At 45.8% G+C, this 72,089-nt stretch overlaps 2 protein-coding genes across 3 annotated transcripts; both read left to right on the top strand.

The window, feature by feature from the left end:
• Window positions 1-24,214: 24,214 nt before the first annotated feature.
• LOC125538321 (probable L-ascorbate peroxidase 7, chloroplastic) lies at window positions 24,215-41,897 on the top strand. The gene is made up of 12 exons (XM_048701584.1): window positions 24,215-24,489; window positions 24,578-24,706; window positions 25,740-25,860; window positions 25,952-26,052; window positions 26,150-26,237; window positions 40,252-40,319; window positions 40,404-40,490; window positions 40,855-40,929; window positions 41,010-41,087; window positions 41,179-41,283; window positions 41,439-41,511; window positions 41,623-41,897. Exons 1-11 carry the CDS (start codon window positions 24,322-24,324, stop codon window positions 41,457-41,459), a joined length of 1,041 nt encoding a protein of 346 aa, XP_048557541.1. The 5' UTR covers window positions 24,215-24,321; the 3' UTR covers window positions 41,460-41,511; window positions 41,623-41,897.
• Window positions 41,898-47,141: 5,244 nt separating this feature from the next.
• LOC125538320 (kinesin-like protein KIN-7E, chloroplastic) lies at window positions 47,142-59,327 on the top strand. Of its 2 annotated transcripts, none has more exons than XM_048701583.1 (25): window positions 47,142-47,701; window positions 47,801-47,898; window positions 48,986-49,075; window positions 50,375-50,427; window positions 50,699-50,764; window positions 50,848-50,901; window positions 51,222-51,281; window positions 51,544-51,622; window positions 51,943-52,010; window positions 52,311-52,370; window positions 52,493-52,597; window positions 53,070-53,174; window positions 53,342-53,449; window positions 53,522-53,668; window positions 53,938-54,120; window positions 54,617-54,787; window positions 55,794-56,027; window positions 56,511-56,651; window positions 56,773-56,898; window positions 57,128-57,178; window positions 57,272-57,319; window positions 57,389-57,625; window positions 57,701-58,375; window positions 58,562-58,651; window positions 58,813-59,327. In XM_048701583.1, exons 1-25 carry the CDS (start codon window positions 47,319-47,321, stop codon window positions 58,831-58,833), a joined length of 3,453 nt encoding a protein of 1,150 aa, XP_048557540.1. In that variant the 5' UTR covers window positions 47,142-47,318; the 3' UTR covers window positions 58,834-59,327. The 2 variants fall into 2 exon arrangements, with proteins under 2 accessions (XP_048557540.1, XP_048557539.1); XM_048701582.1 differs by having other exon boundaries at window positions 47,144-47,701; window positions 55,791-56,027.
• Window positions 59,328-72,089: the final 12,762 nt, after the last annotated feature.

The following is a 72,089-nucleotide window of genomic DNA, read 5'->3' as shown; positions in this document are numbered from 1 at the left end:
TATATTAGTTTTAGTCAGATTAGTAATTCTGCTATAAATTGAGCTAGGATTATTATTTTTAGGTGATTCTTTTTGCCACTGCTTAGTTTTGACCTAGCCTAGCAGTAGGAACTTGTTGGGTATTTGTAGAATTATATTAGAATTAGTTTTAGTCAAATCAAGCTTTTCTAGTTTTTTTAGCTTGCTGCCACTTCCTGCTGTTCTAGTTATTATAGAATTTTAATTTACCCCTGCTATATTTTATTTTAGATTAGTTTCTGTAGTTACAGAGGGTGAACATTTATTTACAGCAAAATAAAAAAGGTTTATTTTATTTTCTTATTAGTTTTGTTTTAGGCATAACAGGAGTTCTATAACAGATATTGATTTGATTCTTTTTGCACCTAGTTTGTATGCTGTTTTCCTTTATGTTAGTTAGCAAAACCATTGTTTTGGATCTGTTAAGAAAAGTGTTAGTAGGTTAAAACTATTTCTTTGTTGTTGCTTGATGTGATGGAAACCTTGATTTTGTTTTCCTCGAGTTTTCTTTGATTTTGGTTTGAGTGCTTGTGTGTTTTCCTTCAGCTTGCTGATATGTTTTAGTGAAATACTTATTTGTGCTATTGTTTGACTCGATAGAATTTCCGGAGTGCGAAGCTTGCTATCTCGAGTCACTAGCGTTTGAAGACCGTCAGCCAGGCAAGTCATTTGATCATGTTTTACAATACCTATGATTTTGTTGCATTAGAATTGTTCCTCCCCACCATGCATGCAGTAGGAGATTTAAGTTATGTCTTGAGTAGTATCATGAGGTAGGATGAACCCAACTCCCTTGCTACTATTGCCCGGGACGATGTAGTTTACCTTGCTATGCTCGTAGACGGGTTGGTTGAGAGATTCATAAGGGAGATGTGAGAGTCAAGATGATGACAACCCCATGACTTCAAGATCAAGATGGACTTCTAATTCACTACTGGGTGGAGGACGGTTGACGGGCACCCTGGAGAAACCAGCGGATGGCCGGGATGCATGGAGAAGCGCCATGACATCTTGCGGAAAGCTTCACCCAGCCACGAAGAGACGGATGGATACCCCTTGACCGGAAGCTTACCTGTGCAGCCGCAAGCCATTATGGGCTCTGGCTGGGTTGACCTTAGGCGGTGACTCTGGACGGACGGTGCCAGCAGATGTAGAAGAACGGTAGGACATGGATGGGTACCGGCAGTGCTCAGAGAAACTCTACGGAAGACCCTGTTTCGTTCATCCCGTCTTCAAACACCAGGCAGTGAGGACATAAAGGAGGGAACGATTCTTGCGGGTAAAGTGCACAAGACTCTGCAGAGTAACAACCTAATCGATTAGCCGTGTCCCCGGTTACGGACAAATGAGCCTCTGGAAACTGGAGTATTTCAGAAATCTCAACACCGAACTTAATAAATTAATTGAGGGGTTTATTTAATAATTGGGAATGAGACATTGGTTGGCGGAACCATCTCAATAACAACCAACATTTTGAAGTAATTGCAAGCAAGTCCTTTGTTGTAGGGAAAAACTGGCTTTTTCGCAAAAACATAAAACTTAGAGCCCCACAACCAAATTGCATATAGTGTTAGCTTTATTATTGTTGTTTTCTCTATGACTTGCCGGCCTATTCTAAATGCTGACCTACACGGCTACAACGTCTCATGTTGCAGAGGAGTTTTCCGACCAGGAGTGAGGCTACGATCTACGCTTGGCGATTGCCCTATGGAGTCGGATGGACTCGCTATTCGTCTACGCTTCTGTAGCTTATTTAGTTTATTTCACATGAGTTGGCCTTCGGCCGAATTTATTATGATGTAATAAAGACTCGATATGAGAATCATGTAATAAATTCAGGTGTGATTGAACTTGAATCTTTTCATCAATGTACTGTGTGTGCCAGCATGACCTTGGGATGGTACAGCTACACAGAGACTTGACCGATTTTGGGTCGGGTCGTTACATCAGCCATTTGCAAAGATATTTCAGTAGGTGTCAGCTTATTCAAGTCAAGTCTACGATATAAAGAGAGAGGCATAACACTAACACCGGCTCCAAGATCACATAAAGCAGTTTTAATATAATTTCTTTTAATGGAGCAAGGTATAATAGGTACTCCGGGGTCTCCAAGTTTCTTTGGTATTCCACCCTTAAAAGTATAATTAGCAAGCATGGTGGAGATTTCAACTTCCGGTATCTTTCTTTTATAAGTAATGATATCCTTCATATATTTAGCATAAGGATTTGTTTTAAGCACATCAGTTAATCTCATACGCAAAAAGATAGGCCTAATCATTTCAGCAAAGCGCTCAAAATCCTCATCATCCTTTTTCTTGGATGGTTTCAGAGGAAGAGGCATAGGTTTCTGAACCCAAGGTTCCCTTTCTTTACCATGTTTCCTAGCAACAAAGTCTCTTTTATCATAACGTTGATTCTTTGATTGTGGGTTATCAAGATCAACAGCAGGTTCAATTTCTACATCATTGTCATTACTAGGTTGAGCATCATCATTAATATTTTTACCAGGTTCATGTTCATTACCAGATTGTGTTTCAACATCAAACATGGAAATATCATTTGGATTATCAGGTGGTTCAGTAATAGGTTCACTAGAAGTTTGCACAGTTCTATCATTTTTCTTCTTCTTCTTTTTAGAAGAACTAGGAACATCAATATTATTTCTTTGAGAATCTTGCTCGATTCTCTTAGGGTGGCCTTCGGGATACAAAGGTTCCCGGGTCATTCTACCAGTTCTAGTAGCCACTCTAATAGCATAATCATTTTCCTTACTATTCATTTCATCAAGCACTTCTTTTTGAGCCTTAAGTACTTGTTCTACTTGAGTGGTAACCATAGAAGCATGTTTGCTAACAAGTTTAAGTTCACCTTTAATATTAGCCATATAATCACCCAAGCGTCTAATCATATAAGCATTTTCTTTTAATTGTCTACCAAAATAAGCATTGAAGTCGTCTTCCTTATACATAAAGTTATCAAACTCATCCAAGCATTGACTAGCAATTTTAGTGGGAGGGACTTCAGCTTTATCATATCTATAGAGAGAATTTACCTTTACTACCTGTGTCGGGATATCGGGATCAGGAGGTTCTTCAGTGAATAAATAATTGAGATCATATGTTTCTTCAACAGACGGTATATTAAGACCATGTATTTCTTCAATAGGAGGTAAATTCTTAACGTCTTCAGCTTTAATACCTTTTTCTTTCATAGATTTCTTTGCCTCTTGCATATCTTCGGGACTGAGAAATAAAACACCTCTCTTCTTCTGAGTTGGTTTAGGAATAGGCTCAGTAATTGGAGCAGGAGTTGGCTCAGGAGCTGGCTCAGGAGGTGGCCAATTATTTTCATTTGTCAACATATTATTCAATAGAATTTCAGCTTCATTGGTGTTCTTTCCCTGAAAAGAGAACCAGCACAACTATCTAGGTAATCTCTGGAAGCATCGGTTAGTCCATTATAAAAGATATCAAGTATTTCAGGTTTCTTAAGAGGATGATCAGACAAAGCATTAAGTAACTTGAGAAGCCTCCCCCAAGCTTGTGGGAGACTCTCTTCTTTAATTTGCACGAGGTTGTATATTTCCCTCAAAGCAGCTTGTTTCTTATGAGCAGGGAAATATTTAGCAGAGAAGTAATAAATCATATCCTGGGGACTACGCACACAACCAGGATCAAGAGAATTAAACCATATCTTAGCATCACCCTTTAAATGAGAACGGGAATATTTTGAGTATATAAAAGTAACGCGATCTCTCATCATTAGTGAACAGGGCAGCTATATCATTTAACTTAGTAAGATGTGCCACAACAGTTTCAGATTCATAGCCATAAAATGGATCAGATTCAACTAAAGTAATTATATCAGGATCAACAGAGAATTCATAATCCTTGTCAGGAACACAAATAGGTGAAGTAGCAAAAGCAGGGTCAGATCTCATTTTATCTCTAAGTGATTCTTTGTTCCATTTAATTAATAACCTCTTAAGCTCATATCTATATTTGCAAGCAAAAATAGCGGCAGAAGATTCCATATCAAAAAGATAACCCTCAGGAATAACAGGCATATTTTCATCATCACTATCATCATCGTATTCAGATTCAATAATTTCTTTTTCTCTAGCTCTAGCAATTTGTTCATCAAGAAATTCACCAAGGGGCATAGTAGTATTAGGCATAGAAGCAGTTTCATCATAAGTATCATGCATAGCAGAAGTGGCATCATCAATAACATGCGACATATCAGAACGAATAGCAGAAGCAGGTGTAGGTGTCGCTAACTTACTCATAACAGAAGGTGAATCAAGTGCAGAGCTAGATGGCAGTTCCTTACCTCCCCTCGTAGTTGAGGGATAGATCTTGGTTTTTGGATCTCTCAAGTTCTTCATAGTGTCCAGCAGATATAAATCACAAGTGACTCAAAGAATAGAGCTATGCTCCCCGGCAATGGCACCAGAAATTAGTCTTGATAACCCACAAGTATAGGGGATCGCAACAGCTTTCGAGGGTAGAGTATTCAACCCAAATTTATTGATTCGACACAAGGGGAGCCAAAGAATATTCTCAAGTATTAGAAGCTGAGTTGTCAATTCAACCACACCTGGAAACTTAGTATCTGCAGCAAAGTGTTTAGTAGCAAAGTAATATGATAGTGGTGGTAGCGGCAACAAAAGTAATGTTTTTGTATTTTGTAGTGATTGTAACAGTAGTAGCGGGAAAGTAAATAAGCGTAAACCAGTATATGGAAAACTCGTAGGCACCGGATCAGTGATGGATAATTATGCCGGATGCGGTTCATCGTGTAACAGTCATAACATAGGGTGACACAGAACTAGCTCCAATTCATCAATGTAATGTAGGCATGTATTCCGTATATAGTCATACGTGCTTATGGAAAAGAACTTGCATGACATCTTTTGTCCTACCCTCCCGTGGCAGCGGGGTCCTATTGGAAACTAAGGGATATTAAGGCCTCCTTTTAATAGAGAACCGGAACAAAGCATTAGCACATGGTGAATACATGAACTCCTCAAACTATGGTCATCACCGGGAGTGGTCCCGATTATTGTCACTTCGGGGTTGCCGGATCATAACACATAGTAGGTGACTATAGACTTGCAAGATAGGATCAAGAACTCACATATATTCATGAAAACATAATAGGTTCAGATCTGAAATCATGGCACTTGGGCCCTAGTGACAAGCATTAAGCATAGCAAAGTCATAGCAACATCAATCTCAGAACATAATGGATACTAGGGATCAAACCCTAACAAAACTAACTCGATTACATGATAAATCTCATCCAACCCATCACCGTCCAGCAAGCCTATGATGGAATTACTCACGCACGGCGGTGAGCATCATGAAATTGGTGATGGAGGATGGTTGATGATGACGACGGCGACGAATCCCCCTCTTCGGAGCCCCGAACGGACTCCAGATCAGCCCTCCCGAGAGGTTTTAGGGCTTGGCGGTGGCAACGTATCGTAAAACGCGATGATTTCTTCTCTCTGATTTTTTCTCTCTGAAAGCAAATATATAGAGTTGGAGTTGGCGTCGGAGGGTTTCCAGGGGGCCCACGAGGTAGGGGCGCGCCCTAGGGGGGCGTCCCCCACCCTCGTGAGAAGGGTGTGGGCCCCCTGGTCTTCATCTTTGGCGAGGATTTTTTATTGTTTTTTCTAAGATGTTCCGTGGAGTTTCAGGTCATTCCGAGAATATTTGTTTTCTGCACATAAAACAACACCATGGTAATTCTGCTGAAAACAGCGTCAGTCCGGGTTAGTTCCATTCAAATCATACAAGTTAGAGTCCAAAACAAGGGCAGAAGTGTTTGGAAAAGTAGATACGACGGAGACGTATCAGTCACACTTAAAGTAATAGCCCAATGGATTGATTGGAAAGAATAACTTTGAGCTGGTTTCGTACCCTACCATAATCTCTTCGTTTGTTCTCCGCTATTAGTGACTTTGGAGTGACTCTTTGTTGCATGTTGAGGGATAGTTATGTGATCCAATTATGTTATTATTGTTGAGAGAACTTGCACTAGTGAAACTATGAACCCTATGCCTTGTTTCCTAGCATTGCAATACTATTTACGCTTACTTTTACCATTAGTTACCTTGCTGTTTTTATATTTTCATATTACAAAAACTATTATCTACTATCCATATTGCACTTGTATCACCATCTCTTCGCCGAACTAGTGCACCTATACAATTTACCATTGTATTGGGTGTGTTGGGGACACAAGAGACTCTTTGTTATTTGGTTGCAGGGTTTCTTGAGAGAGACCATCTTCATCATACGCCTCCTACGGATTGATAAACCTTAGGTCATCCACTTGAGGGATATTTGCTACTGTCCTACAAACCTCTGTACTTGGAGGCCCAACAACGTCTACAAGAAGAAGGTTGTGTAGTAGACATGAAGATATTTTCTGGCGCCGTTGCCGGGGAGGTTAGTGCTTGAAGGTACATCTTTAGATCTTGCAATTGAGTCTTTTAGTTTCTTGTTTTATCACTAGTTTAGCTTATAAAAGAAAATTACAAAAAATGGAATTAAGTTTGCCTCATACGCTTCATCTTTTTAATATCTTTCATGTGTATGATGGAAAGGAAAATTGTGCCAAAGTGTTAGAAGAAGAATGCATTAGAATGGTTGGCACTAAATATTTGAATGATGAGTATGATTGCAATGTTTTTAGTATGAATTCCTTGAATATCCATGGTGCTAATGATATTCAAAGCCACAAGCTTGGGGAAGCTATGTTTGATGAAGATGATATTTTTTGTCCCCAAGCTTTGATGAACAATTTTACTATGATGAAAGCATGCCTACTATATATGATGATTATTTTGATGACATGTATGCTCTAAAGAATAATGATAACAATGAAACTTGTCATCTTGATTTCAATTTTCAATCCCATGATAGTTACTTTGTTGAGTTTGCTCCCACTACTATTCATGAGAAGAAATTTGCTTATGTGGAGAGTAATAAAAATTCTAGGCTTGTAGATCATGAAAATAATGCTTTTTGTGATAGTTATATTGTTGAATTCATTCATGATGCTACTTAAAATTATTATGAGGGAGGAATATATGCTTGTAGGAATTGCAATAATATCAAGTTTCCTCTCTATGTGCTTAAAGTTTTAAAGCTATGCTTGTTTTGCCTTCCTATGCTAGTTGATTATTGTTCCCATAAGTTCTTTTCTCACAAAATCCCTATGCATAGGAAGTGGGTTAGACTTAAATGTGTTAGTCATATTCTTCATGATGCTCTCTTTATGTTTCAATCCTTATCTTTTATGTGAGCATCATTGAAATCATCATGCCTAGCTAGGGGCGTTAAACGATAGCGCTTATTCCTGTTTAGTAATAAATTAATCATCTAGCCTTTGTTATGATTGAGTTTATATGCTTTTAATTAGTGTTTGTGCCAAGTAGAACCTTTGGGAAGACTTGGGGAAAGTCTTGTTGATCATGCTGTAAAAAACAGAAACTTTAGCGCTCACGAGAATTGCTGCCATTTTTTATTGGAGAGTGATATTTAGTTAATTCTTTTTGCAGATGATTAATAGACAAATTCCTCACGTCCAGCAATTTATTTTAGAATTTTTTAGGTTCCAGAAGTTTGCGTTAGTTACATATTACTACAGAATGTTCTGTTTTTGACATATTCTGTTTTTCGTGTGTTGTTTGCTTATTTTGATGAATCTATGGCTACTAAAATAGTTTATAAACCATAGAGAAGTTGTAATACAGTAGGTTTAACACCAATATAAATAAAGAATTAGTTCATTACAGTACCTTGAAGTGGTCTTTTGTTTTCTTTCGCTAACGGAGCTCACGAGATTTTCTACTTTAAGTTTTGTGTTGTGAAGTTTTCAAGTTTTGGGTAAAGATTTGATGGATTATGGAACAAGGAGTGGCAAGAGCCTAAGCTTGGGGATGCCCAAGGCACCCCAAGGTAATATTCAAGGACAACCAAAAGCTTAAGCTTGGGGATGCCCCGGAAGGCATCCCCTCTTTTGTCTTCGTTCATCGGTAACTTTACTTGGAGCTATATTTTTATTCGCCACATGATATGTGTTTTGCTTGGAGCGTCATGTTATTTTCTTTTGTTTTGCTTGCTGTTTGAATAAAATACCAAGATCTGAAATTATTAAATGTTAGAGAGTCTTCACATAGTTGCATAACTATTTGACTACTCATTGATCTTCACTTATATCTTTCGGAGTAGTTTGTCATTTGCTCTAGTGCTTCACTTATATCCTTTTAGAGCACGGTGGTGGTTTTATTTTATAGAAATTAATGAACTCTCATGCTTCACTTATATCATTTTGAGAGTCTTTAGAACAGCATGGTAGTTTGCTTTAGTTATGAAACTAGTCCTAATATGATGGGCATCCAAGAGGGATATAATAAAAACTTTCATATAAAGTGCATTGAATACTATGAGAAGTTTGATACTTGATGATTGTTTTGAGATATGGGGATGGTAATATTAGAGTCATGCTAGTGAGTAGTTGTGAATTTGAGAGATACTTGTGTTAAAGTTTGTGATTCCCGTAGCATGCACGTATGGTGAACCGTTATGTGATGAAGTCGGAGCATGATTTATTCATTTATTGTCTTCCTTATGAGTGGCGGTCGGGGACAAGCGATGGTCTTTTCCTACCAATCTATCCCCCTAGGAGCATGCACGTAGTACTTTGTTTCGATAACTAATAGATTTTTGCAATAAGTATGTGAGTTCTTTATGACTAATGTTGAGTCCATGGATTATACGCACTCTCACCCTTCCACCATTGCTAGCCTCTCTAGTACCGCGCAACTTTCGCTGGTACCATAAACCCACCATATACCTTCCTCAAAACAGCCACCATACCTACCTATCATGGCATTTCCATAGCCATTCCGAGATATATTGCCATGCAACTTTCCACCGTTCCGTTATTATGACACGTTTCACCATTGTCATATTGCTATGGATGATCATGTAGTTGACACTGTATTTGTGGCAAAGCCACCGTTCATAATTCTTTCATACATGTCACTCATTAGTCATTGCACATCCCGGTACACCGCCGGAGGCATTCATATAGAGTCATATTTTGTTCTAAGTATCGAGTTGTAATTCTTGAGTTGTAAGTAAATAAAAGTGTGATGATCATCATTATTAGAGCATTGTCCCAGTGAGGAAAGGATGATGGAGACTATGATTCCCCCACGAGTCGGGATGAGACTCCGGACGAAAAGAAAAGAAAAGAAAAGGAGGCCAAAGAAGCCCAAATAAAAAAAATAAAAAAAGTGGCCATAAAAAGAGAAGGCCCAAATAAAAAAATAAAAAATAAAAAATGAGAGAAAAAGAGAGAAGGGACAATGCTACTATCCTTTTACCACACTTGTGCTTCAAAGTAGCACCATAATCTTCATGATAGAGAGTCTCCTATGTTGTCACTTTCATATACTAGTGGGAATCTTTCATTATAGAACTTGGCTTGTATATTCCAATGATGGGCTTCCTCAAAATGCCCTAGGTCTTCGTGAGCAAGCGAGTTGGATGCACACCCACTAGTTTCTTTTGTTGAGCTTTCATACATTTATAGCTCTAGTGCATCCGTTGCATGGCAATCCCTACTCACTCACATTGATATCTATTGATGGGCATCTCCATACCCGTTGATACGCCTAGTTGATGTGAGACTATATTCTCCTTTTTGTCTTCTCCATAACCACCATTCTATTCCACCTATAGTGCTATGTCCATGGCTCACGCTCATGTATTGCGTGAAGATTGAAAAAGTTTGAGAACATCAAAAGTATGAAACAATTGCTTGGCTTGTCAATGGGGTTGTGCATGATTTAAATACTTTGTGTGGTGAAGATGGAGCATAGCCAGACTATATGATTTTGTAGGGATAGCTTTCTTTGGCCATGTTATTTTGAGAAGACATGATTGCTTTGTTAGTATGCTTGAAGTATTATTATTTTTATGTAAATATTAAGCTTTTGTCTTGAATCTTATGGATCTGAATATTCTTGCCACAATAAAGAGAACTACATGGATAAATATGTTAGGTAGCATTCCACATCAAAAATTCTGTTTTTATCATTTACCTACTCGAGGACGAGCAGGAACTAAGCTTGGGGATGCTGATACGTCTCCAACGTATCTATAATTTTTGATTGTTCCATGCTATTATATTATCAACCTTGGATGTTTTATATGCATTTATATGCTATTTTATATGATTTTTGGGACTAACCTGTTAACCTAGAGCCCAGTGCCAGTTTGTTTTTTCCTTGTTTTAGAGTATCGCAGAAAAGGAAAATCAAACGGAGTCCAATTGACCTGAAACTTCACGGAACTTATTTTGGACCAGAAGAAGCCCACGGAGTATCGGAGTTGGACCAGGAGAGTCCCAAGCTGCCCACGAGGGTGGGGGGCGCGCCCCCTGCCTCGTGGACAGCCCGGAGGTCCACCGACGTACTTCTTCCTCCCATATATACCCATATACACTAAAAACTTCGGGAAGCACAATAGATCGGGAGTTCCGTCACCAGAAGCCTCCGTAGCCACCAAAAATCAATCTAGACCCGTTCCGGCACCCTGCCGGAGGGGGAATCCTTCTTCGGTGGCCATCTTCATCATCCTGGCGCTCTCCATGACGAGGAGGGAGTAGTTCTCCCTCGGGGCTGAGGGTATGTACAAGTAGCTATGTGTTTGATCTCTCTCTCGTGTTCTTGATTTGGCACGATCTTGATGTATCGCGAGCTTTGCTATTATAATTGGATCTTATGTTTCTTCTCCCCCTCTACTCTCTTGTAATGGATTGAGTTTCCCCTTCGAAGTTATCTTATCGGATTGAGTCTTTAAAGATTTGAGAACACTTGATGTATGTCTTGCCGTGCGTATCTGTGGTGACAATGGGATATCACATGATTCACTTGATGTATGTTTTGGTGATCAACTTGCGGGTTCCGCCCATGAACCTATGCATAGGGGTTGGCACACGTTTTCATCATGATTCTCCGGTAGGAACTTTGGGGCACTCTTTGAGGTTCTATGTGTTGGTTGAATAGATGAATCTGAGATTGTGTGATGCATATCGTATAATTATACCCGCGGACACTTGAGGTGACATTGGAGTATCTAGGTGACATTAGGGTTTTGGTTGATTTGTGTCTTAAGGTGTTATTCTAGTACGAACTCTAGGGCTGTTTGTGACACTTATAGTAATAGCCCAATGGATTGATTGGAAAGAATAACTTTGAGCTGGTTTCGTACCCTACCATAATCTCTTCGTTTGTTCTCCGCTATTAGTGACTTTGGAGTGACTCTTTGTTGCATGTTGAGGGATAGTTATGTGATCCAATTATGTTATTATTGTTGAGAGAACTTGCACTAGTGAAAGTATGAACCCTAGGCCTTGTTTCCTAGCATTGCAATACCGTTTACGCTCACTTTTACCATTAGTTACCTTGCTGTTTTTATATTTTCAGATTACAAAAACTATTATCTACTATCCATATTGCACTTGTATCACCATCTCTTCGCCGAACTAGTGCACCTATACAATTTACCATTGTATTGGGTGTGTTGGGGACACAAGAGATTCTTTGTTATTTGGTTGCAGGGTTGCTTGAGAGAGACCATCTTCATACTCCGCCTCCTACAGATTGATAAACCTTAGGTCATCCACTTGAGGGAAATTTGCTACTGTCCTACAAACCTCTGCACTTGGAGGCCCAACAACGTCTACAAGAAGAAGGTTGTGTAGTAGACATCAGTCACCCAAGTAAACCTCTAGCTCATCCCTATTCCGAGTGAGCGCATCCACCTTGTCAGCCAAGGCCACCTTCTCTTCCTTCAGTTGTGCGGCTTCTTTCTTCGCCTCATCGACAACAGTCTTCAGATTGGCATTTTCTTCCTCCAGCTTACTGACTGAGGCCAGCTTCCTCTCAGCCTATTCGGTCTTCTCACGTGCCACCTTCCGCGCCCCCGCAAGATCAGTGTCCTTTTGCTCCAATGCCTGCTTCATTTTGTCTAAAGAAATAACATTCCTCAGTCAAGCTTGGAGTTGATGGTTTTCACTACGCACATCTATTCGAGTGGAGTCACTCACTCGTTTCAAAGGATGATGAAGAAGAAATATCATAACATACAGTCAGCGAAGTTATTACCTCTTATGGCCGCCACCTCATCATGCGCAGTCTTCAGATTCTTCCTGGCAAGCTCCAAGTCAAGCGTGAGTTGGATCTTTTCCTTCTCTAGGGCAGCATACTGAGTACCAAGCTCACAAGATTTTTTGCAATCAACAAAAAGACAATTCAGTTGATGACTAGAAAGCTCCTTTACTTCTGAGTGAAGAAGAGACAGATTAGATTGTTGGTGTTAAAGATGTTCTAAGAGCATCGCTGAATCAAACATTCAACAGCGGTCTCGAGGAATACACCCAGTGGGTGCACTCAGCATGCCCCCACTGGTTCGGTTCCCCACTCGGTACGGCCTGTCCGGACCGAGTATAAAAAACCTTGTTCTTAGACCCCCCTCCTACTTCAAGCAGTCGACGACGGTCTCGGGGACTACACCCAGTGGGTGCACTCAGCATGCCCCCACTAGACTCGGAGCTCACTCGACACGGCCTGACCGACTCGAGCAGCAGACAACAAACCAACATATTCTACAGACCCCCGCCGAATCAAACATTCTCGGGGACTACACCTAGTGGGTGCACTCAGCGTGCCCCCACTAGTTCCACTCTACATGACCTATTTGACTCGAGTGGAAAAACTACACAGAAGAAGAAACACCCAGTGGGTGTACAGACGCGAGGCACAGACCCATGATAGATGCACATTAAAGGTTCCAAAATGCTCATCCACGAACATCTTACGAATAATAAAGCAGCAGTTTTCAGGTAGCATATCCTAGCAAGAGCAAGGTTCAAGTTGAAGCAAAACTAATCGGAAATCAACTTACAATCCCACTTACTCGGACATTGGTCTGGAGGGCAGAGCTGGCATCATAAGCGGCCTTGTTGTTCTCAAACACCACTTTCAGTCGGCATCATCAGACCAGCTTGGATGATGGCTTCCTTGGCAGCTCATGTTTGGTCTCAGGACATGGTGCAGAGTAGCGAACTGAGATGATACCGTAGCCATCCTCATGGCCTTTTCACTCTATAGTTGTTGCACTTTTTTTATTAAATGAAATAGTTTGTTTTCTCGCTCTTAACTCGAAAGTACTAACTAAATAGGGGATGGAGTCGATGATGCAGCTGGAGGGATCAGAGTTTGGGGCTGCCCAGTCGGACCTAACGTCTGAACAGTCGACACTGGAGGCTGATCAGTCGGCAAAGGAACGGCAAAAGAAATAGTGGCTCGAGACGGGTCACCAAGCTCTTGAACAACAAGCTCGGACAACGGGCGAGGCGCTATACTGGAAGGTGCCCTCTTGCTCGAAGCTCTGCCCCTTCTCCCTACACTCCTCTGGGGCTCATCCTCGTTGTCATCGTCTGGAAGCTGGATAACATTTGTTGGCGCTGCAAACACTCGACAGTGATATTTCAGTCAGCTGCCAAAACAGTTGACAGAGTGTAAACACGGCTGCAATATCATACTTGCTCGAGAGGTGGCCATGTCCGCGATCTCCCCATCGGCCCACTCCTCGTCGGTATCCATGGACGTTGCAGAAGTAGCAGCCCTGGAGACCCCAAAATCTCACTTGGTTAGATAAATAAAGAAGTTCACAATGACAATGAAAGATAAGGAAAAGAAACACTTACATCGAAGCAACGAGCACAACCACCTTGATCCTGGCCAGGGCCTTCCGAGGCTTGGGCGGAGCGGCTTTGGCCTACTTCGCGGCCTTCTCCGTTGGCTCTGGGGTTGTCGTCCGAGTGCGCTTCAGAATCTTTGCACTCGACGCAACTGCGTTGCCATGGACACCCGCAGGGTCTTGTGACTGCTTGGAGAGTCGCTCAGAGCAGGGCCGTTAATCGACTTCCTCGCTGCTGTCAGAGTCTTCACTGTCATCCTCGTTGTCATCTGCATATTCAATATCAGTGCTCCCACCTTCACTCTCTACTCCTCCTTGGTGTTGCTCTCCATTCGGCATTGAGTACATATTGGTGAAAACCTACAAGACACAAGTTTCAGGTATTAGCCGGATTCCAAGATTGCTGCACATTGAACAAGATGTAAACACTCGAAAAAACATGCTCGACCTCTCCTGGAGCATTCTAGGCGTCGAATGGCAAGATCCTCTTGGCTCCGCGAGGGTTGTCCTTGTTACCCGTGATGCTCCGAAGCCACTGAGCCACCGTTTCCTTGTCGACCTCCTACGGATGGGTCCGAGTGGTGTCTTCTGGGCCCGAGTACATCTACATGGGGTGGTCACGAGCTTGCAAGGGTTGGATGCGCCAGCTGAGGAACACCTCAAGCAGATCCATGCCTGTCACTCCGCCCTCGACCAAAGCAACGACCGCGTCGACCAAAATTGCTACCTCACCCTTCTCCTCGGCAGAAACAATCAACGAAGGAGGATTGTGGAGTCTCTCCAGAGTGAAAGAAGGAAGACCAGTCGACTGACCATGAGACGGGATATCTTTGTAGTAGTACCAAATCAACTGCCGCCCTCTGACTGATTCGGGAAAGGTCATGGGAGGAAAGGTGCTCCTACCTCTCATCTGGATCCCTAACCCCCCACATATCTAGATCACATGCGTCCTCTCATCAGTCGGATGAGCTTTCTTCATCGTCTTACATCGGCAAGTGAAGATGTGCTTAAACAAACTCCAGTGTGGATGACACCCCAGGAAGTTTTCGCACATTGAAACGAAGGCGACAAGATAAGAGATGGTGTTGGGAGGGAAATGATGGATCTGGGCGCTGAAGAAGTTCACGAAAGCTCAGAAAAACGGGTGAGGAGGCAGAGAGAAACCTCGATCGACTTGTGTCATGAGAAGAACGCGCTCGCCCTCGCATGGCTCGGGCTCGGTCTCCCCCTCGATCTGGAAGCCTCCAAGATCCCTCCGCAATCAGGTCGTCGGCGGCGAGATTCCCCAAGTCTTCCTCCGTGACGGTGGAGGGGATCCAATCCCCCTGGATCCAACCGGGCAGAAGGGCGGACCACGATGTCGACCCCTTGTCAGCTTTCTTGCCCTTTGTCGTGGCCTTCTTCGCGCGCTCCAGAGCCACGGTGTTGTCCTTCACCATGGTTGCAGGGCTTGAGAGGAATGGGTGGAAGAGTGAGGCGCTGGGGGAGACGAGGCGGAGAAGCAGAGAGAAAGGGGGATGAATGAAGAGCACAGTACCACGCATCGGCAGCCGTGCCTTTTATGGCCTCACTTCTGAGTGACTGACCTGTGGGCCCGTGCAATCCTGGCGCATCCCGTAACAGACACTGGCTCAATACATGGCGAAAAAGGGGTGCAAGGATCGAGGAGTCCCTATCTACCTGCCCCGCTTACCGCGCCGCGTCCCGTCCCGCGCGCTTCTCCAAATTTCGAATCCCATCAGATCCGAAAACCGCAGAGCAGTCGATCGCACCAGATATATGCAAATCCAGTCTGCTAGAAGACATACATAGCATAATTCACTCAGCAACTCAAGAAGCCAGAATCAATCAAGGCGACTTACGAAGGGTTAAAGCACCAGTATGCTTTACAGACCCTGAGGAAATGCCTCCAAAGCATAGAATTAGGTCGGAATCAATTTCAACCCTTCTTCACTCGATCCTCAATCCATTCGGAGGCTAATGACGATGACATGTACCTAGGGTAGGGTCTTAGGCCTGACTTAGACACCCTACCCAAGGACGCTACCCTAGAGTCCAAGGCCTACAAGGTCCAACAGAAGATACCGACTGAAATCCTCATGAAGTGCAATCCACTCGACAGAAGATTCCACTCGGATATCCCAATTCCACTCGACCATGATTAAACTGCTCGACCATACAAGACCTCACTCGGAGTACAGAAGGCCTAGAGTCACCCCAGGAGGATAACGGTCAGGCATTCACTCCGACGTCATAATGACCATTTATTGCAGGCATTACCAGTAACATTCAAGACATAACTCTCATTGAACCCCTGTGTAACTGAGGGCTACGTGAGGCCAGGCCTACTCTATATAAGCCACCCCTCCCCTCTGGCACAAGGGTTCGCACCCCTGTAACTATCACATACTTCAATCGAAAAGCCTCCGCGGCACCGAGGCGTAGGGCTGTTACCTCCTCCGAGAGGGGTCTAAACTCGTAAACCCGTGCGTACAATCTCACCATAGCTAGGGCTCTGCCCTCTCCTACGTACCCCCTACTCTTACTATTAGACTCATTCCCACGACACTATGCAACCCAAGCATGATATTAACGAATCTCTAAAAGCTATTAGAATTTCTATTGATGAGTGTAAAGAAAGAACCGCTAGGATGCGTGCTAAGCGAGATTGGTTTGTAAAAGCGTGTTCTTCGATTTCTTGTGAGAATAATGATGAGGATCTTATACTGATTGGTATGACTCCTATTGAATCTTTGTTTTCTAATATAAATCTTGATAAAGATGGGACTCGAGATGAGTCAACTTTAGCTAGAAGGCGTCCCAATGATTCAGAGTTTATAGATCTTAATGCAAAAATTGATAAAAGTGGGATTGGAGAGGTCAAAACTTTAAGTAGCGATGAACCCGCTCTTTTGGATTTCAAGGACTTTAATTATGATAATTGTTCTTTGATAGATTGTGCTTCCTTGTTGTAATCCATGTTGAATTCTCCTCATGCTTATAATAAAAGTAAAGCTTTTACTAAACATATCGTTGATGCTATGATGGAATCTTTTGAAGAAAACTTGAGTTGGAAGTTTCAATCCCTAGAAAGCTTTATGATGAGTGGGAACCTACTATTAAGATTAAAATTAAAGATTATGAGTGCCATGCTTTGTGTGATTTCGGTGCTAGCGTTTCCACGATTCCAAAACTTTATGTGATGTGCTAGGTTTCTGTGAATTTGATGATTTTTCTTTAAATTTGCATCTAGCGGATTCCACTATTAAGAAACTTATGGGAAGAATTAATGATGTTCTTATTGTTGCAAATCCTACATGTCCTACTATTCTTGGTAGACCTTTCCTTAGAATGATTGGTGTAATTATTGATATGAAAGAAGGAAACATTAGATTTCAATTTCCGTAATGCCGACACTAACCTCCAAAATCCTCATTTGAATTGTATACCACCGATAGGCGAAAACAATGGTTATTACGACACCAGGTGAAATAGCTGCTTATTCTTCTCTTCCTCCCCTTGACCTATTAAAGCCCTAAGAAGCAGAACGCGCCATCACCTACAGCCCTTTCCTCTGCCGGGGACTTTCACAAAATGAAAACGGGTGGCATCATCGTATGCTCGAGATTAGTTGCCCTGGTGTATATCCCGGAGTACTCCTATGGCCGATCTGTCACCCATACATGAAGGCCTTGGCCCCGTCCCGTGTGGAGAATGCCCTCCCTTACGGCATGGCTTGGTCTGTTATTTCCTTAATTATATGAGACCAAAAAGAAGAAATGACACGAGGGTTCTATATATAGATAGAGAAAGAAAGAAAGAAGAAAATTATGATGTGGGAAAGAAGGGCATGGAACACTTTCCAAGAAAGAAAATTAAGTTGCCATATGAATCTATAATAAGGGCTACTTACGGATTGCATGCCAAAGATGACAATACCTAGATCTATGTTTTATGCCTAGCTAGGGGCGTTAAACAATAGCGCTTGTTGGGAGGCAACCCAATTTTATTTTTAAGTTTTTTGTTTTTGGTTCTGTTTTTAATAAATACACATTATTACCTCGGTAGTAATTGTGTTTGGTATTTTAATTAGTGTTTGAGACAAGTAAGACCTTTGGGATGGCTTACGGTGATAGTTGATTTGATCTTGCTGAAAAACAGAAACTTTTGCGCTCAGTAAAACATTTTTGAAAAATCACAGAAGCGTGATAAAATCCTGAATTTTTTAAACAAGATTGGTATACAAATTGCCCAGGTTGTCCTAATTTTTCAGATTTTTTAGTTACAAAGTATACGAAGTTTACAGATTGCTACAGACTATTCTGTTTTTGGTAGATTCTGTTTTCTATGTGTTGTTTGCTTATTTTGATGAATCTATGGGTAGCATCGGGGGGTATGAACCATGGAAAAGTTGGAATACAGTAGATATTACACCAATATAAATAAAGAATGAGTTGACAACAGTACCAAAAGGTGATGATTTATTTTCTTATACTAACGGATCTCATGAATTCTTTGCTGAGTTTTGTGTTGTGAAGTTTTCAAGTTTTGGGTAGAGATTTGATGGACTATGGAATAAGGAGTGGCAAGAGCCTAAGCTCAGGGAGGCCCAAAGGCACCCCAATGTAATATTCAAGGACAACCAAGCATCTAAGTTTGGGGATGCCCCGGATGGCATCTCCTCTATCGTCTTCAATCCATTGGTAAATTTACTTGAGGCTATATTTTTATTCACCACATGATATGTGTTTTGCTTGGAGCATCTTGTATGATATGAGTCTTTGTTTTTTAGTTTGCCACAATTGTCCTTGCTGTAGACACCTTTTGAGAGGAACGCACATGAATCGTGAATTTATTAGAATACTCTATGTGCTTCACTTATATCTTTTGAGCTAGGCAATATGCTCTAGTGCTTCACTTATATCTTTTTAGAACACGACGGTGGCTTTATTTTATATAAATTGTTGAACTCTCATGTTTCACTTATATTATTTTGAGAGTCTCTAAACAACATGGTAATTTGCTTAGATTATGAATTTAGTCCTAATATGATGGGCATCCAAGAGGGATATAATAAAAACTTTCATATAAAGAGCGTTGAATACTATGAGAAGTTTGATTCCTTGCATTTGTTTTGAGATATAAAGATGGTGATACTAGAGTCACGTTAGTGAGTAATTGTGGATTGGTAGAAATACATGTGTTAAAGTTTGTGATTCCTGTAGCATGCACGTATGGTGAACCGTTATGTGATAAAGTCGGAGCATGATTTATTTATTGATTGTCTTCCTTATGAGTGGCGGTCTGGGACGAGCGATGGCTTTTTTCTACCAATCTATCCCCCTATGAGCATGCGTGTAGTACTTTGTTTCGATAGCTAATAGACTTTTGAACTAAGTGTGTGAGTTATTTATGATTAATGTTGAGTCCATGGATTGTACGCACTCTCACCCTTCCACCATTGCTAGCCTCTCTAGTACCGCACAATTTTCTCCGGTGCATTAAACCCACCATATACCTTCCTCAAATCAGCCACCATACCTACCTATTATGACATTTCCATAGCCATTCCGAGATATATTGCCATGCAACTTCCACCGTTCCGTTCATTATGACACACACCATCATTGTCATATTGCTTTGCATGATCATGTAGTTGACATAGTATTTGTGGCAAGGCCACCATTCATATTTTTATACATGTCACTCGTGATCATTGCACATCCCGGTACACCGCTGGAGGCATTCAAATGGAGTCATATTTTGTTCTATAATCGAGTTGTAAGTAAATAAAAGTGTGATGATCATCATTACTAGAGCATTGTCCCATGTGAGGAAAGGATGATGGAAGCTATGATTCCCTCATAAGTTGGGATGAGTCTCTGGACTTTGCAAAAAAATAAAAGAGGCCAAAATAAGCCCAAACAAAAAATGAGATAAAAGAGAGAAGGGGCAATGCTACTATCCTTTTACCACAGTTGTGCTTCAAAGTAGCACCATGATCAACATTTTATAGAGAGTCTCCTATGTTGTCACTTTCATATACTGGTGGGAATTTTTCATTATAGAACTTGTCTTGTATATTCTAATGATGAGCTTCCTCAAATTGCCCTAGGTCTTCGTGAGCAAGCGAGTTGGATGCACACCCATTAGTTTCTTTTTAAGCTTCCATACACTTATAGCTCTAGTGCATCCGTTGCATGGCAATCCCTACTCACTCATATTGATATCTATTGATGGGCATCTCCATAGCCCATTAATACGCCTAGTTGATGTGAGACTATTTCCTTCTTTTTGTCTTCTCCACAACCACCTTATTCCATTCCACCTATAGTGCCATACCCATGGCTCACGCTCATGTATTGCGTGAAAGTTGAAAACATCAAAAGTATGAAACAATTGCTTGGCTTGTCATCGGGGTTGTGCATGATTTAATACTTTATGTGATGAAGATGGAGCATAGCCAGACTATATGATTTTGTAGGGATAACTTTCTATGGCCATGTTATTTTGAGAAGACACAATTGCTTTATTAGTATGCTTGAAGTATTATTGTTTTTATGTCAATATTAAACTTTTGTTTTGAATCTTATAAATCTGAATATTCATGCCACAATAAAGAAAATTACGTGGATAAATATGTTAGGTAGCATTCCATATCAAAAATTCTATTTTTATCATTTACTTACTCGAGGACGAGCAGGAATTAAGCTTGGGGATGCTTGATACATCTTCAACGTATCTATAATTTTTTTATTGTTCCATGCTATTATATTATCTATCTTGGATGTTTTATATGCATTAATATGTTATTTTATATTATTTTTGGGACTAACTTATTAACCTAGAGCCTAGTGCCATTTTCTATTTTTTCTTATTATTTTTGAGTTTTACAGAAAAGGAATATCAAGAGGAGTCCAAACGAAATAAAACTTTCGCGATGATTTTTCTTGGACCAGAAGACACCCGTAGTACTTGGAGATGTAGTTACAGGAGTCCCGGGGCGACCACAAGCCTCAGGGGCGCATCCTGAGGGCTTGTGGGCCCCTCGGAGCTCCTCCAACCCTAATCTTTGGCCTATAAATTCTCAAATATTCCCAAACGACCAAAAGCATCCACCAAAATACTTTTCCGCCACCCCAACCTTCTGTACCCGTGAGATCCCATGTTGGGACCTTTTTCGGCACCCTTCCGGAGGGGGATTCGATCACGAAGGGCTTCTACATCAACTCTATTGCCCTTCTGATTAAGCGTGAGTAGTTTATCACAGACCTATGGGTCCATAGGTAGTAGCTAGATGGCTTCTTCTCTCTCTTTGATCTTCAATACAATGTTCTCCTCGATGTTCTTGGAGATCTTTGCGGTGTGTTTGTCGAGATCCGATGAATTTTGGATTTATGATCAGATTATCTATGAATATCGTTTGAGTCTTCTTTGAATTCTTATATGCATGATTTGATATCTTTGTATTTCTCTTCTAATTATCGGTTTGGTTTGGCCAACTAGATTGGTTCTTCTTGCAATGGGAGAGGTGCTTAGTTTTGGGTTCAATCTTGCGGTGTTCTCACCCAGTGACAAAGTAGGGGTAGCGAGGCACGTATTGTATTGTTGTCATCAAGGGTAAAAAGATGGGGTTTTCATCATATTGCTTGAGTTTATCCCTCCACACCATGTCATCTTACTTAAGACATTACTCTGTTCTTTTGAACTTAATACTCTATATGAATGTTGGATAGCGGTCGATGTGTGGAGTAATAGTAGTAGATGCAGGCAGGAGTCGGTCTACTTGACACGGACGTGATGCCTATATTCATAATCATTGCCTTGGATATCGTCATAACTTTGCGCTTTTCTATCAATTGCTCGACGATAATTTTTTCATCCACCGTATGTTTTCTTTCAAGAGAGAAGCCTCTAGTGAAACCTATGGCCCCCAGGTCTATTTTACATCATATATTTTCAGATCTATAAACCAAATAACCTAAAAATACCTTGCTACAATTTATTTGTTTTACGTTTTAGTAATCTTTTATATCTATCTCTATCAGATCTCATCCTTGCAAGTAATTGTGAAGGGATTGACAACCCCTTTATCGCGTTGGGTGCGAGTGTTGATTGTTTGTGCAGGTGCATAGATTGGAGACTTGTGTGTACCTCGTACTGGATTGATATCTTGGTTCTCAAACTGAGGGAAATACTTATCTCTACTTTACTGTATCACCCTTTCCTCTTCAAGGGGAAAACCAACGCAGGCTCCAGAAGTAGCAGTATTTTTGGTTTTTATAATATGACTAAAGTAGACCCGGGGGACATAGTTTTCACTAGAGGTTTCTCTCTCGAAACAATAGCATACGATGGGTAAACAAATTACTGTTGAGCAATTGATAGAAAAAGTGCATAGTTATGACGTATTCATGACAATGATCATGTATATAGGGGCATCATGTTCGTGACAAGTAGACCGATTCCTCCCTGCATCTACTACTATTACTCCACCAATCGATCGCTATCCAACATGCACATGTGGTATTAAGTTCATGACAAATAGAGTAATGCCTTAAGCAAGATGACATGATGTAGACAAAGTAAACTCAAGCAAAATGATTAAACCCCGTCGTTTTACTCTTAATAGCAGCAATACAATGTGTGAGGACACCGCAAGATTGAACCCATTACAAAGCACCTCTCCACTAAAGATAATCAATCTAGTTGGTCAAACCAAACAGATAGATCGAAGAGAAATACATAGCTATAACAATCATGCTTAATAAAGTTCGGAAAAGATTTAATTACTTTCAGTGAATAATCTGATCATAAACCACGATTCATCGGATCCCAACAAACACATCGCAAAATAAGATTACATCGGATAGAACTCCAAGAAGATCGAGGAGAACATTGTATTGAAGATCAAAGAGAGAGAAAAAAGCCATCTAGCTATTAGTTATGGACCCGTAGGTCTGTGATAAACTACTCAGGCATCATCGGAAAGTAGCAGGTATGATGTAGAAGTAGAAGCCCTCCATGATCGATTCCCCCTCCGGGAGAGTACCGAAAAACGCCTCCAGATGGGATCACGGAAGAACGGAAACTTGCGGCAGCGGAAAAAGTGTTTCGGGTGGCTCTCTGTTGGTTTTGGGAATATTTGTAAATTTATTGAGGCAGAATGATGTCATACGGAGCTACCTGGGGCCCACGAGCTCAGCGGGCACGCCTACCCCCCCCCCTCCCTAAGACGTGTCCTGTGAGCTCGCGGCTCTCCCATAGATCTTCTAGCCTCCTCCCGAACCTACTAGGGTCCCTTCTGATTCAGATAAAAACACCGTGAAGTTTCATCGTGTTTAGACTTCATCTGGTATTGATTTTCTAAAAAGCCAAAAACAAGCAAAAAAATACGAGCTGTCACTGGCCACTAGGTTAATAGGTTAACATATACAATATTGACATTAATTAATGTGCAAAAAGAAAATTACAATTCTACTATCTTTGGTACGGATTTATTAGGCCTGCCAACCAATAAAACATCAAAATCAAGACGCAATTGATGAGAATATTAGAACGTAGCAACAGCCAACCGGAGCCCTTCAATTATGGTAAAAGATCACCTCATATTGTACTAGTCGTAAAATTCAAGGCAATTATTCCCTTGATTTTCTCCTTCTTATCTATTGGGTGCATGATATCCAATAAGGACGAGATAACTGCGCATGCTCTAGCGTTGGTTGGCATGAATTACTACTAGAGTTTTTTCTTTTGAAACTCATTAATTGTGAGAGTTAATTAAAAGAATTACTACCTTCGTCCTCATTTATTGGTCCCTATGATAACATGTGCCAAATTTTGACCATAAATTTAACTAATAAAATATTCATGCATTTGACAAAAAATTACATCATTGAAAACTATGTTCAAATACGAATCCAATGATATAATTTTTGTTGACATGCACTAACATTTTGTTAGTTAAATATTTAGTCAAAATTTAGAAAAAATCATAAAAGGAACCAATAAACCAGGACTGAAGTAACTCCAAAAATGATGCATGCACCTTTTATTGTTTACGTGAACTAGGACCAAACGCCAAGACCTATGTCGTCTCACCCAAACGCTGGAATTTATGGTGTTTCGACTTTATAGCGTCGGCGCCATGTGGGCAAGTGTGGCCAGTGCGAAACGCCGAGGACCCTGGCGTCTCCCGTGCGAACCAGACGTTAAGGATGTTGGCGTGACAAAAAAATCAGAAACGAAATTCTTTCCAAAACGATATCAATCCGTGATTTAGTTAGCTAAAAAGGTCACAAATTTCGTCCTCATGAGACCCCTCCACTCTGACCAACCAACCTCTTCCCCGACCCCGAGCCCGCGACACCAACTGCAAGAGCCGAGGAAAACCCCCTCAAAACCCAGGAGCCGTGCTGAGCTGGCCCTCCCTCTCAAAGCAGTCAACCACCCGCAGCTCCTCCCTCACTCCAAAGGCCCACGGCCTACGGTCTACTCTCACCAACCCACCAGCATGGCCGAGCGTCTCGCCGCAGCCGCCACCCTCCGCGCCGCCGCTCCGTCCGGCCCCTCGCCGGCCGGCCGCCGCGCCAGGCCATCCAGCTCTGCCTTCTTCCCCTCCTCGTCCTCCCCGGCTCTCCGCCTCGTCAGCCTCCGCGCCGCGTCCTCTCGGCCCTCCCAGGTCGGTGTCGATTAGGTTCGGGCGGCCCAGGGTTTGGACCCAAATGTTCTTGTTGCTGACTTGTGTTTGGTTATGTGCGTGATCGCAGAAGGCCAAGTCGGCGGGGAGGGGGCGATCGGTGAGGTGCATGGCGGCGGCGTCGGACGCGGCACAGCTGAAGGCCGCGCGCGAGGACATCAGGGAGCTGCTCAACACAACCCACTGCCACCCCATCCTGGTATGGTACCTCATAGCGACACGGCGATGGCGCGCTTTTAGGCTACTACTAGGAAATTTATGCCTTGCAACAGCGTCGTCAATTAGGACAGTAAGGTGAATTCGATCCTTAGAGCAGTGCTGGGATTTTAACATCATAAAGTGCTTAGACAGTCTGCCTCTCAAAAAGGCTTGCCAACATATATTTCCACTGGTCAAACCGCAACAACTTTTCTGAATTAGACTCTGTGTCAAGTGATTTTCTTGTGTTATTTGTGCCAGGCTCTAGCGTCCATTGGCCCATCGAGTTCCATTTCTTCACTGTGGAGCTTAATATGCTTCCTTTTTTTATGTATGGAGCTTAGCCCTACTATACTGAAAAGGTTATGGTTACACATGAGACATTTGTTGTAATTTAATAGAATGAAGTGTGAAGAGATTTGACCAATCAGGATATGAGAAGATTTCAGTTACTTAGCCATCAAACGTGCAGAGTATTTAAAGGGCATTGTCTGATATGAACCTTATGTAAAAGGGTGCACCCAGTGCTGAAAGCTCCCACACAAGGTGGGGTCTGGGGAAGGGAATTTCTAGACAGCCTCACCCTTGCACAATAACCCTTCTGTTATGAACGTTATGTCATAGTAACAAATGTTGCATCGACATTACACAAATGAAGAGCATTATCAACTGCACTCTTTATGCAGACCTCTCTTTTAATTTGTTATATACCGCATTTTCTTGTATTTTACCTTTGTATGGTCATAGGAAGTTTATCCTTGTCAGTAACAATCTTTGATATTTTCTTCCCAGTTGGCAGTCATAAAAGCTTAAGGCATAGATAGGGATGCCATCTGTCCAAATAAGCACTGTCCACTGGAACTTTTCAAAACGAAAAATCATAGAAGTGAAACTTTCCATTTTGATGCAACTACTTAGTGCAATGCAGCGGTACAGGGCCATTTTTGCTTTGGTTTTACCATTCTAATAATCTTTGGTTTTACCACCTCGTTCTGTTCCAAGATTATTAATTGTTATTTGTTTGCTGCATCAAGGTTCGTTTGGGTTGGCATGATTCTGGCACATATGACAAAAATATTAAGGACTGGCCAGAACGAGGTGGAGCTAATGGAAGTTTAAGATTTGATGTTGAACTAAAGCATGGAGCCAATGCCGGTACAGTTACCTGGATTTTCACCAGTACATTTCTTTGCTCCTCCTATGTCAACAGCTAGTAACTGAAAGTCCTGATCGGGTATCCTTAAAGGTTTGGTAAATGCTCTAAAGCTTGTGCAACCGATCAAGGACAAATACCCCAGTATAACTTATGCGGATTTATTCCAGTTGGCAAGTGCTACAGCAATTGAGGTCTGACCTTTCCCTCACTGTATCTGTCTAGGTTAGAATTAATATATCAATACTGTATTCAAACCTAATTTCCTTACATTTCTCAATCTGGTACCAGGAAGCTGGTGGCCCAAAGATTCCAATGAAATATGGACGGGTTGATGTCACAGGACCTGAGCAGTGTCCACCTGAAGGGAAGCTTCCTGGTTAGAAATTTTGTTCACTGCACATTCCAGCTCGTTGTGTTCTGTATATCCTTCTCTCTCTCTCATCTTTGAGTTTGTAAATATGTTTCAAAAATGCGAAACATCCCCCGACTGCTTTGTGGAAGCGTTTAGGAAGGTTTGCCACACTTGTGCTTTTCCATTGCATGTTAATATATAGACAAATATTACAATCCTAACCATAAATGGGAGAGATCACAATAATAACGATTCTCCTCAATTTAGGGGATTAGGAGATATGTCACGATACGTGACATATTAGTCTAACACTCCCCCACAGTCACAACGGGAGGAGAGCGGACGTTGAGACTGGACCGAAAATCCAGAAACAACGGCGACGGTAATACCTTCGTCAAGATGTCGGCGAACAGGCGAGACGAGGGGACATGTAGCACGCAGACTTGACCCATGGCGACACGATCGCGAACGAAGTGGAGGTTGATCTCGATGTGTTTGGTGCACTGATGCTGAACAGGGTTCATGGACATGTAGACGGCGCTGGCGTTGTCGCAGAACACAACTATAGCAGGAGGGGACGGCGCTGAACAGGGTTCATGGACATGTAGACGGCGCTGAAGCTAGTGGAGAAGTTGCCGAATCCAACTAGCCTCAGCGACGGCGTTGGCCATGTTGGGGAACGTAGTAATTTCAAAAAAATTCCTACGCACACGCAGGATCATGGTGATGCATAGCAACGAGAGGGGAGAGTGTTGTCTACGTACTCTCGTAGACCGTTCGCGGAAGCGTTATATCAACGCGGTTGATGTAGTCGTACGTCTTCACGATCCGACCGATCCAAGTACCGAAAGCACGGCACCTTCGAGTTCTGCACACATTCGGCTCGGTGACGTCCTCGCCTTCTCGATCCAGCAAGAGGGGCGAAGTAGTAGATAAGTTCCGGCAGCACGACGGCGTGGTGACGGTGTTGGTGAAGAACAATCTTCGCAGGGCTTCGCCTAAGCACTACGAAAACTATGACGGAGGATAAACTAGAGGGGACGGGGTTGCCGGCACACGGCTTGGTGTTTCTTGATGTGTCTTGGGTGCTAGCCCCCCTCTATTTATATGTTGAACCTTGGGGTCGAAACTTGGAGTAAAAGCCTCCACAAGGTCGGTTTCACCCGAAAGGCAAGAGTCCTTCTCGGACTCCAGGGCCAGACGCCAGGGTTCCCGGCGTCTGGACCCAGACGCCAGGGACCCTGGCGTCTGGCCCCTGGACTCCGCAAAACTTCCTTTTGCGCTTTCCAAAAACCTTGGGGCTTTCCCCTTTGGCCCAAATAAAGTGTTCTCGTACCCAAACATTTCGGGAAACATCCGGAACCCCTTCCGGTGAATTCCGGAACCCTTTCGGTGACCAAACACTATTATCCCATATATCAAACTTTATCTCCGGACCATTCCGGAGTTCCTCGTTATGTCCGTGATCTCATCCCGGACTCCGAACAACATTCGGTCACCAACATACATAACTCATATAGTACTATATCGCCAACGAACGTTAAGCGTGCGGACCCTACGGGTTCGAGAACTATGTAGACATGACCGAGACACCTCTCTGGTCAATAACCAATAGCGGGACCTGGATGCCCATATTGGCTCCTACATATTCTACGAAGATCTTTATCGGTCAGACCGCATAACAACATATGTTGTTTCCTTTGTCATCGGTATGTTACTTGCTCGAGATTCGATCGTTGGTATCTCAATACCTAGTTCAATCTCGTTACCAGCAAGTCTCTTTACTCGTTCCGTAATACATCATCCCGCAACTAACTTATTAGTTGCAATGCTTGCAAGGCTTATAGTGATGTGCATTACCGAGTGGGCCCAGAGATACCTCTCCGACAATCGGAGTGACAAATCCTAATCTCGAAATACGCCAACCCAACAAGTACCTTCGGAGACACCTGTAGAGCACCTTTATAATCACCCAGTTACGTTGTGACGTTTGGTGGCACACAAAGTGTTCCTCCGGTAAACGGGAGTTGCATAATCTCATAGTCATAAGAACATGTATAAGTCATGAAGAAAGCAATAGCAACAAACTAAACGATCAAGTGCTAAGCTAACGGAATGGGTCAAGTCAATCACATCATTCTCCTAATGATGTGATCCCGTTAATCAAATGACAACTCATGTCAATGGCTAGGAAACATAACCATCTTTGATCAACGAGCTAGTCAAGTAGAGGCATACTAGTGACACTCTGTTTGTCTATGTATTCACACAAGTATTATGTTTCCGGTTAATACAATTCTAGCATGAATAATAAACATTTATCATGATATAAGGAAATAAATAATAACTTTATTATTGCCTCTAGGGCATATTTCCTTCAGGCCACAGCGCGGTACTCGGCTTCGGCGCTAGAGCAAGAGACCGTGTGTTGCCGCTTGGACGACCAAGAAACGAGGTTGTCACCGAGGTAGACGCAGAAGCCTAACGTAGAGCATCGAGTGTCGGGGCAACCAGCCTAGTCGGCGTCAGTGTAGGTGACCATGGAGTCCGGTGAAGATGAGTAGAGCTGGAGTCCATGAGAGCATGCCCTTGACGGAGCGCAAGATGCGCTTGATGGCCGCAAGGTGCTGCTCACGAGGGTCGTGCATGCGAAGACATGCCTGTTGAACGACATACGCGATGTCGGGTCGCGTGAAGGTGAGGTACTGCAGAACCTCGACGAGACTCCAGTACTTAGTGGGATCGACCACGGGAGGGCCGGCGGTGGCAGCGAACTTTGGCGACGTGTTGACCGGTGTTGTGGCGGACTTGCAAGCAGTCATGCCGTCCCTGTCTAGAATTTCCCCGGCGTACTTGGCTTGCGAGAGGTGCATGTCGAGGACGAATGATGAGGTATTTGAGTGTGAACACGTGAAGCCAATCGAGGTGATGAAGGTCGCGAAGCGCTGGTACCACGCATGAGGAGCCTGCTTGAGACCGTAGAGCGAATGGTTCAGCCGACAGACATGCTCGGGGTGAGTAGAGTCGAGGAAGCCGGTGGGTTGACGACAGTAGATGACCTCAGCAAGTGAGTCGTGGAGGAAGGCGTTCTTAACGTCGAGCTGTCGAGTCTCCTAATTGAGAGAGAGCACGATGGAGAGTATGATGCGCACCGTGGCCGGTTTAACAACCGAACTGAAAGTCTCGTCGAAGTCCATGCCTTGCTCCTGAGAAAAACCGCGAAGCACTCAATGTGCTTTGTAGCGGTCGAGGGAGTCGTCGGGCTTGAGCTTGTGGCGAAACACCCACTTGCTGGAGAAGATGTTGGCGTTCTGAGGCGGTGGCACAAGATTCCAAGTGTTGTTGCTGAGGAGTGTGCGGTATTCCGCGGTCATTGCATCAAGCCAGTTGGGATCCTTGAGAGCAGGACGGGCAGAGGTAGGAACCGGTGAGTACCTTATGGATGTCGGAGGTGCTGCGCGTGCGATGAATAGGCGCTGGAGGGGCGTGCGACGAGGGTGGGGTGCGCGATGATGGGGGTGCAGGTGTGGTGACCTGGGGAGGGCGGACGACAATGTGCAAGGTGTTGTCGTCGTCGAGGAAATCATATGTGGTAGCAATGGGAGGCTGTGGGGAGGCAAAGGGAAAAGTCATCTCATTGAAAACAACGTGGCGAGAGATGATGATGCGATGGGTGGTGAGATCCATGCTCTGATACCATGAAAGCGTTTTGGAAGGTTTGCCACACTTGGGGTTTTTCCATTGCATGTTAATATACAGACAAATATTACAATCCTAACCATAAATGGGAGATCACAATAATATCGATTCTCCTCAATTTAGGGGATTAGGAGATATGTCATGATACGTGATATATATATATATATATATATATATATTTACGGTGCTACAGCTACGGCGGGCTTACGCCGGCCTGAACCATTTTCATTATATATAAGAGAACGATACAAGACATCAGGTACAACAGAAAGCAACCAACACACACAAGAAGGCACAAGAAAGAACAGAAGAATAACCAGAAAAGAGCTACGACAAGCAACCAACACCAATAACTTAGCACCCAACACCACTAGTTGGACCGAGAAGAGCGAAAGCAAGCTTTGTTGAACCAATCAAAAGGAGATCCGTCACCGAGAAGACGTAGAGAAGAAGTTGCCGGCTGCCCTGCGATCACTCTACACCTTGAAGAGCTAGGAAGTCGCAACCACCGTTGAAGGGCATCCCACTGCCTAGCCACGTCGCGGCAAAGAGAGCCACAGACCGTGTCGAAGGGCAATGTTCCACCGAGACAGGCCCTGCACCTCCTCTAGGCCACACCACGGCCACCATCAAAAACAAAGAGAACCAAAGCACTATGCCAGGCTGTTACACAAATCCCGGGTCCACTATCACCATTGTTTCCAACCCACATGCGTCAACCAGGCCCAACCGGAGAGCAACACCGACTTATGAAAGGCCTTGAGCCCTCTCCCCCCAAAAGACTAGCCTGTTAGGAGGGGACACCCCCGCCCTTATAAGTCGTGTTATGTCTCTTGTAAATAGCATGACAAGATAACCATAGCATCAGCAAGAAGACATGTTCATGAAGCTAACCATGGCAATAGCAAGTTCATAGCATGCATGGATCACTAGCAACAACCATGGCAAAATTGATTAACATGTAAACAATCTGCCAGGAACATTTTATAGCAAAAGTAGAGCAAGATTAAGACATGCTAGGGCACTCCATAAATGCAAACAGGGGCATGGATGGATAGAGCATAACCATATGTCCAAAACATCCTTACTGAAGCAACTCAAAACAAGCATGTATCTCACTGTAGCATCCTGTTTACATGGTATCAAAATAACAACAGGCACAAAACTTGGCAAAATCCTAAGTCCCTGAAATCAGCAATATCACGAAGGCTACTTTGCATGCTTGTGCTAGTCACCACATAGATCACAAAATACATGGTAAGCACCCCTGTAAAGATAGCATGACATAGATCAAAACACATGTAGAGTTCATCCTCTTATGATGCACACATCAAATGTGGCAAAAATGACAAATCATCATAATCTGATAAGTAGCAGCAGTAAACATTTTATAGCACTCTTGCATCAACTATTAGGGCATCAAGATGAACTCAAACAAGGATGCCACAATGGAATGAAATGAAGAGCATCTCACAATGAACATTTTGATATATAATATGCATGAAATGGAGCTATGGTCACCGAGATGTGACATGATGAACAGGGGCATAGAATATATGGATTCGGGGACTTAAGAGAAAAATCAACCTCCGAGAAAGTCAACGCGGGACGGAGAGATCCCGGGACGGATCCGGGGCGTTTGGACGGATGAACCGGTGGATCTCATCCACCCGGGGTGGATCTGCCCGGAGAGAGCTCCGGCGGGCTCCGAGCGGATTCCGGCGACACGGGAACTCCGGCGAACAGTGGCGGAGCTCGAGGCGTGGCGCGGCAGGCGGGGTCTGGCGGGGCCGGGCGGCGGAGGAAGCGGCGGGCGGTGGCCGGAGTGGCGGCGGAGCGCTCCGGCGATGGTGGCGGAGTCCGGCGGCGGTGGCGAGGCTCGTCGGCGGGAGGAGCAAGGCGGCGCTTGGGCGGCGTGCGGATGCGGGCGGCAGGGCCGCGGGCGGCGGCGCGGGATCCGGGCCCAACGGGCCGGATCTGGGCCGCGGCGGGCCGGTGCGGCGGGAGTGCCGACTGGGACAGGTGGCGGCCGCGGGTTGGAGGAGAGCGGCGGCGGGGCTGAGGTGGCGGCCTCTCATTGGCCGGAGCGACGTGGCGGCGGCGGTGGACGCGTCCGACGGCGGATGGATATGTCCGGTGGCGCGGGGAGGAGTGGACCGCGAATTTCGGAGAGGGGCACATATTTATAGGTAGAGGGAGTTTGGAGTGTCCAAATAGAGTGTAGTTTTCGCCCACACGATCGTGATCCGACGACGGAGGACATGGAAGTGGTTTGGATGGGTTATTGAGCCGTTTTGGAGGGGTGTTGGGCTGCAACACAGGAGGCCTTCCCGGTTACCCGGTTAACCGTTGGAGTATCAAACGGACTCCAAATGGCATGAAATTTGACAGGCGGTCTACCGGTGGTGTACCAAGGCCACTTGACAAATCTCGGTCCATTCCAAGAACGTTTAACACCCACTCACGAAAGAGACAAAAAGGGGACGCCAGTGCATGTAGGAGTGTCGGATTGCGAAACGGACAACGGGGAAAAGGTTCGGATGCATGAGACGAACATGAATGCAAATGCGATGCACATGATGACATGATATGAAATGCATGACATGAACAAAATGTAAAACGAAAGACAAAAACTCAACCACGAAGGGAATCTCCTATCGCATCTCTGGAAAAGGCAAGAGTCGGAGTTACAAATATGGAAAGTTGTATCCGGGGCGTTACAACACTCCACCACTACGAGAGGATCTCGTCCTGAGATCTAGGATGGCACCAGAGGGAAATGGAAGAGGAAGAGAAGAGGTGAAACTAAGTTGCTTCTTTGACAAATGAGTGAAACCACAAAACCTTGAGAGGTTAAACCATTTCGAGAAAATAATACAACGGAGATGGACGAAGTTGAAAACACTCCGTTAGGAAAGAGGAACAAGGAAGAACAAATTCGGGCAGCACTCCGGTTGAAAAGTGATACGAAACTTGATAAGATGAAAAGAACTTGAGCAGAGGACGTAACACTCCTGTTAAGTGGATAAGCATGAAAAGAACACGATCTTCATACTTCGAGATGATGAGTGAAGAGAGCAACATGACGAAGCCTCCGGAAGAAAGAATAGAAGATAGATCATTGGAATGAAAGAATGGAGAAGAAAATGCCAACTTTTGCCACAAATGAGCTTGGAAAGCACCCTTAGGAGAGGTGTCGAACGGAGTTGTTGGAAAACCAACAACGAAAAGAGTAAGCTTGTACTGGGCTTATGGGAAACTTCTCAAAATTGAGGCGAAATTCTGCCACTACGAAAACAATAGATTGGATTGATATCAACAAGGAGACGAGAAACTTATCTCACCGGGAGGATAAATGAAGAACTTGGGTCATTTATAAGCACCATAAATAGCAACAATCCTTCGGGAAAGCTTTAGGTGAAATATAACCCAGTATAACTCCAATGAAGAGATTGATGGATTGAAAAGATGTCTTGAGCGAAGAGAAAATGATGGATTTAGATATGTCACTCTTGAAAACTTGTGAATCATGAAACACGAAGGGAAATTTCTAAGAATGACATAACACCACCGCAAAAGATAAGGTAGAAAGAATTGCACTTCGGATGCAAGATGAAGAATGCTTGAACTCCTCAAAACAAGGCATGTGTGAACACCATGTTTAATTGAGAGTACAGCTTGGCGGATCATAACTTCAAGAGAAAACTTAAAGAACGAATGAAGAATGAAAGAAATCCTTGATGAGCCACCATGTTGAGCCTCTATGAAGAATTCCGGAAGAAACCTTGCAATGATTAGATGAAGCTTTGAAATGATATAACCGAGAAAACTTGGAACTCAGGAAAAGAAAGATGAACAATTGAAATCAACAATTTTGATGAACCTCCGGAACAAGGAATTAATCATTTGGGTGAAACAAGAATAAGAATTATGTTATGCTCATCCTTCACCAATATAAATTGATAACAAGCAACGGATTTGGCATACTACTTGACTCAACCGCGCAGTTTATCTGAACTTGCTGCTGCCTACAACGCCAACACCATCCTTGAGCAAGCAGCCAAGCACCGACCGCCAAAGCACGGTAACCATGCTAGTTGAAGAGGAGGACGTCGGGAGGCTGGAGCTCGCCTCGGGCTTCCTCCCACCCCCATCCATCCTGTCCCTCACGCCGATGCTGGGCGGATCCTGCGTCCTTGTACGCCGCCACGCCGGCCCGCTGGATGCGACGCCCCCCGCAGCTAGCGGTTCCTGAGTCCTGATGCCGCACGACCGTAGCTCCTAGCGGCGCGTGCTCAAGCGCGGCGTCCGGCTGGATGCGACGCTCCCGACGCCGCACCACCGCGACTCCCGGTGACGCGTGCTCAAGCGCGACGGCCAGCTGGATGCGGCGCTCCCGACGCCGCACGACTGCGTCTCCCGGCGACGCGTGCTCAAGCGCGATGGCTGGCTGGATGGGACGCGCCCGGCAGCTCGTGCTGGATGCCCCGTGGTTATTGGTGGCTGCGGCTCCTTGCTGTTGTAGCAGGGGAGGAAGGAGGTCGTGGGAGTGGGCGGTTCCGCGTGGTCCGCTCGATTTCGAGGTACCGCTTGGAACGGCATAAACAGCGAATATGCCATTCCCTGGAATCGAGTGGTTCTGGTTCCTTTGACAATCCAAACGCAGGAATGGGGTCTGGGAACGGAACCGACCCGTGCCGTTCCACTCGGTGACAGAAACCAAACACACCCTTAGAGAACGAATGAAGATACTTGAGGGAATTTGATTCAAGAGAACGAAGAGATCACGAGCTGATAATAGAATATTTGAATGATGCGCCGGAAGAATTCCAGAACTAGAGCTGAAAGCCGAGAATGAATAAATCTTTTGAAATGATGGCATCAAGCTTGAACTTCGCATCTTTGGAAGAACGGGCAAGAATTTAAGAGGAACTCTTCTTCGGTCTTCAAATGTTAAGAATGATGATGAGAAACACCACCATGAATTGTTTAGACACTCCGGGAGAATCAAAAGCGAAGAGGTTGAGCCAACGACGAAAAGAATTTGAAAGATCTTGGAGAAAGACATATGACTGATGATAATTCATTCTTATGTCAACTTTGAAAGAATTTGAGGATAACTCCGAGAAAAATTAGAAGAGTCAGGTAAGATCCTGGAAAAAGATCTGTGGGTTAGGGCCCACTCAAAATAAACACCGTTGAAGAGATTGCTTGAAAAGAAAGATTGCACCGGTTGAATTAAATGGCTTGAATAAGATAACCTCGAAAAAGCTTGAACGGATTGATAGTGGAGACACAAATCTTCTGAGATATCTTCCGCACTCCGGAACAATTGAATAGCGGGAGGTGAAAAAAAATAAGAGAGTCTTCGGTAAGGACTTCCAACATGGAAAGCATGTGAACCAATGAAAAAAAATATGACCAACACCGAAAGCTTGGCTTGAATCCACCGGAGAAGAAAAGAACGAAGAATGATAAACTAGAAGCTCCGTTAGTATCTTCCTGAGAATCACCGGATAAGAACATTGACGGAAAGGAATGAAGAGACTTCACATCCATAAAATAGATACTTGATTAGGAAATCTGAGTCCTTGAAGAAAAAGGGTGGGAGGGCGGGAAAACAAAGGCAACTTGGGGACAGGTGAAACGAACAATGTTGGGAAAACTGAGAGATGATCTCGCGAATGGGAAAATGATAGGATCATCTTGAAGAGAATCACACCGATTGGAAAGAATTGACATGACAATCTCGATGATCACGAAGGATTAGCATCCACATAGAAATATGAGAACACCGCTTAGGAAAGGTATGGAATCAACACTTGACATTGAAGCAACTCGAATACCACAACTCAAAACATAACAAAGGATATATCTCCCACGTGTCGGGGCACGACTTAGAGGCATAGCCGCATGGTAGGCATGTCGCAAGAGGGGTAATCTTTACACATCCATGTACTGAATAAGAAAGGGATAAAGAGTTGGCTTACAATCGCCACTTCACACAAATACTAGTTAAACATACATCATCCAGAATACAATCAAGGTCCGACTACTCGAATAGCCCACAACCAATGTGGGACTAAACCCAACAATCTCCCCCTCACACATCGGTCACCCATGGGCCCGCTAACACCAGCGTTTCCAGCCCACCAACCATGACCGACCACCCGTGAGTTCACCGAGATTTATTCCGGGCACCTGGGCTTTGATACCAATTGTTACGCAATCCCGGGTCCACTATCACCATTGTTTCCGACCCACATGCGTCAACCAGGCCCAACCGAAGAGCAACACTGACTTATGAAAGGCCTTGGGCCTCCCCCCCCCCCCCAAAGACTAGCCTGTTAGGAGGGGACACCCCCGCCCTTATAAGTCGTGTTATGTCTCTCCCCACAACCGATGTGGGACTAAACCCAACAATCTGACGCCCTTGTAAAAAAAGGGAAAGCGTCTGGACTCATGGATGCGCATGCTGTCCATCCTCAGCAAGTCAGAAGCAGAAGGCAAATCAATTTGCACCAGGAGTTCTCGGCGGCACCACGGCGGATAGCGCAAGCGGCAGGTCTGATCGGATTGGTTCCGATCGAAAACAGGAGCGGCATGCGTGACGTGGAGACCAAGGCGAGCGATGCAGTTACCAGTCGGTGCAGGCAGGGCCACGTAGCAGCGCAACATGATTCTTGGCCCAGGCGGGGCTCGACCCATGAGGGAGTGACGGCGGACCAGGGTTGCAAGTCCGAGGAGCCAGCTCGGGCGCAATACGTGGCGAGGTCCTAGTTCGGCTGGCTCGCGCGTGCATGGTGGAGTTGTGTGCAGCAGATTGACACGAGTTTTTGTTGGAAAAAAACGTTAGATAATGCAGGCCATCGTATCAATTGGATGTGTCGGAGAAAACAAAGAAAAAAGGACGGGAGTATAGACCCAGGCGTCATGTGATGATGGAGTTGGTACATGTCTCTTTGGTAAGTGTACGCATGTTGGATATCTATAAGGCTCTATCTTTTGGCTCTTTGTTTTGGGCATGGATTGTGTACGTGATGGCAGCAGGATTATGACGTGGAGCCACAAATTCACAAGTGATCGATGGAGTTGGCAGGTTATGCTATATATTCAACTGTTGCACCAGAGATATACAGGAATAATATATATGTTGGAGAACTAGGTATACTTGATGGGGTAGCAGGAAGCTAAGTTGATCAAGATGAAGTGCATGCGGTCAGAGAAGGCGACATGCGTATAAGGCTTGGAGGAGTCTGGAGTGCGTTGTGGCAGCATCATGCATACACAGGGCGTCAAGGCAATACATAGATGTGCGGGCGGACACGACGCGGGGTGGAGCATGGTTGCAGTCGAGTAATTTCAGCTGGGTCGGACTGGACTGTCTGACGGATCGACGGGGACGTCGGTTAAAAAAAGAAGACGGCATTGGAATCAGCGACGACATAGGTGCGTGATGCTGATAGTGACCAGCTTCTGTGGCGTGGAAACACGTGGTGCAGGCCTGAGGGCTTGTGTAGCTTCAACAAGACTATGGCGCGGGGTTGATTCAAGGCAGTGTACACATGAGAGTTTGAAGTCGACAGGGCGGGGGGTAGCACGGCCAGCTACATGGAGTCATGTTGAAGGTGGAGCTGGAGTCTAGCAGAAGACTTCACTCTGAGCTGATGGAGGGGCTATGGCATAAGTTAACGGAGAGTCGAAGCCTATTTCAGCGGGATAGCGAGAGACACGTGGTTTTAGACTGGGTACCAGTGGTTTGAAGGAGACGTGATACTCGGCATCGGTCGGTGATGATCGGTGGTTCTCTGCAGTAGGGGTTTGAGTGGTGTGGGTTCGCGACCTTGGGAGACTCGACCAGGACAGCAGAGACGCGGTGATAGCGGCGAGGCGTGCGGTAAGCACGGGACACAGCGACAGGTCAGGGCACTGGTGGTCAGACATGTGGTCAGACAAAGTGTGCAAGGATGCTGAAGCAGTGTTGACGAGTACCAGATTCAAGTTGGTGACTGGGTCTATCGGTGCCGGTTGATGGAAAGAGTTGACCATGAAGAATCTGAGAAAGTGGCGGAAAGTCTTAATTGTCAAAAGCTGAGAGAGTACATGGCCGTATATTCTGTTGTGCTCTGTGCACATGGCAAAGTGCGGATGACAAGACAGAAGGAGGCGGAGTGCTATAGCTGTGGGACATGCCAGAGACTATCCGGAAGAACGGTGAGACAACTGCGAATTTGACTCGGGGTGACACAGGGCGACGGTGAAATTCCTTCAAGTTTCAGACAGACGGTCAAGAAAGAGCGGTGATGTTGAGTTCAGGTAACTCTTATATGTGGCGTCCAATATGTGAGTTGTTCGTTTTCACGCAGATAGTGATCGGTGTGTGATGGTGTTGAGCGGATCTTCCGAAAGTTGGAAGCACAAAGTAGAGTAATGAGGAACTTAATTTAGCTCGAGTGTTGACTGTGAAGAAGACGAGAAGGAAATACAGTTGCAGGCAGAGTCATGTGGAGTCTGGGAGTAGCGGTGGTGGTCATGGCGTATCTCAAGTCTAATGTACATGGAGGTTCGACACATGGATGAATTCAAGGTGGTGAAGAATATTCGCCAAGGTGGAGTTTGTTAGAGTTGTGTCGAATATTATTGTACAAGGTAGGTTACAGTTGGACTTGGTTTCGGATTGTGTGTAGACATGGTAGGAGTTGTGTCCTAATAGGACACTTGTATCCTAGCCCTCTCATATATATCGGGGGTAGACACGCGATATAATCTATGCCAACATAATAGCACAGGCACGCGGGGGTGCTGACGGCGTGTGCCAGTGCCCGGGCGGCCAGAGTGCGGTATTGTGACGGTGTCATGGGGAGGAGCGCCCGTAGTCATGCCTCGGGGACGTGGCCATATCGGTGAACCTTGTTAACAAATCTCGGTGTCGTGCTTGTGTGATTGCTTGGTCCTCGGTAGATCTCGACGAAACGTCTTGGATTTATTAACAAAGCCTCAGACGCCGTCGAAGGGCACCGAACACCAAGACCTCATCGTCCCACGAGCCCCCAAGAGATAGGTCAACCATCAACACCGAGGTGACCAAGGGATTAGTCGCCGCCACAGATCACTTCCACCGCCACCACCCTGCACACCAACAACCCAACAAACACTCCAATCCAGACATCAAGCTGCCAACCACGGATCCGTGGCCCCCAAAAACAACGCCCCCAACAGGGAGAAACGACATCGAGACACCGTCGTCGTCCAATCCAGAGATGGATCTGAGGCTTTCGCCTGGGGCACACGATTAAGAGGGTAACAGTAGCTTCCCGATGACGCCTTCAAGAAGGGAAACGGCGTCCAAAGGCGTCGCCATCATCATTGCCGGCAAATCGACACAAGGCTTTCGCTTGAAGCATCCCGTCCCCGTCATCTCCGATGAAGCTGGCCAATGTGCCCAGCAGCCCGAGACCTCCCCACCCTCCTACCAGTCCACGGCGAGCGTCCCCACTAGGACTAGCATGAGGCTCCGTTGACACGGAAGCTCACCTCGATCACCTGCACAACCGGAGTCGGGTCGTTGTCGGCTGCCACCTGCAATCAAGCCCTTGCCACCAACCACACCCCACCACCATCGTAGTCAAACTCTGTCGACGGCATCCACCGCCGACCCCTGGTCATGGCCACGAACGCCGGTTGGCCGGGTGAGTTCAGAATAAGCAGATCTTGGCGCCAAGGAGCATTCCAGACCGGCTAGACTGCAACCCCGCACGACCACGCAGCCCGTGCGCGCACACCACGCCGCCCAACACCTCTGCCCTTCGCCACCTGCAGGCCGGCGCCGCGCCTGACCGGCTCGCTGGATCCAGATCCAGGTCACCAGGTCCACCGGCCGCCACGCCGCCGCTGCACAGCCGCCCGCCACCGCCTCGCATCCACCACCTTGAGGCAGCCCGCGCTGGATGAGACCGCCGCCGACCGCGGCCAGATGCGCCGCCGGCAGAGGGCCTCGCGTCGCCGAACCCTGTTACCTAGATTGAGAGAGACGCCCCGCCGCCGTCGCTGGGTCCAGCGCGAGCTTTGCGGGCGGAAGCCTCTGGCGGCGGCGAGACGGGAAGGGGCGAGGGGGAGGGGTGGTGGTGGCAGCGATACGTGACATATTAGTCTAACACTTTGCATATAAACCAAGTGTATTCGTTATCTCCATAATCTTACTGATAATTCCATCGCTACATCAAAAGCACGGAGTTGTTATTAATAATTTGGAGATAAAAAAAGGCACCTGTGTATTGATAAATGCATTTAATATGATGATTGCTAATTCTTCAATTATGTGTTATTTATGTTTTTTCAGATGCTGGCCCGAGTGCTCCTGCTGACCACTTGAGGCTGGTATTCTACAGAATGGGCCTTGATGACAAGGTATGTAAATAATGATCTGTGTTACCTGTTTGCCCTTGCTGTTTCGGCTGGCGTTGTTGAGCTGTGTGTACCCTGTATCTGCAGGAAATCGTTGCTTTGTCTGGGGCACATACACTTGGAAGGTCTAGGCCTGAACGGAGTGGCTGGGGGAAACCTGAAACAAAATATACTGTATGCTGTTCTTAACTTTTCTGTGTATGTATATGCTACCTTGGATGTTGTAATTCCCAGGTTAACGATCGCATAGCATGTTGCAGTATCATTTTGACCACTGCTGGAAATTTGCATACTTAAAATTGCACTTAAAATCTCTCTGGGAACTAGCAGTGCTTATTTTCAAGATTTGTACACTTTACATAATGTTCCTTAGCCTTTGTTTACATCTGATAGTGTCAGTTGAGATATGCAAAAAAATTGTGCACACAGTCCTTATAGTACCCGCTTCAAAACATTAATGTTGTGTGCACTTGCTCCATGTAGATGTACAAGTGAATTGCCTGTGTGAGTAATGTTCTTCCATTATTTGCTTCGACAGAAAAATGGTCCTGGTGCACCTGGTGGACAATCATGGACAGCTGAGTGGCTGAAGTTTGATAACAGTTACTTCAAGGTAAGTGCCCCGTTCAATACTTTACATGCCTGGACAATTCATCCGATTTTGTTAGATCTGAGCTGGTAGCGATACTTTAGGAGATAAAAGAGAAAAGAGATCAGGATCTTCTTGTGCTGCCTACAGATGCTGCATTATTTGAGGACCCAACATTCAAGGTGAGTCTGATGCTCAAACTGTATGTTCTCGGCATCCTATGAGAGCGAAGTAATTCCTGAACTGACTGCATGAGATCCACAACGCTTTCAGGTCTATGCAGAGAAATATGCAGCAGACGAAGAAGCATTCTTTAAAGACTATGCGGAGGCTCATGCTAAACTGAGCAGCCTGGGTGCAAAGTTTGATCCTGCCGAGGTCAGTGTCAGCATCTCGTCCACAGCTTACCAAAGTGTGGGCCGCCCTTCAGTTTATTCTACAAACCATTACACACGCGTTGCTCTGCTCTCTGCTGATTTGATCCAACCTTATCGTCCTTGTGTTTCAAGCTGATCTATGTGGCTGTCCTGCAGGGATTCTCATTGGATGATTAGCGCCACGCGTGAACCAGAGAACCCTTGAAGCAGCCAAACACACTTCTAAAAGGTACATCACACCCCATCCCACTCCCCAGTTTGTTGATTCATGGCACAGCCCTTTCACCCACTTGATCCCATCGATAAAACAAAGGGCTCACTTTGTTGTGATCCCTCGCAGGACCAGGCCACGGCACAACTTAATCACCGTTGTTCCTCTCCAGCTTGGTGTCACTATACTACAGGACGAGGCATTTTCCCAACTTATTATCATACAGTACAAGATAGAGATTTTCCTTCCCAACTTGGTCAAATTGTTAGATTTGGTGGTTGAGGTCGCCAGTGCAAAAATAATACAGGCATGCCAAACAAATCTGAGCCATTCGTTCATGTGAACCTGCTCCGATGAGATATCCGTTTCATTCCAAAAATTTATCACATGATGTTTTGCCTGCCTGCACTGTGCTGTCATTTTTCTATTAGTCATGTGGCTCATCGAGCACGGTGGGGTGGTGGTGGTGGTGGTGCAGTAAACATCAGATCTGCAATACTGCAATACATAAACCCCTGGACCCTACCGCCTCTGAGGAGCTGCCTCCCGGCGTAAACCGGGAGTGATTTCCATTTGGCGAGCTCCTCCGTGTTTGTCTCCACGGGCAGGCAGAATCTTTGGAGCAGTGATCCATGGACGGCCTGCCGGCATACCTGGACCCGGTCTACGGTCCGTGCGTGCGTACCTACCAGTGGCTTGCACTAGATTGGACCGATCCGTTGGTGGTGGGTGGGCGTCCACCATTCATTCAAGGGAACAGCGCCGGTTAATAAGACATCATCAGGGCAGCAGTGCTGTGAATGAATGAATTAAGAAGGGCGTATGTGCTGTGGTGGTGGCGATGGTCCGCGACGACGGGCGCGGCATTAACTCGGATCGGCCTCACGTGCTCGCCACGTGCCGGGAGTGGTAGGCTCTGTGGCGCAAGCGGAACAACGGGCCAAAGCCCAAAACTACAAACCCCAAGGAGTGCGCACTCCGCAGGTCCGCGTCCGCTCACTTTCCCGGTGGCTGTAATCGCGCTTACCGCTCCCTCCCGCCCAAATCACCCAACCGTTTTTTGTTTACCCCTTTTGGCACCACTGGAAATGAGAAATAGGCATGACTTGTCTTGAGGTTCCTTATGCTATGTGAGAGCTACAATCACTACAAAATGTGCCCATTCCCGTGGCAAACAGCGTATAAGAACGCATGACCTAAAAACGTTTAGTGCTTGCGGTTGTGGATGGCGAGTTGTAGATTTTGGCACCATTTTTTTAGATTATGCATGCGATTGTGGGCCTCAACCGTGAACACGCCATCGTGAAAAGAAAAAGCTGCATACGATGAACCGTGGGCTTCAAGACGGTGCCTACATGAAGGTTACGACACCGAAGTGCCGCCACCACCTGACCCAAGGATCAGAGTTTTCTCTGAAGCAACACAACGGGCAGTGAGAGTCGTGGCGATGCCTTCAGGAAAGGAACGAGCTTTACCGCCATCGGTTCGTCGAAGATAGAACATGTTTTCACCCCATCTAATATTCACCGCCACCGAACATCACACCCTGACTACCACGCCGCCCACGCGGCCATGGCCACCAGGCAGCACCAAGCCACGGGCTTTGCCCAGGAGCACCGCGACACCACCACCAGGGCCGCCACCCTGGCATCCAGGACCTTGACGCCACCTCACCGCCACCCACCGCTACCCCAACCAAAGAGACGAGTGGAAAGAAACCGCCTTTCGCACCCCTGAGCTGTCCCCAGCGTCGAGACCCAATAGGCCGGCCAAAACTGGCCACCATCGACCCGTCCTGTCGCTGGGCGCGAGACGAGCTCGGTCCTGCCGCCGGGCGCGAGACGAGTCAGGTCTTGCTGCCGGGCGTGGGACGAGTCTGGTCCTGCTGCCGCGCGCGAGACGAGCTCGGTCCTGCTGCCGGACGCGAGACGAGCTCGGTCCTGCCGTCGGGCGTGAGACGAGTCAGGTCCTGCTGCCGGGCGTGAGACGAGTCTGGTCCTGCTGTCGGGCGCGAGACGAGCTCGGTCCTGCTGCCAGGCGCGAGACGAGCTCGGTCCTGCTGCCAGGCGCGAGACAAGCGATGGGCCGCAGCTGGGAGAGGGCCGACCCACCGATGAGGGTAGCGCCCGAACGACGGGGAGAGGAATCGAAGGTCGACAAGGGTGCTCACCGACAGGCAGACGCCGAAGAAGTCCAGCCGCCGCTGTGAAACTACCCAGACCACCGCCATGGGCCACCACCACGCCGTGGCAGTCCACATCCATGCCGGGACCCCGAGGGGTCGCCCCGAGCCAGCGCCACCACCCTCGCCGCCAACGGCCGCCGCACGCAAGGTTGGCCGAAGCCCACACCGCCGCCAGCGCCACCACCAGCACGAACCACCACCACCACCGCGCCGCCGCCACCACCTACCACTGTAGGGCGGCCGCCCACGGCCCGCGCTGTCACAGGGCCGAGCAAGCAAGCTCGCGCCCACTCGCCCGCTTGGACACGCACTAACCACCGCCGCCGCCACGCCTCCAGCTCCGCCCGACGCCGGCCATGGCGGAGCCAGACACCCGTGACCCAAGCAGCACGCTGCCCCCGCCGAGCGTCGGGCCACCGGAGCCAAATCCGTCAGATCTGGACGGGACCATCGCGTGCGTCACTGCCGGAAAAGCCACGCCGCAGCCGCCGTACGTCGTAGGGGCCCCAAGCGGCTGCTCCACCGCCGCCACCCAGCACGCCCGCCGCCGCGCCGCTAGGCCCCGCACAGCCCAGCGTCGTCTCGTGCCGCGCCGGGTGCCAACGCGAGGAGAGGGAAAAGATCCCCGCCGCCACCAACGCCGGCAGGACTTTGCCCGGCGGCGCCATGTGGTGGCGGCAGGGGAAGAGTTCGACGAGGGAGGACGAGAGACGGCGCGCTAGGGTTCCCTCAAGAACGCTTGCGGGAGCAGCTCGTATAGTGTACAAACCGATCTCAACTCGCCTCGCCTTCCCACAAGCAACAATGCAGACGTCCCCTTTATGCTAGCGTGTCTATGCTTCCTCACACCCATCATCCCCACGCCCTTCTTCTAACCCGTACCCAGGCCCAGTTCTTTTGAGCAGATTATGGAGAATCTTGGTCCCGAAAATCCCGAGCGAAAAGAACTCGATTGAACTTCCAAAATCTCAACCGGATTCTCCAGAATCCTAGTGCAATCCCAAAATCCCAAAATACCTGGCTTCTCCCACAATCTCAGGATTCTGGCAAGTCCCACCAAAGAAAACGTTTGGACTTAATAGAGTACCCCTTTTGCAGCTGGTTATTACGGCCAAACTGCCACTGAGCCAGCCACGGTCGATACAAAGAGAACGAGCCTCTGTCGATGCCTGTTCGCATCGCTTTCCTCCCCGCTTACCTCAAGCAGGGCCGCGCGCTAGGGTTCCAGCACTGCCACCGGCCCCGCCTCGCCGCCCCTGACCTCGCTGCCGCCGTCCCGGTACTCGCCACCGCTGGATTGGTCCTCGCCGCCGCCGGTACCCACTCCCGCTGCAGCCCAGCCGTCCTCCGTGGCCCTCTGCCCTCTGCCGTAGCAGGGACAACAGGAAGCCGCCGCCGCGCCCCTCTGCACCGGGTGCCCACGGCGCCTCCATCCCGAAGCCGCAGCCGAAGTGCCCACCATTCATCCTCCTCCACGGTGAGCCATCCTCTCTATCCCAACTCTTTGTTCTTCTTTTTTAGCTATATAAATTGGATAGATGCAAATACTTTGTTGCATAGATGGATGAATCGGTGTGTCCGTTGGATAGATGGATGAATGGATTGATTTTCTAATTTGTTAGATGGATGAATGATGCTAGAATTTTTTTGTTCATATTGTCGATGCTACTGTGTATATTGGTTCTATTGGTAGATATTGGTGTTGTGATCTTTGCTACTGTATGAAGATGTTGTTACATTTGACTAGTAGATACTGTTAGAAAAAACAAAGTGTTAACAATTCATCAAACAATTTCTCCAAGGGTAGTACAGACATTTCAACACACAACTCTTTTCAGAATCTCAAACTACAATGTCAGAAAAGAACTCGACCATAGATTCTGGGAGAAGCAGATTCTAGGAGAATTTTCTAGAATCTTGATTCTGTAGAATCCTGGGCGAAAAGAACTGGCCCCCAACCTCTCTCATCGTGGGGGCGGGGTAAAACCCTGCTATGGAACAAGGTTCATATGTAAAGGGAAGGGAAATAGAAGAGGCCATTTTGGGGGGGTGACTATGTTGAGCTAGTCTTACCAATTTCATGGGTTTTGTAAAACTTAACGTTGATGCATTATTCAATATCAAGACTTTTTAAGGGGTTCGACTGATGTGCAGTATTGAGAAGCGAGAAAGATAATTTTCGGGGTAAATAGGAGAATAGATGTGTGCATGAATGTCCTGGCAACTGAAGCATTCGCACCGGGATTCAGGTTATCCCTCGTGTAAAGGGCAAACTATAATTGTCTTGTTATCAACTTATATATTTTGGAGGATATGTCTAGGGCACATCTAGATATGTTTTAGTTATTGCACATCTGAATGAGTGAAGCAAGCATAAAGAGGAAGAGAAAAAAGAAAAAGAAAATATCCACACGAATCTCAACGTAAGATCAACGACATAGAACTTAGATGTGCAATACTTATGCCACATCTAGATGTGCTTTAGCAAAATTGTATTTTGGATGTCATTGACGCCATGAAGAACCGAAGACGTTATGCAGGAGTGGTGGCAATTGTTTTTGATGATCCGCTGTTATATGGCTTGTGACTTCTCACTCGCTACTTCTGAACATTGTAATAGGGAAGCGAATAAGGTTGTTTAAGCTGGTCGTAATGGGGAGTATCATATACTAATATCATGCATATGATACCAATGTATGATATAACCTTCCTAATGCATAGTATCATATATTGGTATCATATATACTCCCTTCGTTTCCAAATATAAGTCTTTGTAGAGATTTCACTATGAACTACATAAGGATGTATGTAGATGCATTTTAGAGTATAGATTCACTCATTTTTGCTTCGTATGTAGTCCATAGTGGAATCTCTATAAATACTTATATTTAGGAACGGAGAGACTAGTACTTTTATTTTACTGTCATGCATGACATATAATAACATACTCCCTCCGTCCCAAAATTCTTGTCTTACATTTGTCTAAATACGGATATATTAAGTCACGTTTTAGTATTAGATACAAGACAAGAATTTTGAGACGGAGGGAGTAGCATTTATTATGATATGATACTCAACCCTCTATCTTCATTTAATTTTATGCTACCTTATCAAAATTATCTAATTGACATGCATGATACTTTCTCTATAAACTAATATAAGAGCATTTAGATCACTACTTATTCTAAACGCTCTTATATTAGTTTATGGAGAAAGTACTAATTATGATACTTTCATTACGACCAGTCATCCTGGTTGTAATGGGAGTATCATAACTAGACTGGCTAGATTTTTCTACAACCTATGATTGGTTTGAGGAGCCTTAATAAGGTCCACAAGAGAAAGAAAACAGTATAAATTGTGTGATCCAGATAATAGCCGCCGGTAAGCACACCATCGGTGGTCTAACCCCAAAGCCCCTAGAAAATTTCGGAGCTTTAGACCAAAGTGCCAAAAAGGCGGCACGACCAAATCGACAAACGAGGCCACGGCGACCAAGCTGGCAAAGCTCCCCTGAGGAAGACGGCGACGACACACCAAAGCAGAGCCCACGAGCCTCCCCTCCACCCTGCTCGCCTGCTCTCCACCAAAACCCTAAGCCCCCACCCTGCCCCCCCGCTCCAACCTGAGCTCCGCGACAATGTCGTCGTCGTCGAGATCGACGCGCTCCAGCATCTCCCCATTCCGATCCCGCCGCTCCCCCGCGGTGGCGGCGCCCGCGGCGCCCCCACCGACGAGGACCTCGTCGGGAGGCCGCGCGTCCACCCCGGCCTCCTCCGCGCGTCCCGCCACCCCGTCGTCTTCCTCCGGTGGCCGCCCCACCACTCCCTCCGCCGCCTTCGCGCGCCCCGCCACCCCTACCTCCGCGCGGCCCACCACGCCTTCCTCTACCGCCTCCGCGCGGCCAACCACGCCCTCCTCGGTTTCCTCGCGAGCGACCGGGAGGGCGCCGTCCGGCGCGGCGGTGGACGCGTCCAATGCCAAAGAGAACATCATGGTCACCGTCCGCTTCCGCCCCCTCAGGTGAGCTGCTGATCTGCTAGCTTTCTGCTACTGAGGACGTGAGGTTCTGGGTTTTGTGCTTATGTGTTTCAAAAATTGTTTGTATTTGTTGGTGTGTAGTCCTAGAGAGATCAACAAGGGGGACGAGGTGGCTTGGTATGCTGATGGTGACAACATGGTGCGTAATGAGTACAACCCGAGTATCGCCTATGCTTTTGGTGAGTGATTTTCAGCCCATTTCAGTTAATATTACATACTGTGTTACAATGTAGATTGTGGAACCGGTGATGTTAAGGAAATGTCCTCACATGAAACAGAAGGGGTTACCATATTCGGGGTTTTCTTTGTGAAATGAGGGTAAAATTGTTTGATGACTAAATGCTCTGTTGGGCCATCGAGGTGTAAATTTAATGGATATGCCACTTTTGTGGTGAGATTGTTGATATATTCTACTAATAGACCGTTGAAGTCAGTTCCAGCTCTATAGGATGTCTCACCTTTGTCAAGCTTGCTTTATATCATGCAAGCTCAAGATTGTGATGAGAATGTGTGCTTGTTAGTGAAGTAGCAAACACATGGTAAAGATTAATTTGCTATTGTTTTGAATCTGAGGTTCTGTTACACCAAAAGGACAGTTTAACATTTTTCTGAGAGGTAGTACAAGGCAGACGCACACCACTCGTACACAGCACACACACACACACACACACACACACACACACACACACACACACACACACACACACACACACATCCACATGCCGGTCTGCTATCCGCACCAGGAAATTTATCAGATGCCACATAGCCTCCAGACCGCAGGTAGGCATTATCGCACTAAATGTGCATGTGTGAAAGTACCTGGAAAATGCGCGATGCCTAGTTCTTGACCCAAGGGCCGAAACAGCTGGGTTGCCTGCACAACTCCAGAGCTAGCCATCCGAGCAAGGCTCGTCTCGTAGGGTTATGCTTGGTTGGTGGTTGGTGCCAAAACATGCCGTACCAAAATTTTGGCTCTTATTTGGTTGGTTGCCTATGAAATCTTACCAACTCTTCTCGCATTCTCTTCACAAATCTTGCCAATCTTTTGGCTAACAAAGGGTCAAGGAATCTCTAGCCAATATTTTGGCTTGCCAATGGGTGGCAAATTTTGGTAGGGCATACTATGGCATGAACCAAGCACACCCGTAAAAACAAAGCTAATATCAGTGATCATAACTTCATACTTTACAATTTGTAACATCTGCCAGGTCTGCGTAGTTTGCTGAAACCTACATCTTCTTTGTTTCCATTTGTTCAATTTTGCAGATAAAGTTTTTGGTCCAGCTACTACAACTCGCCGCGTATATGATGTTGCTGCTCAGCATGTTGTAAGTGGTGCCATGGAAGGAATCAATGGTATATTTCTACTCTTATTGTTTCTAATTTCTAGAGTGAATTATGTTCAATACTAAATGTAAATTTAGTGGACCAGGAACCACCATTATACCCCTATTAATATCTTTAGTAGGATAAATATTTGGTAGTAAGGTAGATTTGGGCAACATACAATAAAAAAATCTGCCGCAGGGATGCATACTGGATGGATCTGCATTACTTTTCATAATGCCTTTGAGGGAACCTCCATACCACGTTTATATCCACCTTTGCAGTGCCAACCTAAAAAGCACGGACACGGGGACGGAAAGATGGGGATACACATACGGGGATACGGGATATGGCATTTTTCAAAAACAGCCATTCGGGGACACGGCGAGTATATATAAAATAAAATAAAATATGCCATATAATATACAATTAAGACAGAAAATTAATGAGAAAGAGATCATAATAGAGGATAGTGCCCCATTTGGTGTCTCTTTTATCAAGTGATGATTGATTGATCCTCATCCCCCCATGTCATGTTGTCATTGCAAGCTGCATCTATCTTGCAAAACACATCAGACACAGACAATACAGAAGATTAGAAGACAAGACATAATTGGAAGACATAGCAAGCATGAGAAGCAGCAGCACCACCAGCATAAGCGGCAGCACAAGCAAGCAGCAAGCCAGCAAGCAACATCCAGCAGCACAAGCAAATCTGAAGGATAAAAGAGGAAGAGGTTGAGGAAAGAGGAGAGGTGAGAGGCTGCTGGGTTACCTGCGAGGCTGGGAGGGAGCACCTCGTCCTTGAGACGAGAGCGTGCAGGAGTTCCTGCAAATAGGTTAGGTATACTGGGTCGGGCCGAGGCTGTTTTGGGCCAGGCCGTGTCCCAAACGTATCCTGCACGTCTCCCAGCATATCCCTGTGTTTTTTTCTTTTTTCAAAATCGAAATTCGGGGGATACTGCAAAGTTCGCGTATCCCGCCGTATCCCCGTATCCTGCCGTATCAGAACGGCAGTTCGCACTTCCAGCCGTGTCCATGCTTTGTAGGTGCCAACTTTGTTGTGATCAGACATATCTGGTCTCGGGTCTCACATGCTTCTTTGTTACAACCGATATTACATAATTGTCAGAATCTCGGATTTCCAGTGGTACCTCTACTCTCTTTTCCCTTGAAAAAGAAGCCAACCGTTCCTCTACCTTTAATTAGGACGTACTCACTTAAATAATTGGTCATTGCTAGTCTTGCCTTCTTTCTCTTGTATATAGTGTTGTACTTTTACCTTCTGAGATTTGTTCAATTACCAAAACATTGCTCTGTTTCTTTCAGGAACTGTTTTTGCATATGGTGTCACTAGTAGCGGGAAAACTCATACAATGCATGTAAGTTTGTGCCTCCTCTAATTGTTATGTGTGTGCATTTGTTATCTTAATTTTTCTAACACGTCTGGCGGTGTGCTTCTACGTACATGTTTCTTCAGCAGAAGACATTGCTTCACGGTTTAACATATATAGCTATTGTCCTCTTTTCTCTCGTATGAGTAATGCCTACCACAGTTTACTTGACCTACACACATAAGCATGTGGAATTTGTTTTTATCAGCAGCAATGCTGAATTCTTTTTCACGGTACACTTGGATTACCTTTATTGCAGGGAGAGCAAAAATCGCCTGGAATTATCCCATTGGCAGTGAAGGATGTGTTCAGCATTATTCAAGATGTAATTTATTTATATGTTTCTGTCTGTAAACTGTAAAAAAGATCGGGCTCGCATGACATCATTATTTATTTTCTTGACCTCAGACACCTGGACGAGAGTTTCTTCTGCGAGTGTCATATCTCGAAATTTACAATGAGGTGACATATCTTTCAAGCAATGCATTTGTTTGCTGCTGATTTGCAACACAAAGATGAATTATCCACTATGCATTGGAGCTTTAAATACATAGATTTGCCACCTCATAGGAACCAGTTTGTTTCTTATCTGTATATGGCAAGATATAAGACCAGGAGTCCCATGCCATGCGCTCCTGATTATGATAAACCTGATGCAGTAAGGCTTACTTAGAAAACTAGCTTAAAATGGTGGCAAAATAGTAAACTGGAGTAAACTTTTTCCGAAATCACTCATTAATATGTTTATTAGTTGTTCATGCTTTTGATTTTGTCATTTGCAGGTTATAAATGATTTACTTGATCCGACAGGACAGAATCTAAGAATTCGAGAAGATGCACAGGTACCTGGTCATTGGATAATGTCCAGTAATACTATACAGCACGACAATCTAAACTAGATGGAATCTTCTATTCGTTTCTCAATATGAATTGTTGCATACTTATCACTTATGAGTTCTTATTTCACATTGTGTGTTGATCTATTTTGTTCCCTTTTCTCATTTCTCTCTGACGAGTCTCCTGTTAATAAATGTTGATCTATGCTAGATTATACTTCCTTATTAGCCACTAATAATTGTACCCTCTTTCTTTCTATTCATTTAGGGAACCTATGTGGAAGGGATTAAAGAAGAGGTCGTTTTATCACCTGCACACGCACTCTCTCTGATAGCATCTGGAGAAGGTATTTGTTTTATCTAGATAACATCCACTCCTTTTCCCAGATTATCACCAATCGTATCCAAGGAAGATTTCCTCTGTTCGATAGAGATTGCTTCATCTCCATGTTTGTCTTTGTGATTTCTTGTGCTAAAATTTAAACCTACAGTATAAGTGGCTTTGCTGGTGAATCCGTGTACTATGTGTGTATCTCCGTCTTTGACCTTCTGTAACTTCTGTGTGTGGGTGCATGCGATGCTTTGGCAATTCATTATTTTTATTTACACCTTGAAATTGAATTACATTAACCTTGCACTGAATTACTGATGCCGTTTCGTCTGGCAGAGCACAGACATGTTGGATCCAACAACTTCAATCTTGTCAGTAGTCGGAGCCATACTATCTTCACATTGGTATTCTCTCTCATCCCTCCCACCTCTCTCTCTCTCCCTCTCTCTCTCTCTGTGTGTGTGTGTGTCTGTCTCTATCTCTCTCATGCACACATCTGTTGGCTGACACTCTGACAGTGTTTGCATCCAGTGTACTGCCAAATATTTAGTGCTTGCTGAGTCTGCAAAATTATGTTAACTGTTCCATGTTCACTGAATCATAAACTCTGCTGTTTCTTCCATTGGGAAGTTGTTTGATGTAACCAGTTAATATAGTTTCAGCTCAGGTAGAATTGTTAAACTTACAGTGTTACATACCTGCAGACCATTGAGAGCAGCCCCTCTGGTGAAACTGAAGAGGAAGAAGTCAGATTGTGCCAATTGGTAATTCCTCTCCTCGAGTATGCTTATAGTTTTCATACCATTTCAAGCACCTTACTGATTATCATCTTGGTAGAATTTATTTCTACATGCTCTTATTGTTTTAATCCTTATAATTTTGTCAGAACTTAATTGATCTGGCTGGCTCTGAAAGTTCCAAGACCGAAACAACTGGATTACGTCGTAAAGAAGGTTCATACATAAACAAAAGCCTGCTCACTCTTGGAACTGTAAGTATCCTGCAACCTGCGCTGCTGCTGATTTGTATTCCTTTGTGATATTATTGACAAATATATACAATATTAACTCTAACACATTTCATCGAGTTGTCCCATATATGCTAGGATTAACTTGCTGTAGTTGCTCATAGCTGATCGCTACAACCTGGATCACATGACGCTTAACCTCAAATATAAATGACTAGTTGGAAGGGGTACTAGGGAAATGATCACATTTTATTCGCTTATTTAGTTCTTCTCATGGTGTGCCAAATCTGCTAGGTTTAACTTGTGGTAGTTGCTTGTAGCACTAATAAGACAATTTTTACATGCATGTCTCCATAGCTGATGCTAACCTGGATCCTCATGATGCTTAACCCCAAATATAAATTACTAGTATGAAGGGATACTAGGGAAACGATCACATTTTTGTACGTTTATTTAGTTCTTCCCATGGTAAATTGTCGATGACATTTTCTCGCAGGTTATTGCTAAACTTACAGATGGTAAGGCCACCCATATTCCCTATAGAGATTCAAAGCTCACACGCTTACTTCAGTACTCTCTGAGTGGGCATGGGCGCATTTCTGTGAGTGTTTCTTTGTACAGTACACTTGTGCTTTCTATCTTAAGAAGATCCTTTATTTATTTACTTATTTTTCGCCTTGGCCTTGGGAACCTTTCCATGTATAATATGTGGACTCAGAAGTGCAAGTAACTTATGTTGATATATTCTCACCCTTATCTTCGTCACAGCTTATTTGCACAGTTACCCCTGCTTCCAGCAACACCGAAGAAACACATAATACATTAAAATTTGCCCACAGGAGCAAGCATGTCGAGTTGAAAGCTTCTCAAAATAAGGTAAGAATCAATCAGTCTTGAATCCATATTGTAAGGAAGATGCTTGTTACTGATGATAAATTTTCTTTACAGATAATTGATGAGAAGTCCTTGATAAAGAAGTATCAAAAGGAGATAACATGCTTGAAAGAAGAGCTGCAACAACTGAGACGTGGAATGATGGGAAATGGGTACATTCTTCCCACGGATCAGGAGGATCTTGTTAATCTAAAACTTCAGGTATTTTTTAACATGTTTTCAGCACCTAATAAGGTACTTAACTATTGTCCATTTGTTCTGTTTCCCTTCTTAACACGAATAAAATCGTCACTGCAAGACTAACTTTTCTTCCACTAAGTGTGCCTGTACTCCATGCATATTGAGATACTTTTCTTTCAGATGGCATAACTGTAGATTAAACCCAACCTGTTCCTTCTGAACATGATTACTTGGGCCATATTTTTATCCGTGATGATTAATTTATTACTGATATTCTCTTTGTGTGATAGCTTGAGGCTGGCCAAGTCAAACTCCAGTCAAGGTTAGAACAGGAAGAGGAAGCAAAAGCAGCATTGATGGGTAGAATTCAGAGATTAACAAAACTGATACTGGTATCAACCAAAAGTTCAATATCCTCAAAAGTTTCAGGACAGGCTAGCCTCCGCCGACGGCATTCATTTGGGGAAGATGAGGTTTCTAAGCTCAAGCTCTCTTTCTTCTTTGTTTGGTTTGCAGCTTCTACTTTTCGGCTGTGCCTTGTTCATGTGAAACCTTTGTAATTTTTATGTAACCTACTTGTTGATAGGGTTCTTCAATACTGTTTTATATTAAGGAGTTCTTTTTCTAAAAGTTTTTCACTTCTACGGATGTGGGTACACCCTACTAATCCCATTTTGTACGAGAGCTTAGTGCATTGGATCCCGGCAATATGCAATCAAAACATACTCTTCTGGGCAGTATATCTAACTGAATGACTAAGTAGCTATATGTAGCTGAAATGCTCAAGTAAAAATCGAATGGAACATGAAAAATTGCTCTGCATTATAATTTTCAACAGCATATTATGGTTGTATTTTTTAGAATAAAACACTGTTTCTTGTAGTTAAAAATGCATTATTTTTCCTGATGATTTACCCTGTTTCGTGCATTGGAGTATGCCTATTGTTCTTATTCGGTTTCTTTTTGCAGCTTGCTTATTTACCTGATCGTAAGCGGGAGTACTCCATAGAGGATGATGATATTAGCCTTGATTCAGAGTTTTCGATTGAAGCAAAACTTGATTCTAACAATTCTGATGAGCCTGCTAGATTTGATAGAAGGAATCGCAAACGTGGAATGCTTGGTTGGTTCAAACTAAAGGTGATTTCGTGCTATGGATTATGTAGTTTGTGTTTCTCAGTTTCTATGTTAAATTTTGTATTGGCACCACCGATTTTTATTTTTTTGTTCTCTCCTGGTAAAGGGTTGCATGCTTACAGTAGGCAATTTAGCTTTCCTGGTCATTCAAAAAGGATATAATTTAAGGAACACATCAGGTGGTTTTACTGGAGTCTTGTAGTTCATTTTATTCTAAATGTGCTCTCCTCCAATTGCACTTACTTTTTTTTTCTTCTAAATATCTCTTGCAAGATAGGAATGCAGTACAATAGTTTCAGTTCAAATAAAGAAGGAATGCAGTACAGCTAGGAGTTGCTTGCTTAAAGGCTTCTAATCATTGGTAGTAAAGTATGTTAAGCTTCATGCACCAGCCAACGCAACCAAAAGTCTGAACTGATGGAAAGGGCTAGGAAATCCACATACACATTTCAACAACCCCCCCCCCCCCCCCCCCCCTGTGTGACGCGGGAACTCAACACATGAATAGACTCAGAGGTATGGCTCAAGAGGCCTACACGTGGACACAGAGGGGGGGGGGCAAGAACAATTTCTTGGATAAATCACGAAAGGCGGGACTTGAACTCAAGACCTTAGGCTCTGATACCATGTTAAGCTACATGCACTAGCCAACGCAATTAAAAGTATGAACTGATGCAAAGGGCTAGGCAATCCACATATACACTTCCAACAAAGTACTTGGGTTTGGTGGTTGAGATCATAAATATCAGCTCCATCTTCTACCTGATTTTTAAGACGTGTAGTTCCACTTATGCGCCCCTCTTTTTTATGTACACACGGAACACTCAGGTCTCGTCTGTCACCATTTGTTTGATGCTCTCTAATTGTTCAGCTATCTTTGTTGGTGTTTCATATAGCTTTGTGAGTTATTTTGTTTTTGTAGCTTGTAGTAGCTTAGTTGTACAAGCTATTTGAGTTAGTAATATAAGTTATCTGAATTACCCATTGATATATGTTACTTATGCAGAAGTCAGAGCAATTATCTGGGCTATCACCTAGTGCCGATAGTGATAGCACTGCTAGCGGCTCGCCTTCCTTCTCCAGATCATCACAACAAAAGCACCTATTGCTTGACCTGAAAGATGGTCGAAGGAAATCTGTGACTAGGAAAGCAGACGATTCAGCACTCGGTGATTCTTTTCTGGAGAGGACTCAAGCTGGTGATTTGTTTAGTGCCGCACCCATAGTACGGCACCCTCTGCCGGTGAGTCTGTTTTCCAACTTTTTACATTTTCACCTGTTGCTCTCATTCTACCATGATGCACACCCTTCTCTTGGTTGGCACAAACTATGCTGTGAAATATGCTGGAAACCTTCCATGTTAATTAATAACAAAACCTTCTAGTTCTGGATTGCTGCTTGCTGAAGAACAGTGGCTTGCGGAGAGCATTCACACAGAGATGGTTGTTACATATATAGGGTAATGTGATTCCAGATTAAAGCTGTTGACAAGTGGACTCAGCTATAACAGATTTTAGTTACAAAAAGTGTACTTTTGGCCCTGAACTGCGAGGGTCGTCTGTGGCCTATGTTCTTGCCTGGCTACCTCTTCTGGCTAGAAGCAGCACACATCCCATGGCTTATCTAATATGGCAGATTGACTCATATTGTCTTTTGTTTTATCGTGTGTTTGCTATATTCAGTGGTTTGGACTCGAACTGAATCAACTGACACATTACATGTATAGAGTGGAACAACTATTGTGGATCAAATAGATCTTCTCCAAGAGCAGGTCAAGATGCTGGCTGGGGAAGTCGCATTTTCTACAAGCTCACTCAAAAGGTTATTAGAGCAAGCAGCCAACAGCCCTGATGATTCACAAATTCAGGTAAATATATCTATAATCCTTTCTGAGCTAGCTGGGCATATTTATGTGATATCTTCTTTAGCTCAGCTATTTATTTAAAAGATATACTTATCTGAGCATTCCCATTCCTCTTCTTCCGCAGGACCAAATTGAGAGATTGAAAAATGAAATCAGTGAAAAGAAATCACATATACATGTGTTAGAACAGCGCATAATGCAATCACTGGAAACTACTGATGACCCAGCTATTAGGACTGAAATGACCCAGGTAATAGTTTTCAAGTGATGCTAAACTGGAAAGTTTGAATTTGTCTTATGTTGCCTTACATGCAAATTTCTACAAATTTTCATTTGAGCATTCTTCTTTTGTTTTCGTTAATTAGGTCTACCTTAACTTTCTTGGTTGCGTTACTTATTTGGTCAATGAGTCATATGCTATAGTGTTTTGGATTCCTATGTTAATGATTGAAATGTTTTGTGTAATGTGATTTTTTCAGACCTTTTCAAGGTTGAGCACACAATTGAGTGAGATGACATGTGAACTGGAGGTTTGTTCAATGCCACTTTGTCAGCTAATCTTTGTTTCTTTGGTTGATATTTATCCTATACTAATTACCGTTTCGGATGTGTTGTCTCTGCAGATCATGTCTGCAGATAATAAAATTCTTCAAGATCAGCTACAAACAAAGGTGAGAAAGGGCGGGAGAACAGTTATTTTTCATCTCCAACATATCAGTCTAATGTTCTTGTTCAAATAGGTATCAGAAAATGCAGAACTCCAAGAAACAGTTGCACAATTGAAGCGACAAATCAGTAATTTGTTGAAGGCCTCTAAGAGTGAGAATAATGTGGCCGGTATGCAGTTTAGTGAACCATCAACGTCAAGAAGTTATCCTAAGGATCAGGCAGATGAATTCTCAAGTCATGAGAACATTCCCTCTAGAACAGCGGAAGAAAATAAGGAGTCGCCATTAAAATCTCAAGTGCTCATGCAGGTAAGCATCACATCCCCCTAAATTTATCTGCGTCCAGTTAGTCTGTCACTTGAAACCTAAAGACCAGCGCTGCAGGCTGCAGAAATTGAGAATTTGAAGCAAGACAAGCTGAGGCTGACGGAAGAGAAAGATGGGCTAGAAATTCAGAGTCAAAAGCTGGCTGAAGAATCATACTATGCTAAAGAATTGGCATCTGCCGCTGCAGTCGAACTAAAAAATTTGGCAGAAGAAGTCACCAGGCTTTCTTACGAAAATGCAAAGCTGGCTGCAGACTTTACTGCAGCCAAAGAGCTTACTGCATCAGTCACAAGGGGCAATGACACAAAACGCCGTGATCAAGATAATGGAATTTTGGTTGAGGAGATGCAGAAAGAGTTGGTTGCTAGTTGCCAGCGAGAGGCTGCCTTAGAAGACACATTATCGCAAAAGGCCCGAAGGGAAAATGAGCTTCTGAAGATAATTGATGATGCAAAGTGCCATGAGCATGATTTGGAAAATGAACTGGAAAACATGTGGGCCCTTGTTTCAAAGATAAAGAAAGAAAGCTCTCAGGATGATTTGTTTGAATTTAAATCAAAGCAAAACGGCTTTCATTCATCGAAGACTGATACTGGTAGAATCCTAAGCGATATGGAAGCTTCAGATAATTGGAAATGGGATGGCATCAGTACTTTGGAAGAAGCCAAAGCTGCATACAATTTTGAAAGAAGGCGCTGCAAAGAGTTGGAAAACGCAATGTCTAGATTGAAGGTGATCCTATTATATTTTTACCGTTGTAACAAGTGTCCTCTCTGAAAGCTGGATACATCTCATCTATATTTTATGCACAGTATTTCTTTCTGCTAGAAGCTTACCTTGCACCACATAACACAGTATACAGAGATGACTCGTGTGATGTCCTTCTATTCTTCTGATGCACGTATTGGACCTTTTCAGGGTGAAGATATCAGAGGCTTGGAGGTTAAAGTCCTTGAGGAGCTACAAAATTTTCATGTGGAAGCATTGTCGAGGATTTGCCAAGAAAAGGTACGTTATCTCATTTCTACTTAATTTTCTGAACTTTCTGCTAGCTGCTACACAGTCTTGCACTTAAGCACATCTGAGAGGGAAGGCTTCATTTCATACCTGTAGATTTTGGGTGCTTGTAAGTACCTATCTCCACGCTACTTACCGCTTGTAGTTTACAGATGGCAAAGCAGGTGCTATAGCAGGCCTCCTTGTTCAAGCTGAGAGTCTTGCGGCCATATCTCATGTTCGTCGGCTGCTGTTTATTCACACGGTATATTGCTGCTACAGTCGAAGCATGTGAATTCTATTGCATTAAGACTTACAAGACCAGATCAGGGCACTTCGAACAGCCATCCTTCGCCTGTGTTATCAAGCAAAAGGGGAGGCAAAATATAGTTCAGTTGGCCCGATGTTAACCTGCCGGGTGCTTACTCACCTGTACAGTTTACTCCACTAGAAAGATCTAACTGTAGATTGTATTTACTCGTACTACGTCCTAGCAAGAAGACGCCAAAGGCGTAGCTAATCCGCGCTTTTGCCTCCAGAGTCAGAGATGTAATCCCGACTTCTTGAGTTGAAACTTGAACAGGTGGAACTGTTTGTTTAGCGTGTTTGTATGTGTTTAGGCGGATATATGTAGTCCTGACGTACTTGTTCCCTGAAGCAAAACTGCAGCCTTGGCACATTATTTTCATTTTCATGCGTGATCGCCGTATGCTTGGGGCTGTACTTAATGCTGGATTGACTTCAGCGATCAGTAGCGGCACGGATTTCCGGCTGATTAAAGCGTCGCTACGGTTCGGGTTGTGCAAGCTAGGGTTTCACGTTTGCGCGCGGCCGAGATCTGGGTTGGTGTTTGTTGTCGTACGGTGCCGCGAGACATTCTTTTTCCACGGCTGATCCAGGAGACCAGTACGTGTGTGTGTGCCCGCCGCCCAGGTCCTTCGGTCCGTGTTCCGTTGCTGTACGGCGGCACCGTCGGCAAGGAAATGGATTTGTGTGTTGGTGTCACGGCAGCAGCTATCGTGGACAAGCATGCCTTCGATTCGCATGTCCATTGTTGATCTCTGGTCGAGGTGATCAAGCCAGGGGGGCGCAGTGACGAAGTGTAATGCTTGCTCTCGAGTTGGACTCTGGATTGCTGAAAAAATAGTTTACCTCACCATGGAGCTGCCGCTCCACCCACATATATTGTTCATTTCCACCTCGAGGTAGGAGCCATGACAGACACAGTGCCGCGAAGTACTGTTTACCTACTGCAGAACACTGCAGATTGTTTCTTCTGTCTGGCATAGATCACACAACAATACGTTTGAACGTGGATGGCATCCAGCAGTGGTTTCATGGGGCGTTGGACATATAGAAGGTGGATTACTCGGCGTACGCAGCGGTGATAGAGGACACCAAATATCAGCTTAAGTTGTGGTTTTCTAAGTTTGTTATTTCGGTGTGTAGGCGTTCTGCCAATTCTGTTGCACATGAACTTGCCAATATTGGGTGGATTACTTGACCTCCATTATGAGGAGTGGAGGTCCGATGTACCAGCCCTGGTGGCTGCTTGTGTTCAGGGTGATTTACCTAAATACCGTAAGTTATAAAGCTTTGCTTTGCTTTCAAAAAGTCTCTTCGTTAGAAACTCCGTTGCCATTTAAAAAAAAAAGATGTTTCTAGCGAATTCTTGTTACCTTGTTATATCAAATTCTCTGTGTCACCAAGTTGCAACAAAAACCACTTGTCCAAACACCAATGCTAGAGATATGACAAGCAAAAGAAAACAAGGAAGATCAAATCACACAAAGGACATAAGATTTTATTGTGGAAAAACCCCTCCAATGAGAAGGATAAAAAACCATAATCACCAGTCAGCGAAACTTCACGGGAAGGTAACCGAGCGCTTTTGCTCCCTGGCAACGACGCTGGGTGGTAAGTAGAGCATCTTGATCCCACAAGGAGCGGTGGTGCATAGGTAACTGTCAATCCCGCAGCTACACCGTCACTTACGTGGCTACATTCACACCCAGATTGTTATTTGAAAATAGTCTATTCGTCAGTTGCTAGCGAAAACGATAATAAGGGTGGTTTTAACTAAACAACTACACGAAGGTAAAAACATAAATAAAACACCGGGTAAAATAAAAGGGGGCGGTGCTTGAGTAATAAGGGCGTTCTCGAGGTATCCGGAATCATCACTACACGTTCGTTCTACGAATACTAAGCCACTTTACATGTTTCTCTTTGTGGCCGGAGCCGGTACAGATACGTGCATACACGCGGCAGCACCGTATCACATACGCCACCACCGTTCTTCCTCACTCCGGATATCAAACGGTGATTAAGGGGAAACAGGTCCCCGTTGGCGCAGCCAAAGTGGTCTTCGTTTTACCCCCTGCTGCAATGATCCGCTACGAAGGGAGGTGGGGCCTGTCACGTCACCCACCTCCGCAACCACACGGTACGCCAACAGTAATAACCTTCCGTCCAAAATTGGCATACATTGGATGGTCGACTTCACCTAACGTCAAGAAGGCTACTAACATAAACATGTACAGAGGATACCATATCGCGCAAGACAATCGGTACTAGCACAAACTAGAGTTCATCTTATTCCCCCAAGAACTAATAAATTACTCAAACATGGTGATGGAGTACATACAGATGAGGGACAAGTTACAATCCAACATGGAGTTGGAGATGGAGAGAGGCATGGCAGCGGTGATGAAGAGGGCGCCGACCCTTTGGCCGGCGCCAGACGTGGGAGGCGCCTCCTCCTTTCTCCCTTCCTTGTCTTGGCCCTTCTCTATGGTGGGTTTGCTACAATGGAGGAGTGGCGGCAGGAGATGAAACTTGTGGAGGATGTAGATGGTTGAGGCGGCGGCTAGGGTTGGAGGCCTTCATATAGGAGTCCTCCTCGGGTCTCCTCCGTTGATCTAGTATCCTCCCTTTCATCCAAGGGCTCAAGGGGAGCCAAATCCACGCCCAATACAAGCCTTGGTCATCAAGAATCCCGTAGGAAAAAACAAGGACGAAATCAGAGCTCAATCCGCATAGGTATTGCTGATTTTCGGAGCTGTCAGGACGTCATACGACCGCCCATACCAGCAGCTCCGCTCGTATGGAAGGCCGTCTTTCTCCCTGGACTTCGGGAGCTAATTCGTATTATGGTCGCCATTTCTTTAGACAAACTCTGAATGACATTCTGGGGCTCGTTGGATTGCTAGCGAAAAGCTCGGTGTGTTAGAGGCCTTGGATCTTCATTTTGGACACTTTGATAAATGTCAAATCATCAAACTCTCCAAAGGGCCTTGATCCGGTGCCTGAAACTTCTCCGTTTGACCCCCAACTTGGTTGTCCCAAGTCCATGAACATGTCAACACACCTACAAAGACCACAAAACAAGGAAAACTAATAAAAACAAAAAATTGTGCAACGAACTTTGTCAAACAAGTAAATACCAAGAACTATGCATTGGAGACATGAATAAGTGCTAGATGGATATGATATGAGGGACTTTGGCACTAGAATATACTCTAAAAGATATGCATAAAATCAACTGTAAGTGCATCTAGTGCCACCCCTAGTTGGTTTTGGAGTATTGACGACAAACTTGGTTGAGGGACTAATGTGTTTGTGAGAATTGCAGGATAACACATGTAGTAGTGCCTTATTGATTCGGTTTACCTATCAGAGATGTCCCCTAAAAATATGTGAAGACATTGAAGACAATGGTGGTTCGTGAAGATTATGACATGTGAAGACATTCACTTGAAGAATGTGGAGTGCGAAGACATAGTTGTTTCATAGTTTCCTTTCTTCTTTATTGAGTCATAGGAACCACCGTATTGTTAAGTGGGGTCCAAGTGAATAAAGTCAGAGTGACTGATGTGATGCTCAACCAAAATCCTATGTCTTCGAGCGAAGACAATGAGAGCAAATCTTACCCAGAGTTGGATGAGTCAGCTTTGCTTGTAGCCCAAGTCAAGCTGCAGCGTGTGTTTGAAATCCGATCGTTGGACACGTGTCGGTTCCTTAGCGACCCAGGGTCATTTCGGACATATCAGGTCGGGTTGCCTCCTGGCTATAAATAGCACACCCCCTACACCATAAATTGGTGGCTGCTCAGAGTTAGTGCACGACTTTTGTCGTTTGAGAGCAACCCACCTTCAAAGCCTTTGAGAGAGAGATCCTTGCGAGGACAAGGCCCAAAACACACAGAGCTAGAGAGTGTTAGGCATCACTGAAGTCTTTCTGTCCGCGTGACCTGAAGACTTGTTACACTTGAGGACTGTGAATCCTCCAACCGGTTAGGCGTCGCGTTCTGAGCATCCAAGAGCCATTGTGGATCGTCGGTGAACGAAGTCTGTGAAGGTTCAGAAGTCTACCTTGAAGACTTACCAGAGTGATTGGGGGAGGACCGGGTGTCCTTAGCTCAAGGGGAATAAGGTGAAGACGTGGTCTTCTGAATTCAATCCTAGCCTCCCTAACCAGACGTACAGTTGTCATAACAACTAGAACTGGTCTACCGAATCCTTGTCTTCACCAAGCAACTAGTTCTATGTCCCTCTTCCCTTTAATTTATTGTTTGTCTTCGTGAAGTCATTGCTTGCTTGTTTGATCTGTCTGACTTCACTGAGTGAAGACTATTTCCTGTTTGGCTTCATACTGTCTTCCATCCTGATCCATACTACCTAGCTGCTGATAGTCTTCGTGCTTTCATTACATTGCTTACTTGACTATGGCTTGTCTAGTGTAGTCTATCTTCCGCTGCATATCAATAGGTTCATTTCTACTGTTTGTCTTCAAAGACCTCGTGTTTTGAAGACTTTCATAAAAATCGCCTATTCACCCCCCTCTAGTCGATAACTAGCACTTTTAATTGGTATCAGAGCAAGGTGCTCCCTTGTTCTGTGTGATTCGGTTTAACCACCCGGAGGGGAGAGTGTGTCCACGTACCCTCGTAGACCGAAAGCGGAAGCATTGGGTTAACGCGGTTGATGTAGTCGAACGTCTTCGCGATCCAACCAATCAAGTACCGAACGTACGGCACCTCCGAGTTCTGCACACGTTCAGCTATCAATCCCTCGAACTCTTGATCCAGCAGAGGGTCGAGGGAGATTTTCGTCAGCACGACGGCATGGTGACGGTGATGGTGATGTGATCCGCATAGGGCTTCGCCTAAGCACTACGACGCATGACCGAAGGAGTAAATTATGGAGGGGGGGCACCACACACGGCTAAGAGAACAAATGTTGTGTCTTGGGGTGCCCCCTGCCCTCGTATATAAAGGAGGAGGGGAGGAGGCAGCCGGCCCTAGGGGGCGTGCCATGGGGGGAAACCGAATAGGACTCCAAGTCCTATTCGAACCCCTTCCTTTCTTACGGAGGGGGAAAGGGGAAGGGAGAGGGAAGAGGAGAAGGAAAGGGGGGAGCGCCCCCTCCCCTAGTCCAATCCGGACTCCCCATGGGAGGGGGCGCCGCCACCCCTCTCTCCCGTGGCCCATGTAGGCCCATAACTTTCCCCGGGGGGGGGGGGGTCCCGGTAACCCCTCAGTACTCCAAAAAATACCCGAACCATTTCGAAACCATTCCGGTGTCCGAATACCATCGTCCAATATATCAATCTTTACCTCTCGACCATTTCGAGACTCCTCATCATGTCCGTGATCTCATCCGGGACTCCGAACAATCTTTGGTCACCAAAACACATAACTCATAATACAATTCGTCATGGAACGTTAAGCGTGCGGACCCTACGGATTCGAGAACTATGTAGACATGACCGAGACACATCTCCGGTCAATAACCAATAGTGGAACCTAGATGCTCATATTGGTTCCTACATATTCTACAAAGATCTTTATCGGTCAAACCGTAATGAGAACATACGTAATTCCCTTTGTCATCGGTATGTTACTTGCCCGAGATTTGACCGTCAGTATCCTTATACCTAGTTCAATCTCATTACCGGCAAATCTCTTTACTCGTTCCGTAATGCATCATCCCGCAACTAACTCATTAGTTACATTTCTTGCAAGGCTTATCGTGATGTGCATTACCGAGAGGGCCCAGAGATACGTCTCTGATACTCGGAGTGACAAATCCTAATCTCGATCTATGCCAACCCAACAAACACCTTCGGAGACACCTGTAGACCATCTTTATAATCACCCAGTTACGTTGTGACGTTTGATAGCACACAAGGTGTTCCTCCGGTATTCGGGAGTTGCATAATCTCATAGTCAAAGGAATATGTATAAGTCATGAAGAAAGCAATAGCAATAAAACTTAACGATCATTATGCTAAGCTAACGGATGGGTCTTGTCCATCACATCATTCTCCTAATGATGTGATCCCATTCATCAAATGACAACACATGTCTATGGTCAGGAAACTTAACCATCTTTGATTAACGAGCTAGTCAAGTAGAGGCATACTAGGGACACTTTGTTTTGTCTATGTATTCACACATGTACTAAGTTTTCGGTTAATACAATTCTAGCATGAATAATAAACATTTATCACGATATAAGGAAATATAAATAACAACTTTATTATTGCCTCTAAGGCATATTTCCTTCAAACCTAGCTACAAGACACTTGCTAAAATTGCAACTAAACAACAAACTACTATGGAACATATTCAAAAGTTGCTAGACAAAAGCGATGACCTGTTGGACACGGAAATGAATCGAACTCAGTCCTTAATTGAAGACATAGAAAATCTTCACGTTAAGTACGAAGAACTTGAAAGTCGTCATGAAACTCTCTCAGCTACTCATGAAAAACTTTCCTATGATTATCTTCAAAGGAAGCAATAACTTGAGAATTTGAGAGCATCTCATGAAGATCTTCAAAAAGAGAATGATTCACTTCGTGCTCAATAGATTAGTTCTGCTTAGGGAGACTTTGAGCCACCATGTTTAAAATGTCTTGAGCGTGATGATGTTGTCTCTGCTGCTGAATGTTCTACTGCTGCTACTATTGCAATATCATCAACTGCTGATGTGGTTTCAAACCCCTCTTCTGAGGATACCACTACTGTCAGGGGGGGGGGGGTGAACCCCGGGCAGGCAATGGAACCTGGATACTTTTCAAAAACATCGGGGCCAGCAACGCCCCTCAATCTGGCTCGCGCTTGGCCGGGTTGCTCAACCCGGCCAAGCCCCTCGACCCGGTCGAACTCCTCAACCCGGCCCCTGCGACCGGCATGAGACGGCCGAGCCCGGCATTTCAAGACTTCTCCAACAAGCCAGCTCCCCCTTTGGCGTGTTCCTCAACCCGGCCACGGGTCCGCTCCCGTCCCATCCCAGCCGTACAATGGGACGAGTCTCCATTCAAGGATGAACAAGACAACAGTGCCCCGCCCACGCCTCTGGTCAGCCGAGGCATGGCAACAATGCCCCACCTACCTGCTGACCAGGGCTAGCGTGGCTACAGTGCACCCGTCGTCACTGGTGATGCCAGCAAGCGGCGACCTGACGGTGCGTCACTGTAGCAGACTCAACCCGGCCACTCCGTGACGATCGACAAGATAGCAAACAGTGCCCCTAGGCCCGCGGGGCCCGTGCCCAGAGAACCCGGTGAACCCTGACACCCGGTGGGTCCCAGCGCCGACTTCCCGGACAATGACAACCCGGCCCCACGACCTTGTAACATTACCATTGTACCCCTGGAGGGTTGACCTATAACCCCCCCCAGGAGCCCTCATGCATACGGGCGATCACATAACGAGACATAGGATCAGACTAGCCACACACTAGGAGAGGGGGCAGCCTAAGCCTTGGCCTGCCATCCTTCTTCCTCCATACAGCTCTAGGAGCAACTCTGTACTGTTACAAACCAACTACACTCGGCAGGACTAGGGGTGTTGTCTCTCCGGAGAGCCCCGAACCTGGGTATGTCTTGCGTCCCACGCTCGCTCATGCCGACCTCGTCTCCGGAGCCCACCGGTGCCCTCGAGCCTCCTCCTCCTCTCTTTAGCCATCCCTTGGCATCTGTCGTGCGCCCACCACGACAGTTGGTGCCCACCGTGGGGCAGCTCGATGTCCCGGCCGGAGACATGTTCCGGATGGGGCTCCTCTCTGACTCCGACGAGCCCATCATGCTAGCGGACGACGTCACCGATGCGCTCGCCGCCTCCTTCGCCGCGCTGCGCATCTCCTATGCGCTCGCGGCCGACGAGTACCCCAGTGAGGTACTGGACATCTCTGGCTCCCCCGTATCCCTCGGCGACGGCGCTCCTGCCGGTGCAATGGACCTTTGCGTAGAGGTATTCGTCACCGACACCGACACGTCTTCATCCAGCGTGACAAGGAAGGCTGCCGAAGCTAAGGCCGCAGTGGAATGCGCCAACCTACCGAACCCGCTGCGTGCCACGATGCAGAGCCTTCACGTCCCCATCACCACTGACGTCGACGCCTCCAACATCGCCGGGGCCCGGACTCGGCTTGAGGAAGACCGCCAGCGCCTGCTGGACCTGACCGAGACGCTCGCTGCCACGCAGCTTCGCCTCGACTCTGCTCAGCTAGAGTGCAATGCCGCCTACGGCTTCACGCCTGCCGTGGTCGACCCAAGCCGGGTTGTCGACATGCGAGCCCGGGGCGGCGCAATCGGCCGCGCCTTCGGTGGGATCCCTCCCGTCTATGAGACTCCCGTGAAGAACATGCGCGCCGCTCCGGCGGCCGCAGTCGGCCTAGATCAGCTCGCCGGCGAGGAGCTGCAGGACCACCTGGAGTGGGTGAACGACCTCCTCGACGCGGCCAACGTGCATCAGGACCGCCTCAACCAACTCGCCAAGCCGACGGGATCCGGATCCATCCACACCAATGGTCCCGAGGACCAAAAGAACACGGCGTCTTCGCCACCCGGCGAAGCGCACTCCGGCCGCACCCGGACCCGGCGTAACCCTGCCCCGATGACTGTCGGCGGCTTGGGCGGCGAGTCGGCCCCGGAAGACCGGCGCCAGCGTGATCCTCCCCTGCAACCTGGCCGACGTCTGGCTTCGGTCAACCCGCCCCCCGTGGCACGGTCGCCAGCCGACTGGGCCCGCGCGCCATTGAGGACACCGATGCTCGCCACTGCCTCGACCAACTCGCCCTCTTCCTGGAGCTGGAAGAAAACAACGCCGTCAGGCTGGCGTGCTTCAGCCCGCGCATCCAGGATGAGCCCTTCCATAAAGGGTTCACGCTCCCCCGCGACACCCCAAGTACAATGGCACCGTCAAGCCAGAGGACTGGCTCATCGACTACACCACCGCCATCGGCATCGCAAGCCTGCCAGCGGGCAGCATCAACGCGTGGGACCTACAAGCGACCCGGCCTCCCTAGCCAGCTCGCCATGTGCGTTCAGGGTCCGACGGAGACCGGCCGCGAGTACCTCACACGCTGGACCGAGCTCCGGAATAGCTGCGAGGGCGTCCACGAAGTCCAGGCCATCCAGTACTTCGTCAATGGGTGCCGGGATGACACCCGCCTCAAGCATAAGCTCTTGCACTCCGAGCCGGCCACCATGGCCATGCTCATGGTGACGGCAGATAAATACGCCAACGCCGACTCCGCCATGAAGATCCAGGTGGCGCTGGACGAAGTCGGCAAGGCAAAGCCGGTTCCCCCTCCCAAGCCGGCCGACGAAAGCAGCCGGCAGCATCACAACCAGCAGAACAACAAGTGCAAGGCCGACCAGCGGGCTCAGCGCTACGACAACCGACTCGTCGCGGCCGCCGAACAGGCACCCGTGGCCGAGCCGGCTGCCAAACGCCGGCAAATCGGCAAGACGGCGTGGCAACCCGCCATGAGTTTTGTGGAGATGCTCGACGCTCCCTACAAGCATCATAGCGGTGCAAGGCCGTCCACACACATGCTTCGGCAGTGCGCCATCACCAAGCGCATCATGCGGGGTGACATCGCGCCTCCTCCGGCCTCGACTCCAGGAGCGGGGCAGCCTCCTCCACCTCCTTCCCTGCCTCCGGCTGGTGGCGCGATGCGCGACGGCGTCTACCCCGACCAGAACATGATCTACATAGTCTTCACCATTGGTGACGACAAGCATAGCGAACGCCTGCTTCGGCAGGAGGTGAACACCGTCATCTCGGCCAAGCCGGAATACATGCATTGGTCGGAGCGCCCGGTCACCTAGACCTGGGAAGACCACTCGGCCGTCATGCCGAACCAGGGTGGCTACGCCCTCGTCCTCAACCCCACCATCGTCGCGCCCCGGCGCATGTGCAAGTTCTCCCGGGTCCTCATCGATGGCGGCAGCAGCATCAACATCCTCTACTGCGACACCATGACCAAGTTCGGTCTCGAAGCCAAAGACCTGGAGCCGACCCGGATGATCTTCCACGGCATCGTTCCCGGCCTCTCTCGGTCCCCTATTGGCCGGATCCGGCTCGACGTCCTCTTCGGCACCAGTGACCACTTCCGACGCTAGTTGCTCTAGTTCGAGGTGGTGGATCTGCCCAGCGCGTACCATGCGCTGCTGGGCCAGCCCGCACTCGCCATGTTCATGGCGGTCCCCCACTACACTTATCTGAAGATGAAGCCGTCGGGTCCGAAAGGCCTCATCACCATCACCGGCGATCACCGCAAATCCCTCGAGTGTGCTTGAGACAAGGCCAAACTAGCGGAGTCACTGGTCATCGCCGAGGAGCGGCGCCAGCTCGACCAGATCGTTGCTCTGGCCAGCGAGATGCCGAGTGTGCCGGTTCCGGCCAAGGAGCCGGCCGACGAGGCCTCGTTCAAGCCCTCCAAGGAGACCAAGAAAGTGAAGCTGAACCCGAAAGACCCTAACTGCAGCAAGTACGTTGTCGTGGGCACCCGCCTCGACATCAAATAGGAAGGCGAGCTCGTCGACCTCCTCCGTGAGAATCGGGATATCTTCGCATGGACCCTAAAGGACAAGCCGGGTATCCCGAGGAAGTAGGCCGAGCACAAACTCCACATCCGCAAGGACGCCAAGCCTGTCCGCCAACCCCTACAACGTTTCTCAGAGGAGAAGAGAAGAACCATTGGTGAAGAGATCGCCAAGCTTTTGGCGGACGGCTTCATCATGGAGGTGTTCCACCCCGAGTGGCTGGCCAACCTAGTCCTTGTCCTGAAGAAAAACAATACCCGGCACATGTGTATCGACTACACCAGCCTGAACAAGTCCTGCCCCAAGGATCCATTCGACCTCCTGTGGATCGATCAAGTCATCGACTCCACTGTCGGATGTGAGTGATACGTCTCTGTCGTATCTACTTTTCCAAACACTCTTGCCCTTGTTTTGGACTCTAACTTGCATGATTTTAATGGAACTAACCCGGACTGACGCTATTTTCAGCAGAATTGCCATGGTGTTATTTTTGTTCAGAAATAAAAGGTCTCAGAATGACATGAAAATCAATGGAGATTATTTTTGGAATATATAAAAAATACTGGTGAAAAGATCCACGTCCGGGGGCCCACACCCTGTCCACGAGGGTGGGGGTGCGCCTACCCCCTGGGTGCGCCCCCTACCTCGTGGGCCCCCTGACGCTCCACCGACCTCAACTCCAACTCCATATATTCACTTTTGGGGAGAAAAAAAATCAGAGAGAAGGATTCATCGCATTTTACGATACGGAGCCGCCGCCAAGCCCTAACTCTCTCGGGAGGGCTGATCTGGAGTCCGTTTGGGGCTCCGAAGAGGGGAATCCGTCGCCATCATCATCATCAACCTTCCTCCATCACCAATTTCATGATGTTCACCGCCGTGCGTGAGTAATTCCATCGTAGGCTTGCTGGACGGTGATGGGTTGGATGAGATTTATGATGTAATCGAGTTAGTTTTGTTAGGGTTTGATCCCTAGTATCCACTATGTTCTGAGATTGATGTTGCTATGACTTTTCTATGCTTAATGCTTGTCACTAGGGCCCGAGTGCCATGATTTCAGATCTGAACCTATTATGTTTTCATGAATATATGTGAGTTCGTGATCCTATCTTGCAAGTCTATAGTCACCTATTATGTGTTATGATCCGTTAACCCCGAAGTGACAATAATCGGGATACTTACCGGTGATGACCGTAGTTTGAGGAGTTCATGTATTCACTATGTGTTAATGCTTTGGTCCGGTACTCTATTAAAAGGAGGCCTTAATATCCCTTAGTTTCCAATAGGACTCTGCTGCCACGGGAGGGTAGGACAAAAGATGTCATGCAAGTTTTTTCCATAAGCACGTATGAATATATTCGGAATACATGCCTACATTACATTGATGAACTAGAGCTAGTTCTGTGTCACCCTAGGTTATAACTGTTGCATGATTGATCGCATCCGACATAATTCTCCATCACTGATCCAATGCCTACGAGCTTTTCATATATTGTTCTTTGCTTATTTACTTTTTCGTTGCTACTGTTACAATCACTATAAAACCAAAAATATTACTTTTTCTACCGTTACCACTACTATCATATTACTTTTCTACTAAACACTTTGTTGCAGATATTAAGTTTACAGGTGTGGTTGAATTGACAACTCAGCTGCTAATACTTGAGAATATTCTTTGGCTCCCCTTGTGTCGAATCAATAAATTTGGGTTGAATACTCTACCCTCGAAAACTGTTGCGATCCCCTATACTTGTGGGTTATCAAGACTATTTTCTGGCGCCGTTGCCGGGGAGCATATCTCTATTCTTTGAGTCAGTTGGGATTTATATCTGCTTATCACTATGAAGAACTTGAAAGATCAAAGAACCAAGATTTTTCCCTCAACTACGAGGGGAGGTAAGGAACTGCCATCTAGCTCTGCACTTGATTTACCTTCTATTTTGAGTAAACTTGCGACACCTACACCTGCTATTCATTTTGATATGTTGCATGTTATTGATGATGCAACTTCTGCTTTGCATGATACTTATGACGAAACTACTTCTATGCTTGATAATACTGTGCCACTAGGTGAATTTCTTGATGAGCAACTTGCTAGGGCTAGAGAGAATGAAATTATTGAAACTGATAATATTTATGAAAGTGATGACGAAGATTCTCCCCTAGAAATGAATTGCCTGTTGTGCCTGAGGGTTATGTTATGGATGAAGAAACTGCTAGAGAATTCTTAGCTTGCAATGATAGATCTGATCTTAAGAAATTATTAGCTAAGCTTAAAGAAAAGTCTTTGAATGCTAGAATGAAATATGACCCTGCTTTTGCTACTTCACCTATCTTTATTTCTGATAAGGATTTTGATTTATCTGTCGATCCTAAGTTAATTACTTTGGTTGAATCTGATCCTTTCTATGGCTATGAATCTGAAACTGTTGTGGCACATCTTACTAAATTAAATGATATAGCCACCTTGTTTACTAATGATGAGAAAACTCGCTATTACTTTATCCTTAAGTTGTTTCCATTCTCATTAAAGGGTGATGCTAAAACATGGTTTAATTCTCTTGATCCTGGTTGTGTGCGTAGCCCCGAGGATATGATTTATTACTCT

This window comes from Triticum urartu, chromosome 2 (genome assembly GCF_003073215.2).
Source record: "Triticum urartu cultivar G1812 chromosome 2, Tu2.1, whole genome shotgun sequence".
NCBI lineage: Eukaryota > Viridiplantae > Streptophyta > Magnoliopsida > Poales > Poaceae > Triticum > Triticum urartu.
The sequence above is the reverse complement of the archived record's forward strand: the minus strand, read 5'-3'. Positions and strand labels throughout refer to the sequence as shown.

Bases quoted from the DNA above. Each gene is read 5' to 3' on its own strand.
- LOC125538321 (XM_048701584.1), top strand. From the start codon at position 24,322: ATGGCCGAGCGTCTCGCCGCAGCCGCCACCCTCCGCGCCGCCGCTCCG. The intron at 40,320-40,403 runs GTATGTAAATAA...CTGTATCTGCAG, and splicing joins GAATGGGCCTTGATGACAAG to GAAATCGTTGCTTTGTCTGG. The intron at 40,930-41,009 runs GTAAGTGCCCCG...GCGATACTTTAG, and splicing joins TTGATAACAGTTACTTCAAG to GAGATAAAAGAGAAAAGAGA.
- LOC125538320 (XM_048701582.1), top strand. From the start codon at position 47,319: ATGTCGTCGTCGTCGAGATCGACGCGCTCCAGCATCTCCCCATTCCGA. The intron at 50,428-50,698 runs GTAAGTTTGTGC...CCTTTATTGCAG, and splicing joins GGAAAACTCATACAATGCAT to GGAGAGCAAAAATCGCCTGG. The intron at 58,376-58,561 runs GTGATCCTATTA...GGACCTTTTCAG, and splicing joins ACGCAATGTCTAGATTGAAG to GGTGAAGATATCAGAGGCTT.